This window comes from Pinus tabuliformis, chromosome 1_2 (assembly GCF_031772625.1).
Source record: "Pinus tabuliformis cultivar Carrire ecotype Pingquan chromosome 1_2, CPIR1, whole genome shotgun sequence".
NCBI classification, from domain to species: Eukaryota; Viridiplantae; Streptophyta; class Pinopsida; order Pinales; family Pinaceae; genus Pinus; species Pinus tabuliformis.
Genome location: NC_142298.1, coordinates 1,217,940,929 through 1,218,013,017, shown reverse-complemented (window position 1 = coordinate 1,218,013,017; position 72,089 = coordinate 1,217,940,929).

Below are 72,089 nucleotides of genomic sequence, written 5' to 3'. Positions count from 1 at the left end.
TGAAACTTTTTCTATCAGTTTTGAGATGATGGAGAAATAATAAAAAAATTAAAATAAGAAAATGTTGAAAATAATTTTACCTGAATCATCCCACTGCTCTCCTGGTGGAAGAACCATGTCTGGGTCACCACGAAAATCTATCATAGCATAAGGGAAGTCCTGAATAGAAAAGACCTAGTTTTCCAGCCATTGGAAATACTCAGGTTTGAATCGAGCAACCTCTGTCCTCTCGTCCGGGTGATGGGCCATAACTGCGACCCATCGCATCAGTTTGGGCTCTCGAGGAAGCCCAACTCCAACAGTAAGGTGTTGTGGGATCAACATAGGAACCCTCTCCAGGCCAAAACTCACAACCAAAGCCCCATAACCAAAGGTCTTTAGTCGTCCGTTCTTGGCCCTGGTCAGTTGGCGTTTCACATTGGCCAACACAACATCGCACCAGTTGAAGATGGTCTCTCGAAAGCAATCAACTGCCATACGCATCTGGGATCTGGTGGAAATATGTAATGCGACAACCCCGCAAAGTATGGTGACAGTAAAGGCAATCACCATGAGTTCAGGACAAGATATGGTCTTTATGTCTATCCCTTTGTCTCTAGACTGGCTATTGCAGTACTCTAGCCTGAGACTATCAACAGAATGACCACCTGCCCTAGCCCCAAACAGAGTCAAGTCTTCACCTCTCTTAGGCAAACTAGTCAAGAAATATATGTCCGCTAGCTCGATTTCGAGCTGGTGGCCGCCAATGAAGAAGCACTAGTCCTGTATGCTCCATCTGTCAACCAACCACTGTAAGAAATCCGCCTGAGCCCTCATGCCAGGAATGGCCCAGAATTTGTACAAGCCGCACACCCTCAAAGCATCAAGTGAAGGCTGATGATTCCATGCGGCAACATCCACGTCCTCATGCTCTCGTTCACGCAAATCTAGCATGATGTACTCTCTGCATCAAGCATAAGGATAAATTAAATTGATAGAAATTATTTTGATTGGTCCATTTTTGAGAATTTTTGGGTTAAAAACCCTTGCGATGGGGACCGCACCCTCCGGGTTAGACATAGTGCGTGGGACTGCACTTTGTCTACATGGAAGGTGTGGACCCCGTGCTTTTTCCCAATGGAGAAAAAGTCAGGGTCCGCAAGCCAATAGTGGTAAACCTGCGGGCCCCCGCGCGCGGGTTTTATGCCTAAAAACCCTCCCAAAAATGAAATAAATGAATAAAACAAAAATTGAAATGGTTAGAAATGAAGAGTATGATGATGTGGATTACCTGGATAAGACGACATTTGATTCCGACGGTTGGATTTTCCACAATTTTCACGGGAAGTTTTCTGAGCAAAAGCACTATTTTCTCACCCAAAACTCAAACGGTAAAAATGAATTGACAAAGGCCCTTTTTATAAGTTTTTTGAGTAAATAAATTGCAAATTTGTTTATGTTTCACTTTGAAAAGGTATTTTTGCGACATTTTTATCCATTTCAAACAGGTATGAGTAATGTTTGTGTTTTTGTGCAGGATAACGGATTATTCAGGCGAAGTCTATCATTTTCGACGAAAAAATATTTAGAGTCACCTTTAAGCTCTTTTCTGACTCCTGAAACATGAAAAGATTACCGAGTTCTTCTTTTAAACTCGTTAAAACGGAATTAAAAGACGGTCCATTTACAGCTCTTTTCCGACCGTAAAAACATGAAAAGATCACCAGATTTTTGTCGTTTCAAATTCGATATTGGTTATAAAACGACGTGTCATTGATCGCTTTTTTACTTTTTCGGATCAAGGGCACTAATGACGAAAAGTACTCCTTGATCGTAAAAGATCAAGCGGTTCTCTCAAGTATTATTTTATACTTTTTCGGGCTTGGGAGATGTTATAGACAAATTTGTGCCTTACAGCAACAAGCATGAATTGTCAATAATCCAAGGGATCCAAAGTTCCCTAAACATGATGTTCCTACCCCTAGAGGAACAAGGTCAGCAAACCAACAGCTCTCAGATCAGTTCTCCACCTGAAAACACTCAAAAACAAGCAATCCTGAAATCAAAGCAGGTGCTCCACTAGGTTTCTGCGCTGAAACTCAGTTGCTCCATGGTGTACCTGCGTTGCAAAGCAAGTGGAACAAAGGCCACCTGCGCTGAGCGAGATGGGACAAGTGGCACACTGAGTCATTGCTCTGGAATCTTCCAAAAATGACACTTGGATCAGGTATTTCGCCTTGTGATGAGTCAGAGGCTCTGTTTCTCCAAGTGGAAGGAAAGTTCTCCAAGTGGACTCAAGAACTGAAGATCAACTAAAGATTAACTGAAGAGAGAGAGGACACAAGGCAGCTACACATCAGTTGCAAGCTGACTCATCCTTTCTCAATTCATCTATATATTGAGCTCTCTCCTATGAGCTCAGGAGGCTGGAATTTTGTGCAAAGTAATGATATGCTGTTGGTTTCACTATAGAACTATTGGGTGATTGTTTGAGAGAGGTGAAGAGGAGAAATTCTTTCTGCTGGGAGGTGTTGCTGGGTTAGAGCCTTCAATGGTTGTAATACTCTCAGAACCTTTACTTCTTCATTAATAAAAGCTATTGAGGTTCTTCTATGTGCTCTTGTTTCAATAATATATTGTGATGATTGCATGTTTGGTTTACACTAATCCATGAACCAGTTATGATTGCATGCCTCTTGTAGTTTCCTTCTTTGTTATTTTGCAGGATCTCATTGTAGCTGGGCAAGCAAAAGAACAGGGAGCTAGGAGCAAGCGGTCAAAGAGAAGAGTTTGGATTCGACATTAAGCGCAAGGCAACGGTTAGTGCATTTCTCCATTCTCTTTTGCTTTCATAAAGAAGTAAACCTTAAGTAGTTTGTTTTACAGTTGTTGCTAAGGAACTATCACCCTTAGAGTGGGATAGGGTCATCCGAGTCGGATACTTTTCCCTACAACAAACTGGCGACTCCGCTGGGGATCGTATCCGTTTGATTGTGTTTGTAGTATTTTCTATTAATTTCTTGAACAAGAGAGTACCAAATCGAAAAGCTTTTGACTATATCAAAAGCGAAGTAGAGGGCAGCTACTCTGGCTCATTTCTGAGCAAGTTCATGATTTGAAGAGCTGATCTACAAGGATCCTTGTAAGCTCTTAGTGATAGCTTTTCACCTTCCTAATCATCCCTTTGAGTGTGCTTGACTGATTGCTTCTGATTTGAGCAAAAACTGTGCATTTTTGAGAAAATTGTGACCCGGAAACTGAGAAAATGCAACTTTCGTTTTCCAAAGCAGGTAGTACACAGGCTACCTGCTTTGAAACGCAGGTCCCGAAGGGGCTACCTGCGCTGAGAGCCAGACTGGCTGTGCAGCACCTGCATTGGCCCAAATTTGCCTAGTGCATTTGGGGTTTCCTCCCTTTTTTCTTGCCTGTTTTCACTATTGATTTGGCTGCCAGTTACCAGTCTTGCACCTGTTCTGAAACCAATATTACTTGCCATCATTCCGCCTCTGTTATATAACGAAATTGTACTTGTTCTTTTGTATTTCTTATTCATTTACAATTTCCCATAACGAAGAGTAAACTAGTCTTGCTTTTGGCCTCTTAGATCTGAACCTGTGTTAGGCATTTTGCTGGTCTAAAGAGTTAGCTTGTTTGCTGTCCATAGCTGATTAGTCATTTTACTTTCGTCATTATGGTTTGATTTCATGTATTTCCAGTGATTAAACAAGTAAATCTTAAGGTGTCTTTTGATTTTGGACAAGCTTGTTTGTTTTCACTTTAAATCGAAATCAAAGTTATATAACAACTTTCTTTTTGTAATACATCAACATTAAGAAAGGGAAAAGAAAATACATGCATTGTGCATTTTGCATTTGAAAAAGTTTGCATGATGATTTAGGAGAAAGTGCATTAGTTTGTGTTGTATGAACTGTGTGAAAAGATTTGCCTTTCTTCTCCCTCAGTAGTTAAGATTTTCATCAGTCAAAAAGATTTGAAAAAGCTTGCTTCTCATCTTAGGCTGCATTTAGGAATTGTTCATATACATCTCGTGGTGAACCTCGAAAGGCAAACTTTAAAAAAGATCAACTTAAAATATACTGAATGAACCTAACAACGCATTTGAAACATAACGCAAACACATAGAGGTCTAGGTAGAGACGTGTTCCGGCGTCGTTAAACATAGTGACTGTCGATCTCTACGAAGGTGGGTGATTCCTCCTGAGAGTCGGTGGCACTAATACGGACTTGTGCTCCCACGTACCGTCGCGTATATATTGGGAGACCCCTATAGGCATTTATCCTTTATCCTTAGGAAGCCGTGTCGGCCGCCCTACTGATCGCGATGCAGTGAACACAGCATTCACGAAGATCGACCACCCGTACCGTAAAACGTATTCTGTGGTTTCGCGAAAGGTTTGGCACACCCTCTGCCTAGATCTCCAGAGCAGTTTCTTTTGGCCCTTTTCAAACTCTATAACTGAAAAGGTCCAACCGAGCATTTGTCACTTCGGGCTCGTTAATACATCGAAGGAGACTAGAGTCATCTTTAGCTTTTTCTCGACTCTTAAAACATGAAAAAGCAAAGTTATGTTTAAAAGCGTCTAATAAAATTCATTCAAATCGGAAACACAAATTTCCCCCTTTATATTTTAGTTGATCAAGTAATCCGCAATCGTGGAAGAAAGTCAATTGAATATCCGTCGTTCTCGGAGGCTTGCGAGTCAACCATCTTTGTCTCCGGAATCGAAAACAATCCGGACAAAGCGAGCTCGTCAAACCAGTTCAAAATCTCCTTTAAAAGTTAGAACAAGTGTTCCGACAACATCTGAGATTCTGGTTACTCCAAACATTTCTGGAAATCCTGCCTCTATAGAAGAAGTTCAACCGCCACAGAAGGACAGTAATATTGATCCTAGTCTGGGGGCAAATACTTGTATAACTGAACCAGTTCCATCTGTAACTGGTCCAGAGAGTTTTGTTCCTCAAACATCTGTTGCTGTTGATACAACCCCTTCTTCGGCACCGGAAATCTTTTACGGACCTGACGGTCTTCCTCTTCCACCTGGTCTGATTGCGATAGAGGAAATTATAGAGGAACTGCAAGTATCCACTCCAATTCATTTTGGAGTAGAGGTCACTCTATTTCCTGCTACAACAGAAGTTTGTCCATCACCAGTGGAAGTTCCTGTAGAATCACTAGGCAATCAATTGGATAGACTCAAAATGTCTGAACAACCGTCGACATCTAGGACTGTGTCAAATGACATGGCAACAGCAGAATTACCTGCTGCAAATCCAACAATGTTCGCCGGCATACCATCTGTCCCAACTAGCTCTCAATCGCTAGAAGGAGTCCACCAAGGGACTATCTCGACAATATGGTCTGTTCCTGTCTGTTCCGGAGTAATGTCTGGTAACTCTTATGGTGAGACTCATCAAATTGACCCTTTTGGGAATCAATTTAGGCCATCCAGTCCTCCAGGACAATCAATTGCCTTGAGTTCTGGATTACCACTGTATGGGGGGCAGTATGCCTTTTCATTACCCCCTCCGAGAGGGTACCCATACGGGAGTTCTCAACCTTACTCAAGTTATGGTGGAATTGCAACAAGTAGTTGGGTACCTATGCTATCCCAGCCACCAAGAGTTGTATATTCTATGCAACAGTGTGTACCTGTGACGAACATCCCAACTACACCGGCTATTGTAACCGTGTCGCAAGTTCAAACGATGCCTGTTGTATGTCAACCTCAGATTTCTCAGGTTCTCATGCAACAGCCCCTTGACCCTGCAACCCAACCACAATCGCCTACTGGTGGGGCAACACAAGTACAATCGGGTACAAGTACCCCACATCTTGGTCCAATGGTTAGTGTAGCACAACAACCCATGGTATCGCAACCATGGATAGTGCAATACCAACAGCCACAATTCCGGCAAGTGTACCAAGGTTCTGAACAGCAAATCTTTGCGAATACTGGACAACCATATATCCAAAATGGTCAAAATCAACCACTTTATAGTGGTCAAGTCCATCAACCGTATCAGTCATACCAACATCAACTCCATTATGCTGGTATGCAAAGACCAACTGTTCAGGCGATTCCATCGTACCCTGGTTGCGCTTCACCTAACTTGAATCAACAGTTACCATTCGTGGCGACTTTAGAGTTGCCTGATTTACATCGGTTAACCAATGATCCAATTGCTAACGCCCCATGGTGGCCAGCGATCCCACACAAACTTCCATCCGACATTCCTAAATTCAATGGAAATCCAGGTGAAGACCCATCGAATCATGTGATGACATTTCATCTGTGGTGTTCGTCGAACACTCTAAATGATGATTCGATAAGGCTTCGCCTCTTTCAGAGAACATTGACAGGTCCAGCGGCAAAATGGTATATAGAATTGCCAAGAGCTTCGTTCGACAATTTTAGCTCCCTTGCCACGACATTCTTAACCCACTTTCAATTACCAATAAGGTATGAAACGGGAACAGAAATATTGACTAACTTCAAACAGACAACCGCAACTCATATATCAGATCATATACATGAGTGGCGACGTCGACGAAGAATGGTTAAAACATACGTTCCTGATCAGCTTTTAGCTGAGTGGTTTATAAAGTCGTTACTTCCGGCCATAACGGAAGATGTGGCGAAGGGGGGAGTCGTAACAGAAGAGCAGGTTATTGCTCGTGCACAATATTTGGACTTAGTATATACTCAGTCCGGCACGCTCTATGACAAAATACCAGACGCCCCTAGACCAGAGTTTTCAATCCCTCCTCCTCCTAAATCAAATAGTGACTCTCATGTCGGCGATGGCGTGATTGGCACGGCAAACACGAATCCGAAAAGGACCCATCAAAAGAAGGCCCGTAAGGATTCGAACCAAAATGCGCATGAAGAAGTTCTTGCTTCGGAAGTAAATGCCATATCGACAGATAAGGGCAAAGAAACCAATCAACCAGGAAGCAAGAAGAAACAAAACAAAGGGAAGAAGAATAAACAAGGTGAGTCATCCCCTAAGAAAAATTCTTCGAACCCTCCTGGCAATAGGAAACCGAGTCCATGTCAAATATGCGATGACAAAGATCACAACACTAAGAATTGCCCATTCAAAGCTGAGCTAAAAAGGTTCTTTAAGAGTCCTCATACCTCAACCGTGTCAAGTGATCCATTTCCTAACCCAGGTCAAAATCTGGTTGATAGTGGAAACGCTTCCCCATCTCAAGTGCTTATGTTGTCGGTTTCAAAACAACAAAATGATGCTTTGATTTCGACAAGAAACAAAGATTACGGGAATCCACAAGTGTCGAACGATAAAGGTAAAGATCAACCTAACAGTTCGACAACAACCTCGGCAGAAGTTGTACCCCCCATCACGCATGAATTAACGATAAAACCGCCAAAGGGAGTAGTGCACAAGTCGACCTTTAATCCTCGTGCCAGAGCAGCACAACATTATAACATAGTGGAAGATTTGGCGCAATCGCCATCTGCTATGTCAACTCTTGAGGTACTACAGCATTGTCCATCCCAAAGGCAGGCATTGTTATCAGCAATTGGTGGGGTGGATCCTAAAGATTCCAATCTGGTGTCCTTTGATCACAAAGGGTATGATCCTCAGTTACCAGCTCAACTAGCTTTCCTCGTCCAAGTGAAAGCCCTCAACAAAACAGTTCATAGAACGATTATTGATGAGGGGGCATCAACATGTATTATGTCGATGAGTTGCTGGAAAACTTTAGGATCTCCAACATTGTCACGATCATCGACAACATTAAAAGCATTCGACGGAAGGATATATACCCCTTACGGTATCCTTAGTAACCTGAAAGTTGAACTAGGGGGCAAAACAGTAGAAATAGATGTTGAAGTCATTGATGGCAATCTTGACTATAACATCCTACTGGGAAGACCATGGATTTATGCCATGCAAGCTGTTGTGTCGACTTATTTTAGGAAGATCGCATTCCCCTTTGAAGGAGGGATTACGGTCGTCGATCAACAAAACTTCCTCCCTAATGGTTCACAAGTTACAGGAAGCGTTCCCATGATCCATGGCAGCGACCGGTCGATTCAAGATATTGGAGTAGGTTTGTTGAAAGATCCCACTATGATGGGAACATTCGCGCTACCACCTCCTATTTGCATAGGAAATGTACCATTTGTAGCAACATGCAATATGGTATCCACCTTGAAGGAAACAGAAGGCAAGGTCGCTATGGATCATGCAATGGTTTTGCCACCAAGCCCCATTGAAATATTGTAGCAATCAATGTTTCAGGCCTGGGAGGCGAACCCCAATCAGCGCTCATCGAGCGTTTGGGTAGATAGATCTAGAGAATATGGTACCCCATTAGATCCTTGGTCAAAAGTACATGGGACTGACGAAGGAATCTTACAATCAATGATGATTGAGGGGGCACCATGGAATGACCACCACCATCGTTCCCTTCTTCCGGAATACGAAGAAGATACTCAAAAAGATCTTTACCACCCTTCAGTCTTTGAATTCCTAACAAATACTGTAAACACGGTGGATTCCGAGCGAAACTTATCCAATATTGAAGAAACTATAGCCATAAATATCTCGACCAAAACAGGTGTTGTAGAGAATATTCATGTTGGCAAAGGTTGTTCCCCTTCAGAACTGGAAATATATAAAGCTCTTTTTCGCAAATTTAGAGATGTCTTTGCTTGGTCTTATGATGAAATGCCAGGCATCGACTCGAGTATCGTTGAACATGAAATTAAAATGTATCCTAATGTCAAACCAGTAAGGCAACGGCTTCGACAGGTTCACCCTAAGAAAGCCGCTGCCATCAAGGCAGAAGTTGAGAAACTTCTCCATGCTGGATTCATCTACCCGGTTCCGCTAACTGATTGGGTATCGAATATTGTACCTGTTATGAAAAAACAAGGAACAATACGAGTGTGCGTCGATTATAGGGATGTAAATCAAGCTTGTCCAAAGGACAACTACCCTACACCCTTCATCGACTAGATAATTGATGAATGCGCCAGATGTGAAATCTTTTCCTTTATGGATGGATTCTCTGGGTACAATCAAATTAATATCCGCCCACAGGACCAGTCAAAGACTGCTTTTATATGTCCGTGGGGCACATTCGCTTATCGAAAGTTACCCTTTGGTTTAAAGAATGCAGGGGCGACATTTCAGAGGGCTATGAATTATGCCTTCCACGACATCAAGAACATTGTTCAACCATATCTCGACGATCTTCCGGCTCATTCGCGAAAGCGGACTGATCATCCGCAGCATCTAAGAGCGATATTTCTACGTTGCCTACACTACAAGATAAGACTCAATCCACACAAATGTGTATTTTGCGTCGGTTCTGGTCATTTACTTGGCTTTGTAGTCTCCAAAGATGGGATTCGTCTTGACCCCTGTAAGGTTTAGGCAATCATCAACTTGCCTCCACCTTCTAATTTGCTTCAGATTCAGAAACTCCAAGGGAAAGCAAACTTTCTGAGGAGGTTCATTCCTAATTACGCAGAACTTGCTAAAGGTTATACACGTCTTTTGAAAAAAGATGTACCCTTCGACTGGGACTAGGTTGCGCAAGCTTCCTTTGACGCTTTGAAAGAGTCTCTAGTAAAAGCATCATTAATGTACGCCCCGGATTATCTTAGGGATTTCAACCTGTATCTAGCTGCAGCGGATACAACCATTGCAATGGTTTTAGTTCAAGAAATCGATGGAGTTGAACATCCTGTATATTATTTAAGTAAAAACTTAAATGATACAGAAAGTAAATATTCTTACGTTGAAAAGCTAGCGCTTGCTGCTGTTCAAGCGGTACAGAGATTTCGACATTATATCCTCTTTAGGAAAACTACCATTCTGTCAGATTGCAACCCCATGACTTATATACTGTCGCGACAGTTACTGGGGGGCAAGTATTCCAAATGGATAGCGATCCTTCAAGAGTTTGATCTGGAATTTGTGAAATCCAAGTCAAAGAAAGCTCTGGTATTTGCAGAATTATTATGCGATCTCCCATCGTCGTCCAACGATGAAACTTCCAAGGAATCAATCGTGGACGAGACTTTATTTTTGATATCTGCGAGCGATGAATGGTATGGAGATATAATTATCTATCTCCAAACCCAAAAGTTTCGGCCAGACACCTCACACTCCGAACAGAAACGTATACGATACCAAGCAAAAGACTACGTGATCGTCGGTGATACCCTTTACCGTCGTGGTATCGATACAGTTCTGAGGAGGTGTCTCACCCATGAAGAAGCCGAAAAAGCCCTGAATGAGTGTCATTCAGGCACGTGTGGAGGGCATCAATCCGGTTTCACTACAGCCCAAAGGATATTAAGAGCAGGATATTTTTGGCCAACCATGTTTAAAGATTGCATAATCGCAGTCCGAAGTTGTCATTCCTGCCAAATCTTTGATAGCAAAACCAGAAGACCACCCGCACCACTGCAACCAATAGTTGCAGTTGGGCCTTTCACCAAATGGGACATCGATTTCATGCAATGTAACCCCACCTCGACCAGGGGGCATGGGTATATTATAGTCGCAGTTGACTATTTTACCAAATGGGCCGAGGCGATGCCTACATTGGACAATACTGGTGAAACAGCTGCCCTATTCTTTTTCAATCATGTAGTCGCCAGGTTCGGCGTACCCCAGGCTATAGTTACAGATCATGGATTGCATTTCTGCAATCACATGATGGTCGAATTAGCTGCCAAACTAGGGCTATCTCACGATAGCTCTACTCCGTATTATCCACAAGCCAACGGACAAGTTGAAGCAATCAACAAGGTCCTGAAGCGTATGTTGCAGAGGATGATCGGAGTTCATAAAAGAAGATGGCACCTAATCCTGTATGCAGCCTTGTGGGCCTACCGAACCTCAGTAAGAAATGCAACCGGATTCACACCTTTCCAATTGGTGTATGGGCTAGAAGCAGTCTTACCGATCCAGTGTGAAATTTCGTCGCTTAAACTCGCAATTGATCTCCTCCCCGGAACTTTAGAAGAAGACGCTCGTTTCTTGGAATTAATCCACTTGGAGGAAACCCGTCGTGATGCCGCTTTGGCTAACGAAGCCCATAAGAAATGAGTCAAGGCTCAGTTCGACAAAAATGTCAAACCCCGTGTCTTCTTAGAAGGTGATTTGGTCTTACTTTATGACCAAGAATCCGATAAATTAGGAGCAGGTAAATTCAATTCCTTATGGATGGGCCCCTATATTGTTAAAAGAGTGTTAGCAAAAGGAGCCTACGAGTTAATAGATTACGATGGAATTCCACTGGCGCAGCCCCGGAACAGGCTGTACCTCAAGCGTTACTATGCTTAAATAGTAACCTGCATGCTTTTGTTGTATTTTGTTTTCGCCAAAGTTCTTGTTCTGGTTGAGTGATTCCCTTTTTCCGTTGCAGATGTCAGACCTTATGGAGACATGTGTTGGATATGCCGACGGAGCGAGTCGTAGTTCACGGAACCTCTCCTCCGCAGCCTGGGCCATTTTTGATCCAAGCGGCGAGTTAGTAAGTTTCAGAGGTGTATGTATTGGGCAATCAACGAATAACATCACTGAGTATAGCGCGTTGATAGAACTACTCTCTGATGCCATCAAACATGGTATATGCCGACTAATTGTCAGGCTAGACTCACAGCTCGTAATACGGCAACTCAATGGTATATATTCTATTCGCAATCCAGCTATTTATCGCATGTTCCTAAGAGTAAAGATCTTGGAAAGACGATTTGATTCAATTCAATATCAACATATTTCAAGAAATCTAAACACATTAACCGACTCATTGGCAAACTATGTGTTAAATAGACATTTGCAACATTTATAAAAGGACGCATCATAAAAAGCGTACATATGAATCATCCAAATCAACCAAAATGAAAATCGAAAATCAAAATATATGTAAGCTGTTCATAAAGTTCATACATAATGTTCTGTAACCGAGACAAAATTGGTCATATGACCTAAAAACTCCAAAAGTGCTAGGGGGCACCCTAGCCTAGTGATGTTCCTGATAGTAAGCCACAGTCTGCGCTATCATGCGTAGAAGACGGGTCCATCGTCTAGGTACACCGATAGTATGCTGCTGCATCGGTAAAGGTAACTCGTCGATCTGTACATCTGGAAGACCACGGGTAAGGTTCTCAACCTGCCCCTGCACAGCTGTAAGGGTCTTAGTATCGCTAAGATCACGGATAATAACTCTCCGAGCAGGTTCCTCTGCCGGAGCAGCAACAGGTGGTCTCAGACGAACCGCAGGACGAACAGGACCAACATCTGCAAGCACACATGAGTTCAAATTAAAGTCTTGATAGAATAAAGCACAAGAACATTATAAATGAAAACAATGAACAGTAATATGGTTGAAGTTCTTACCAGTAGCATCCCACTGAGCACCGTCTGGCAGTACCATATCCGGATCACCCCGGAAATCCATACCAACATATGGATACTCGGAAAAAGCCATCTCCTGGCGATCAAACCACCTGAAGAAAGCAGCATTGAAAGAAATCTGGGATTGACCTGCATGTCTGGACATGTGATCGACCCATCGCTGCATACGTGGCTCGGTAGGAGAAGGCACTCCGAGATCAATATACTGAGGTTGCATCAAAGGGATCTTCTCCAAGGCAAAGGCAGTCAGAATCGAACCAAAACCAAAGTTCTTCAGCTTCCCGTCCTTCACCTTGTTCAGTTGATTTTTCATCTGAGTAAACACTGCATCACTCCAGTTGAAAATTTTCAGTTGGAGACACTCCAAGGCGTGCTGCATATGAGACCTGTTGGGAACATGTAAAGATGCGCTACCGGCCATCCTACCAAGAGTATACAGAATAGACCTGAGAGGCCTGCTGGTAACATCACGGATGATTACCTTGCCGTCTCTGCTCGGCTGGGACCCCTCCCTGCAATACTGGCGGACATAGTCTCTCACGGAATCATTACCCCGAACTGTACCAGATAAAGAAATGGGAGCACCCCGCCTTGACAAACCAGTCAAGAAGTAAATGTCTGTCACGGTCAATGGAATAGGTTTGTTCCTGATCTGGAATACTTGGTTAACAGGATCCCAAGCATCAAGCATATACTGCAGTAATGAAATCTGTGCTCTCATGCTTGAGATACGGAAAAACTTCAGCATACCACAGTCTCGTAGCGCGCCCACCGTAACAGGATCATGAAGGGCAATCATATCTTCTTCTTCATGTTCTCGTTCTCGCCATGTGAGGGCCATCTTGGTCAAGAATCCCTGCAAAACAAGCAAGAGAATGAGTCAGCTCCTGAAATTGATGAAAAACTGGCGAAAATTTCATCAAAATCTGTGAAAAAGTGTTGTTTTTATGCCCCAACGCAGGTGTCCAGTGTACTATCTGCGTTGGGGGACAAGCTGCCTTCAAACAGCTTGAATCCCAACGCAGTTTTCGAATGGGGAACCTGCGCTGATCAGAGGGCGCCCTGGCAAAACCCCAGAGGCTCAATAGAACAGCAAAACAGGCATAAAACAGGAAAATGAAACCATGAAAATGAAGAGCTAAGGTTTAGCTCCTACCTGGTCCAAACGGCGCCGAAAATCGTCCGCAGAATCTCCCGGAATCAGCTGGTGAAAATCAAGGGGAAAGAGGCTCCTCCAAAGCTCCAACAAGCAAAATGCAAATGAAATGGTAAAGTGAGAGGTAAAAACCCTTTTTATTTGCTTTTTACGTAGTTCAAGGTAAATATTAATGTGTTAATCTCATTTTCAAGTAAATATTACTCATTTCTAACTAGTTTGTTGCAGCAATTTGAAAATGCAGTGCTATCAGTGAAAAAGAGAAGCTAGTTATGGTAAAAATCAAAAGTAAACCATATATTCGAGCAGTTTTAGCACACAGTTCATGCTCGTTAAAAAATAAACGCAAGATCCGAGCAGTTTTAGCACATAGTTCATGCTCGTTAAAAAATAAACATAAGTTGTGAGCAATCTTCCCCTAGAGTTCAAGCTCACCCAGAAAAAATGAACCGATAAATAACCTTGGTAAATGTAACCTTTGACAGCCATATTAAAGCCCTTGGTCGTGTTCTTGCAGTCTCACCTCCATCCGTTCATTTGGCCAATCGTTCATCTCCATATGTTTGTTTACCCATTTTGAGGAACAGCTGCGAAGAGTGATTTCACTAAGCCATCCTTGTGACACTGCCGTGATTGGAATATTCCAACCTGTACCTGGAATCTGCTGCTGCCCTGTTAATCACTCGTTCCTCGAAAGACGAGTCGTCTTTAAGCTCTTTTCACTGACTCGTAAAATATGAAAAGATTGCCGAGTTTTGGCCTTCCAGCTCGTTAAAGCGATCGGAAAGCTATCCCTCCTCTAGATTTTAATCTTTTTGGACCTGAGGGATTATTGCACAAAAAGATCGAGCGCTTGTTTTGTTCGGCTCGTTAAAGCAATCGAAAATTCATCCCTTCTGTATTGTTTTATACTTTTTCGGACTTAAGGGATTAGAAGACGAAAAAGGATTTTTGGAGTTAACTTTCTGTACCTTTTCAGACTCTCTAAAAGTGAAAAGGACCGAGTTTTCCTTGTCGTTAGACTCGTTAAAATGATTAAATAGCGACAAACTTGTCTTTAGACGAGAACGAGTTTCTCTATCGCTAGGCTCGTTAAAACATAGCGATGGGCTTGCCCGAAGGGCAGGTTATAGAACAAGCATATGTTATCCTCCTCAAGCTTGACAAAAATAAAGAGGTACTGGTCAGCAATGACTGGGGAAAAATTGGGAGAACCTCACAGCATTAATGGTAGCAAGTCACTCTTGAACATGACACTTTGTCCTCCATATCACATCGGGTTGGGTTGTTTCATTCACCGGTCTCATAACCATGGTCCTCGCCACACCATCCACAATTGGGGTAATGCTACCGATCCATCACATCAGTGTCGTTATATGTTCAAGAGATGTGGTTCTGTAAAGAGTCAACCGTGTCCCATCCACTGCCATACATTATCCTTCATCCACTTCATGACCGCCACCCTGAATCATACATCACAATTTGTTTTCACCTCATCACAATCACTAGCTCCGTTCCGTGTCACTGATGTGGGATTCATTAAGGCCCTCCTTTGACGGATCGCTCCTTGTCGACATCAGCTCATTATCCAAGGAGTTGATCTAGGAACAACCCCTTCAGTACTTTGAAGCTTGCATGCCTCAATGGCAAGTTTCTCACTTCCGGCGACAGGTATACATCAATGACCTTCGACCAGAGGATTTTGCATGGTGGTCGACGCCAAGTCCTTTATTCCCACCATGTGAATTGTACTGCTGTACCTTGAGGGTCATCATCCTTATCGGTGATTCCTCTCGCGCTTGTTAACGGTTTACATCATTGACCGGTAATCAAGCGATGTCTTTCCATGTTCGACTTCAAGAAATTCTCACATGGATCGACTTGTACATCGAGTGAAGATCGGAAGAGTTTGAAGACCTCGGATCTAGTTTCATCCTTCCGGGCTGCAATATATATTCAGGATATAAAGACATTTGATATGTACATCATTGCAGCAGATGATCATCCTTCTCAAAGGATGATAATTTCAGTAGAGAATTATCAGTCTACAATCAGACGATCGTCTATTCTATGTACCAAAATGTATTTATAAAGCTGAGCATGGGAATGCCCGCCTCAGCTAGATCATGAAAATGTATGAAAAATAATGTATCGTATTGTATCTTATTACAGGACACTTCTCAGCAGATTGAATGAACTTCGGATCCTCTCAATAAAGCATTTCACCCGATAAACGACCTCATACTTTAGGGGGCATCTGTTATAGACAAATTTGTGCCTTACAGCAACAAGCATGAATTGTCAATAATCCAAGGGATCCAAAGTTCCCTAAACATGATGTTCCTACCCCTAGAGGAACAAGGTCAGCAAACCAACAGCTCTCAGATCAGTTCTCCACCTGAAAACACTCAAAAACAAGCAATCCTGAAATCAAAGCAGGTGCTCCACTAGGTTTCTGCGTTGAAACTCAGTTGCTCCATGGTGTACCTGCGTTGCAAAGCAAGTGGAACAAAGGCCACCTGCGCTGAGCGAGATGGGACAAGTGGCACACTGAGTCATTGCTCTGGAATCTTCCAAAAATGACACTTGGACCAGGTATTTCGCCTTGTGATGAGTCAGAGGCTCTGTTTCTCCAAGTGGAAGCAAAGTTCTCCAAGTGGACTCAAGAACTGAAGATCAACTAAAGATTAACTGAAGAGAGAGAGGACACAAGGCAGCTACACATCAGTTGCAAGCTGACTCATCCTTTCTCAATTCATCTATATATTGAGCTCTCTCCTATGAGCTCAGGAGGCTGGAATTTTGTGCAAAGTAATGATATGTTGTTGGTTTCACTATAGAACTATTGGGTGATTGTTTGAGAGAGGTGAAGAGGAGAAATTCTTTCTGCTGGGAGGTGTTGCTGGGTTGGAGCCTTCAATGGTTGTAATACTCTCAGAACCTTTACTTCTTCATTAATAAAAGCTATTGAGGTTCTTCTATGTGCTCTTGTTTCAATAATATATTGTGATGATTGCATGTTTGGTTTACACTAATCCATGAACCAGTTATGATTGCTTGCCTCTTGTAGTTTCCTTCTTTGTAATTTTGCAGGATCTCATTGTAGCTGGGCAAGCAAAAGAACAGGGAGCTAGGAGCAAGCGGTCAAAGAGAAGAGTTTGGATTCGACATTAAGCGCAAGGCAACGGTTAGTGCATTTCTCCATTCTCTTTTGCTTTCATAAAGAAGTAAACCTTAAGTAGTTTGTTTTACAGTTGTTGCTAAGGAACTATCACCCTTAGAGTGGGATAGGGTCATCCGAGTCGGATACTTTTCCCTACAACAGGAGACACAAATTTACGAAAAAGGTCAACCCTGGAGTCTTCTTAAGTTTTTTCAAACTCTCTAAAATTGAAAAACGTTGAGTTTCTCCTATACTGGACTCGTTAAAATTTGACAGTAAAGGACCTGTTCAATTACAAACAGGAACGAACCACTCCTTCTTAGGGTTCGAATTTAAACTAAGCTGGACTCGTCCGAAGGATGAGCTTATAACCAAGCAAATGTTATCCTCCTCAAGCTTGTCAAAAATAAAGAGGTACTTGCCAGAAATGGTGGGGGAGAAGAGAGAAAAATGAGCCTGTTTGTCATACTTTGTAACCACTCTTGAACACGACACTTTTATTCACTTGGGTTGGGAAATTCTTTGCCTAACAGTTGATCAAACCACATTGAAAGTCTTCAGCCGGTTTCTGGGTATTAACTTTGTGTCAATTGTCACCAAACCATCTGTAGTGTCGTTATGTGTTCAAGAGGTCACTGCCAATAAGCCATTCATCTGCAAAATATCTGTCATCCATCTTGACCATCCCTGAGTCAGTCCTTGCAACTAAATTTCTTCAACTTGATCTATGATTTCATGTTGTGGGCTTGCCTACGACGAATCACTTTCTATAGACATCAGTTCATTATCTAGAAAGATGATCTAGAAATCGTCAGTACCTTGAGATCTGCATGCCTCAATGGTAGGTTTCTCACCCTTGACGACAGGTTGCATCATTGACCTTCGATCAAAGGATTCCGTGACATGTTCGACATCAACACATTTATTCGCATCTCATTGATTGTACTGGGTACTTTGAGAGCCATTGACATCACTGGTGGTTTCTCTCACACTTGTTAACAGTTTACATCATTGATTGGTAATCAAGTGGTTTCTACCATGTTCGACATCAACACTTTCGTTCGCATGGATAGAATCGTACTGTTTCGAGAAGTAGAAATGAAGACCCTGGATCTAGTTTCCACAATCCAGGCTGCGAGGAATTTTGTATTCATTATATAATGGACTATTCATAAACAGATGGCTGCATCCATACTGTGTCCACCTGAGTCTATACTTGTGATGTTTTACAAGATCATTCCTATATCAAAGCAGTAGTTAGTTTTTCTAGTCAGTTTTGATCTGAGTATGGGAATGCCTACCTCAGCGATGATATGATCTCATATATATATATATATATATCTTGCATTGAATGTTTTTACAGGTTCCAACCGGGCTCTCCACAAGATGATCCTCGAAATGATAAAGTACTTCACTCTTCCTAAATGATAAATGGAATCCTCATCTACTACAGACTTCGCACTTTAGGGGGCAATCTGTTACACAAAAATACCATCACCATGATTATTTGCAGTCGGTATGGGTCTATCATCACTTGTACTGTCCTCCTAAGCAAGTCTCAAACCTCAGCTCTTCAAGTCAAGCTTTGAAAATGAGAGAAATACATTAAAAATCAATGAAACTCTGGTTCCGCACTTTCTCTCACTGTCACTTGCGGTCCCGCACCTTATGTTTACAAAAACTGCGGACCTGCCCACTCTGTCCCTAAAGGTGTGGGTGCGGACCCCTGTGAAAGTCAAAAGGCGCAAGTTTTATTTTAAAAAACTCACTTTGGGTTAATTCTAGAGGATTCTAGAAGGAATTTTGACGTGGATTTTTCGCTCTGAGGTGGTTCATGCATCCCAAAAGAGAAGGAGCTAATCCCTTGATGAGAGGAGCTATCCATTTGAAGCAGGGCTTTATCCCTTTGAAGGAGGACCTAGTAACCTCCCTCCATTGCACTATAAATACAGGCATTGGGCTGGTTGCTGGAGAGGTTAGAAGCTGAACATTTTTGAGGGTAAATGCTGGTGAAATCAAGACTTCCTAGTTGAGCTTAAGAGGAGAGATCACATACCTTTTTGGCTTCATTGGGGAGTGAGTGAAACTTGTCAAAGTAGAGGAGACTTCTTGCTGAACCCTAGGAGGAGCTTGTACAACGTCAAGGCAAAGGTGTTATAGCTCCAAATCTCACTCTTATGGTTTGTGATGCTGCACTTATGGCCTAGGGCAACCCCTCCTTCCAGACCTGGTCCAAAAATTTAAAAAACAGTGTTTTATTCCCTATACGCGACTTTGCCCTATGTTAAACGCGTGTACACGCGGGTCTGTCATACCCAACCCGCGTGTATCTATTAAAACACTTAAAAAAATAATAAATTCCTCTTTTTCGGGCGGAGATCGCGGGTTTACCTGCTGGATCACCTGTTAGTGCCCGTGGCCCAACTGTTCCCAACCAACTCCTAACTAAAAAACTACTTTGGAGAGGGTATAAAAAGACATCAAAGGGAAGGCCAAAGGGGAGAGAGAGGAGAGCAAGATTATTATGCTGAGATTTTTCCCTTAGACCAGGTCTGAAGTCCTTGGTGCATTCTGCACTTTCCCCCTTTTGCATAGGAAACCCTTGTTTCCATGTGTATTGGTGATCATTCATCCTTGATATCATCATTGAGTAAGACTTGGAAGGAGCTCTTGTTGGAGGCTTGAGGCTGGAACGAATCCGGGAGGAGGCTTGCTTGGAGCCTGCTGAAGGTGTTCAGGTGAAATCTTTCCGATATATGTACTTTATTTGCCTTTATATATAAAGAAACACGTCTTTGTTCCCGAATAATCTTTCTTTATGCTTATGAGATTCTTGTGTCGAATTCTTATGAAAGTGGTTACTTAAAGATTTTTTATAACTAACTTTATAGCATAAAGATGATTTATACATAAGTATCTGTACATGTACTGTTGTGTTCTTTGATTTGTTTGTCTTGCAGGTCAAAGAAAGAAGAAGGGAACTCCAAGAAGGGTTTGGACCCTTAAGGTCTTCTCGAACGTAGGACCTTAGGTACGTACCCTTAACGTTAGCATTTGCTTAAAAGTAAAATGATGGCTGTGTGTGTGTGTTTCTTTGAATAAGCAATTTTCAGTCTGGTAGAGTCTTAGCCCAAAGGACCCTAGGGGTATTTTCCCTTCAACCAAAAGGTTGTAAAGTTCTTCTTCTTTTGAATTAATACAATCAAACTCATTTTTCTCAACAAGTATCTCATGTTATTTGTTTCATGAACTCCTTGACTTTCATGTTAAATATGTTTTATGATATTGGTTTTTCAGGTGCTATTTAATTTGTTTGCCTTGTTTGTGTTTGCAGATTCGCGACAAAGGAGCTCATTTGGATCGAAGGAGCGAGGGCATCCACAAACTTGTGTTGGACCTAAGGTAGGCCCTAAAAACAATTGTTTTCCATTGTTTATAAAAGTATATTTAGAGAAAGATAGTGTCTGGTTGGTTTGCTTGTCATTAGGTCTTCTTTAGATTCTAGGAAGGTCTATCTTGTCCGCAAGATCGACTTATTCTGTGTGACAAGGCCATCAATTTTTGATGGGACCAACTTCATCTATTGGAAGATAAGAGTTACAGCCTATCTTCAATCTCTTGGTACAGAAGTCTGGGATATCATAGATACAGGGTATGCTTTTCCTTCAGCAACTCCTACAGATCCGGCTGGTAAGAAGCAATATGAAACAAATGTAAAGGCTGTCAATACTCTATTAGGATGTCTGAATTCGTCAAGGTTATGCAGTATAAATCCGCAAAAGACATATTGGACAAGATCGTTCTGAGCTATGAAGGAGATGAACAGGTAAAACGAGCAAAACTTCAAACCCTCAGAATTCAGTATGAAAATCTCAGAATGTACAATGATGAAAGTGTGGCTAACTATTTCCTACGTATAGATGAGATTGTTAATTGTATGAAAAACTTGGGTGAAGAAATAAAAGTGGTTGTTGTGGTTGAAAAGGTTCTAAGATCTTTGTCCCCTAAGTTTGAATCAAAAGTTTTTGCAATAGAAGAAAAGGAGAATCTACATAACCTTACCATGTCACAGCTGCACAGAATTCTAATTGCTTACGAAATGAGGAAAGGAGGACCATCAGACAGAAGAGAAGCTGCATTCAAGGCATCAGGCAAAGGAGATTACTATTAGTTAGGACGTCTATCAGAAGAAGAGGAGGAATCAAATTTTGTCAAGAACCTTCAACAGGGTGCTGGAAGATCCAGAGGTAAGTTACCCTTCAAATGCTTTGCTTGTGGAAGAGTCGGTCACTATGCTGCAAAGTGTTGTCATAAAGACAAGCTTGATAAAGGTAAGGAACCTTTTAGATGGAACAAGAAACAAAATGTAAATAAGAAAAGCTATTACACTCATGAAGACAGTGATTGAATTTCAAATAGTGATGAAGATGAACAAGGTAATAATTATAGACTTTTAATGGCCTTTGAAGATGATGATTTCATGGATGCTATAGATGAAGAAGGTTTGTATGAGGAAATTTCCAAACTCAAAATTTGTTTAGAAGAGAAAAATATGATTATTGATACTCTGCAATTCCAACTGGCTGAAAAGGAAAAACATCATGAAATGTTGGAATGTGAAATTGTGGGTCTTAGAAAAGAGATTGAGAAAAAAAATGTGCTTAATCTTAGATTTGTTAAAGGATCTGAAACTCTAGATGAGACTATCAATGTCAAGTGTTCTCCTCTAATCAAGATAGGTCTGGGATATAATGAAGAAGCATCTCAGGCGCAGAAACCATCCACCTCCAAAAGTTATCTTGATGCAGCAAGGAGGAGCGAGAAAAATCCTAATAGAAATCACCAGGTAAATCAGGGACAATTTACCTCAAGAATGAACAAAGAATATCAGGTAAATCGGGGGCAATCTACTTTAAGGACAAACAAAAGCTACAACCAGCCTCAGGTAAAACCTTCTCAATTTGCTTCAAGAATGGATGTCAATAGAAACTACAATAATTTGGCTGGTAGATTTGATAATCTTAGGAGTTTCGTCAATGGCCAATGCTTCTCTTGTCTTAACTTTGGCCACAAAGCAGCTCACTGTGTTTCCTATAAGACAATCATGACTAGAGAAGCTCAAAAACAGAGAAGTATGACTGGGATCGTGAAAAGAACCTACAATAACTTTTCGGCTCTTGAAAATGAAATAGAATGCTCTATTTGTAACAACTTCAGTCATGAAGATTCTGAAGGCAGAAGCACGTTTCGGCAGACAACTCAGAAGGAGCAAGCCTCAAGTGTCAAAACATGGAGAATGAAGGAACCACAACCAGAGAGATGTGGTATAGATTTATATAAGGAAGGGCAAGAAAATCAATGGTACATCGACAGTGGCTATTCGAAACATATGACGGGTGATAAAGAAAAACTGCAGTCATATAGTGCCTTAGAGAAGGAGAAGAAGGTCTCTTTTGGAAATGACACCTCTGCTCTCATAAAAGGTAAAGGTTCTGTTTATTTAAAAGAAAAGGTCAAAGCTGGAAATGTCATGTATGTTGATGGATTAAAGCATAATCTATTGAGTGTCAGTCAGATGTGCGATCAAGGAACTGAGGTAATATTTCGATCAAATGGATGTAGTGTTCGTGATCTTGATACAAGAAAAATAGTAATCAAAGGCATAAGAACTCCAAATAATTTATACATATTCAAAGAAGGACAACAACAATGCTATCTAAGTAAGAATGATGAACACTGGCTATGGCATAGAAGATTGGGGCATCTAAGCTTCTCACAAATAAGGAAAGCATGTGAATACCAGGCAGTTCGTGGTCTTCCGGACATCAAAATTCCAGACAATACAATATGCAAATCATGTCAGTTTGGTAAGCAAACCAAAAAAAATTTCCCTGAGAAGGAAGGATCATCTAGCAAGCCACTTGAACTTGTCCATACTGATGTATGTGGTCCATCTAGGAAAAGGTCACCTCGAGGAGAAGAATACTTTATATTATTCATTGACGACTTTTACAGGATGTGTTGGATAGGACTTATGAAGCACAAAGATGAAGCCTTTGAAAAGTTCAAATCATTCAAAGCCTTGGTGGAGAATGAATCAGATCACAAAATCAAATGCCTCAGGTCTGATAGAGGTGGGGAGTTTACCTTGAATGAATTTTTCGATTTTTGTGAAGAACATGGAATAAGAAGGGAATTCTCTATAGCTAGGACTCCTCAACAAAATGGAGTAGTGGAAAGGATGAACAGAACAGTTCAAAAAATGTCTCGTGCTATGCTTGATGAGTCTGGAACTCCCGCAACCTTTTGGGGTGAAGCCACATTTGCTGCAGTTGTTATTCTCAACAAAACAAATGTTCAGGTGAACAGCACTCAAAATCCTCATGAGCTTTGGCATGGTGAGACTCCTTCGGTAAAACATTTCAAAATTTTTGGAAGCAAATGCTATATTAAAAACAATGATGAAAATATTGGCAAGTTTGAACCTAGAGCAGATGAAGGCATTCTCCTTGGTTATTCTCCTCATAGCAAAGCATACAAATGTTACAATAAAAGGTTTGGAAGAATTGTTGACAGCATTGATGTAGTGGTGGATGAAGAAGAGAAAACTCCCAAGCAGGTAAGATCTGAAGACTTCGAAGATGATGAGGACTATCCATCAACATCAAATCAGATTCATGATGAAGAAGAAACCCATGAGGCACCAGAGGAACAGATAAGGATAGAAGAAAAGACTCCATCCAGATATGTTCAGAAGAATCATCCAGAATCTCAAATTTTGGGGCAGAAGGAGGCAGGTATACAAACTAGAAGAACAATTGTAGAAGCCTCAAGCTATTTGGCATTGCTCTCCTCCACTGAACCACAAAATGTAACAGAGGCATGCAAAGATGAATGCTGGGTCAAGGCAATGGATGAAGAACTTGAGCAAATCGAAAACAATAACACTTGGGAGTTGGTTCCTAGACCAAAAGATAAGAATATCATAGGGACAAAATGGATCTTCAAAAACAAGTTGAATGAAAATGGGGAAGTGATTAGAAACAAGGCTAGACTTGTTTGTAAAGGGTATGCTCAACAAGAAGGAATAGACGTTGCTAGACTTGAGGCCATCAGAATGTTCCTTGCTCTCTCTAGCTTTCAGAAGTTCAAAGTATTTCAAATGGACGTGAAATCAGCCTTTCTGAATGGAGACTTAGAAGAAGAAGTGTACATTGAGCAACCAGATGGTTTCATCCTTGGGAATGATGCAAATCTTGTATGCAGACTGAAAAAGGCTCTCTATGGACTTAAACAGGTTCCAAGGGCTTGGTACTATCGTTTGGATAAATACCTTCATCAACAAGGTTTTTCAAAAGGATCAGCAGATAGCAATCTTTATATAAAAATTGAAAATGACAAATTGCTAATACTTGTTATGTATGTAGATGATATTATCTTTGGCAGCAATGAAGAAGCTATGAGTCAAAACTTTTCCTTGGTAATGCAGAAAGAATTCGAAATGTCATTGCTTGGAGAGCTGACATATTTTCTTGGTCTACAAATCCAACAAAATGAAGGTGGTATCTTTTTATCTCAAACCAAGTACCTCAAGCAGATCTTGAAGAAATATGGCATGGAAGATTCGAAACCAGTATGTACCCCTATGCTTACAGGATGCAGCCTTAGTGAAAATGATGAATCAGCAGCAATGCATCAACCAACCTATAGATCCATGATTGGAAGTTTGATTTATTTGACAGGTACCTGACCAGACATCATGCATGCAGTGGGAATAGTTGGAAGATTTTAGGCAAATCCAAAGGAAACCCATCTTCAGGCAGTAAAGAGAATTTTCAAGTATCTTGAAGGAACTCAAAACTATGGCCTGTGGTATCCAAGAGATATAGATCTCACTCTTCATGCTTATACAGATGCAGATTGGGCTGGAAGTGTGGATGACAGAAAAAGCACAGGTGGTGGTGCATTCCTTATGGGTTCCAGATTAGTATCGTGGTTTAGCAAGAAACAAAGTTCGATTGCTCTATCTACAACTGAAGCAGAATATGTGGCTGCCGCATCTTGTTGCACACAACTCCTTTTGATGATGCAAATTTTGTAGGATTTTCAAATCACTTGTACTCCACCTATCTCCATCTTATGTGATAATACAAGTGCTATCAGTATCTCAAAGAATATTGTCATGCATTCAAAGACTAAGCACATACCGATCAAGTATCATTTTCTCCGGGAACAAGTGTTGGAACAAAAGGTCAAATTGGAGTATGTTCCCTCTAAGGAACAAGTTGCTGATATTCTCACCAAACCACTGCCCAGGGAAACTTTTCAATACCTTAGACAGAAGCTGGGAGTAGTTTATGCATCATATTGCTGTTGAAACTTGTCTATTTCAGAGAAAAATGAGTGTACGCGAGTTGCTTGAGGAGGATCCACGTATATACGCCGGTTTATGCAGAGAGAGTCACGTATATGGCAGTTTTGAAAGAAATTAGTGGGGACAAACTCTGGTTGGAGAAAGTTTGATATGGGTCTGATAGAGACCATCTGGCACATGTTCAGGGGGAACAGATAAACTTCTGATAATGCATTGTTGGCTTTACATTAGAAGCTCTTGGTTCAGGTTCACAACTGTTGATCTTAGGTGGAAAAAATGCAGAGGGAGAACAGAAGGAAAACATGGTTGATGATCTGAATAGTGATTGGTGACTTTCATAAGTCTTGCTCTAGATATTTCATCTCTATGTCATTGTTGGAGAGGTAAATCCCCTCTACGGATAGAGGCGATCCATACTAGCCCAGAACGGGTCTAGCAACAATTAGTCAATGCTACTGTGCAAGTTCCTAATTGCAATTAAAAGGTAGGCAATGGACACCTACTTGGATTCCAACGCTATTGTTTGATGAAGAGATGCCGCTCTCGCTCCTTCGCTCTCGCCGGTCACGATCCTCCACGATCTCCGCGGGTAGATACCTGCACACACGAAGAGAAAGACAAACACAAGCATGAAATCTAATAAAAGCAATCATACATCAGTCAGAAAGGATGTAATTCACATTAACCATTACAGAGACAAATGAGAATGGAACCATAATAGTAGTCATCTATTATTAATCAATAACAAAGAAGAGTACAACCAAATGTTCTGATGTCGATATCCTTCTCAAGAGGGTCCAGCCAGCAAGTCTCTTAAGCATTCACCCTTAGAGATAGATCTCCCAAGACAAGAACTCTCTCTCACACAAGCAACACTCCACAACCTTCCTTAAGCTATCTAGCAATTCCACACTTATCACACCAACTACCTATAGTAGCAGCAATCTGAGCACTATAAACTCCACACAATCCAAACTAGCTGCTCATGGCAATGGTAGAGATTTAAATAGGAGAATGAGTCTCCATGAATGGTGGAAGGATGAGCTTATCTTCAAAGAAGGTGGTTTCAAATGACAAACAGACATGCCATAGAAGGGAGGCGATACTCACAAGGCCAACAACCAAGTCTGGAGTTATCTGGAAGGCTGGCTGTTGGAACAAATTCGCCCAAACTGGATCAGCGTAGGTGCATAACTAGTCTGGAGCGCTAACATCGCAAGGTAATAATAGACAAGGCCATGTCAGCGCGACTTAATACAAATAGAGACTGCGCTGATCATGAAATTCGACCAGCGCGGAAAACTCGTGTGCTTCCGCGCTGGCAGCGCATGTGATCTGTTATGAAGCGCCAGTCAGCATGGTTATTTTAATAACAGTCGCGCTGATGATGAAAACTTTGGAAAAGTGGGTCATTTGGCTAGTTTAGAGAGCATGAGCTTGATTATTTTGAACTCCTGACACAGTAGGGTGACTGACAGGGAGACAGTGAGAAATTACTGTGTAACAGATGCCCCCTAAAGCATGAAGATCGAGAGAGTGGGAGGGGTGAAATGCTTTACAAAACTCGCTGAACTGGAACACCACCAGGAAGGACCGAATATCTTTGATAATCAAGTACATGCAGTCTAGGCATGGGCACAGCCATCCAAAAGACATGCGAAAAAGGTCTGTGGAATGGACGCAGCCACCCAGCTAAAGAGACCTTAGTAATGACAAGGTATGGTCGCAGCCATCCATGAAGACTCAGGAATGGGCGCAGCCATCCATCAATGAGTCATGTAATGATCATCCACAAAATTGCAGCCTGGATCATAACAGACAGAGATCCAGGGTCTTGCGCTCCGTCCCGACCCGAACAAAGTACAAGTCCAAGCATGCAAATACATGAGCTGAAGTCGAACATGCATGAACATCGTCTGATTACCAGTCAATGATGAAAACTGTTAACAGACGCGAGAGGTACCACCAATAATGACAATGGTCCTCAAGGTACTATAGGTACAATCCGCGGCGTGTGAATAAATGAGCTGGTGTCGAACACCCGCAGAATCATCCGATCGGAGGCCAATGATGAAAACCTCGTGTCGAACATGAAGAACCTGCCATTGAGGCATGCAGGCTCCAAGGCACCTAAAGGGAGTCTCTAAGTCACCTTCCTGGATAATGAGCTGAAGTCGACAGGAAGTGACCTTGATCGAAGGTGGGCCATAATGTTTCCCACATCATCGACACGAGACAGAGGTAAAATGTTTTGTGTGAGACATCAGAGGAGGTTGCACTGTTGCAGAGGTCAACTTCTCTTGAACATATCGGCGGAACGACAGTGGATTTGGCAGAATCTGACATCAAATGAGCAGAGGGCATGATGACAAGGCAATGAGCAAATGAGAGATCAAATAGGATAACCCGAACCCATGGAGGCTAGTGTGAAGCAAGATGAGAAATCCCCACTCGACACGAATGCAGACCAGTGCCATGTTCAAGAGCGACATACTGCCGACACGACAATTATTACAGTTCCATTTTCCCCACCATGTCTGGCAGGTACCCCGATTATTTTTGGATGACAAGCTTGACGGTGATAGCATATGCTTAGAGAGTGTCAGTTCGACAATGCCCAATGTCGTTAAGTTTTAACAAGTCTGACAAAGGAAAAACTCGACGTCTTTTCTAGTTTAGAGAGTCTGAAAAGACAACGGAAAAGAAAACTCTAGGGGGGTCCTTTTTCGTAAAGTTGTGTCTCTCGAGCCCAAAAAAGTATAAAACAATACTCGAAAGAACCGCCCGACCAATATGATCGAGGAGTACTTTTCGTAAATAGTGACTTCGACCCGAAAAAGTAAAAAAGCGGTCGGAAGTACATCGTTTTGGGGCCAGTAACGAGTGCGAAACGACAAACACCCGACAATCTTTTTAGGTTAAACGGTCGAAAAAAGAGCTCTAAAAGCGAGCGCCCCTCGTTTCGTTTAACGAGTCGAGAGGGAACCCGGCAATATTTTCTTGATTTATGTCAGAAAAGAGCGTGAAGACGACATTGCGAGACCAAGTGTGAACAAGGCTATTATAGCTCCACCGAGACAGAAATCTGCACAAGAACACTACCCACGTAAAACCTATTAGACATGTTAAAAACATAGTAAAACATGTAGAAAATCATAGTATAACGACATTAGCATGCAATATATGGCAAAAATTTAACAAAAACCCACATTTAGGAGTTACCATAGTCAAATATAGATTTTTTACCATAAATAGGGGGGTAAAAGAACTATTTTTACCATTGTTACCATTTGAGCTGTGGAGAACGTTGCGAAGCTGCGAAGTTGACGGAGCGAATTCCATCCCGTTCGGGCACCGTTCATCCTGCAACTTGTTCCAGGTAGGATCTCTTCTCCCTGCGCCCTGTTTTGAGTCCCTTTTTAAGCATTTTCATGGTGGGAATCGGCCATTTGGGTGAATTTTTGGAGCGTTGGTGCGCTCTCGATTAGTGCAGAAATCCTTATCGGGTCCACGCTGATCGATTAAAATTTACATATACCCCCTTCGGGTCAGCGCGGAAAACACGCGTGCTTCTACGCTGACACAGTGGAAAAAACAAAGGACTGCCATGGTCAGCGCGACTGTTTTAAAAACAGCCACGCTGACGCCGTAAAGATTTATTTTTTCAATTTTGAACGTACAAACTTTTATAGTCAGGCTTCTAATGTTTTTTAATGGCCATGCAGGGCACGATGGCATTTGTGTGGCAAGAGAGAGCCCATGATAACGAGGATATTGCTGCTTATGCCGATGCTGGGAGCCGCAATGCCATGCGAGCATGCGGATTTCTCAAATTCTTCCTCACTCCACGCCTACGAGCACAACCTAATCTTCTGGAGTTCCTGATCAGAGCCTAGAACCCAGTTGATGGCAAATTCACAATCTGAGGTCGTGACATCGAGTTCGATTCCACGGATATTTATTTCTTGACTGGATTATCCCGCCGGGGTGAGATGCCCATTTTGGAGGGGCAGCGACCTAGCGGTGAGACCTTGGACATATTGATGGCTCGGGTGTGCCCACGGGCACGCAAAACACGGAGTGGAAAGGTGTCCATTCCGTCAGTGGATGACATCATCCTTCGAAGCATACTGTTTATGGTGACCCGGGCAGCGGGCTCTTTGGCCAATCATGAGGCCTCAAAGACCCACCTACTTCTGGCTCTCGAGTGCCTCCATCCCACCATATTCAACTGGGCGACAGTGGTAACTACTAGCATGAAAAGACAATTGAGCAACTGCCGACGTGGGGAGTCGAAGCAGTTCGGTTATGGGTCTATTCTGGTCCCGCTCATGCTGGAGCGGGTGCCAGCGTTACAGCTGCAAGACATGGCCCTTGATCCACCCAGGGGTCCCCGAGAGACGAGGGCCAGTTGGTGGGGCCATATCATGCTGCGAGGAGGTGGCGGCCACCCAGTGGCATGGGGGCATTATTTCCGAGAGTGGCTGGATCGCCAGGTTATCTTTGTAGAGGACTGGCCATATGCCGGGATTGATTTCAGAGGTGACCCATACATGCCACTGCCTGCGGGAGAGCAGTGGGACGATGGTGGTAAGCCACTTGATCTCTTTTTAATTTTTTATGTTTTGTAATGTTTTTGATTTTTTATGTACATGCCTTGACAATAAATGCTATGATATGCAGATGTAGGACCAGCGAGACCCCTTGGCTTGGCTCCAGAGGTGAGGAGAGAAGCACAGGGCGACGGAGTATTGGCCCTAGCTCCTCCAGGAGTCAACACGCCCGAGATCGTAGTGCAGAACCTCGAGGGCTTACTGGAGGGAGTCCCAGATTACTAGGGGATCGAAGAGGTCCCCATAGCATCCCAAATTCACATAGTGGGAGTAGAGCCCAGGATGCACCGCCTTTTGAGGCGGGTGGCACGGGCGGTGGTATGCTATAGAGAGCATAACCCACCACAGTAGTCTCCTAGGTGTTATTTCCACTGCTGTTTTTGAGAGACACGTGTCTCAGATGTACTGAGGACATCGGCCTTATTTTTGACATATACACTTATTTTTGAGCACCTTAGTGCGCCACACGATATATATATACATACCGATTTTGGATGGATCTTGTTACATATGATGATGTTTTTATATGCTATGAAAATGTTCAATACAAATGTAATCTCATGTATCAGTTGCATAACACACGACCCACATATTTTATTTTTTTTAAATGCAAGCTTAAAAGCACACACAACACGCATGCAAACTATGCTTGGAAAAAGATTTTATTTACATATGCTTTACTCTATGGTCTTATTATGCTTTCTATGTCTTCTTGTATGATGTTTATCTATTTCGCAAATGCCTGTCTAACACACGATTTGCCAATTCATCAGTTAATGTGTTTAATCGTCTCGGAATATGTTGATATGTGATATAATCAAAATTTCTTTCTAACAATCTGACACGTAGATACAACCTTAGAATGCGTTGGTCCCTGATGGAATATCGCCCGTTGAGTTGATGGACGACGAGCTGAGAGTCCAGGTTTACCACCATTGCACGAATGCCGAGATCAGCTGCTTCGGCTAGTAACTCAATTACGGCACTGTATTCGGCGACATTGTTAGTGGTACGACCCAAGCAGACTCCTTGAAGGTCTAGCAACTCTCCGTGAGGATCATAGATTGCCCATGCCGCAGAAGACAAATTGCAAGTACTACGGCAGGCGCCATCAGCGAAACCAACATAAGGTGCACTAGACATCTGCACAAGAAGCAAGAAACACAATAAGAGGCAAACACGCCTTAACACCAAAGCAAAACGTGAAATCATGCACACATAACACACTAAAACACGCGTATGCACAAGCTGGGTGCACGAAATCATGCATAATATTTCTTCAAATAAAGCCCGTTGTGGGGCTTGTCGAGAGGGTTTCCTTTGTAATCAATCAACTCATATGCGCCCTTCTGCAAAACTCTCTTCACGATATAGGGACCTAGCCACATGGATTCAAGTTTTCCTGCCCCTAGCTTATCCTTAGCTTGATCATAGAGTAGTACTATATCTCCCTCAATGAAGGAACGAGGTTGAATATTATGGTCGAAGTGAGCCTTAACTCTCTTCTTTTGCGCTTCGATAGCCAGAGAAGCTAAACGACGGGTCTCGTCTAGCCGTTCTAGGTAAAGAAGCCGTTCCTCCATGGGAGTGGTGTTGGGAAGCAACTCGGTAGCTAATTTCAACAAAGGAATCTCACACTCAACAGGAAGGGTGGCCTCCAGTCCATAAACAAGCTGAAAAGGAGTGAAACCGATGGCGTCCTTCACAGAGGTCCGGTAGGCCCACAAGGTAAGGAACAACATCAGATGCCAATTAGACTTGTGTGTATTTATGGTACGTTGAAGCATGGTGATGAAAACTTTGTTCACAACCTCGACTTGACCGTTGGATTGGGGATAGTACGGTGTCGAACTATCTTGACGCAAGCCTAGTTGGGTCGTTAGTTCCGTCATCATGTGATTATGGAAATGTTTTCCGTGATCTGTGACGATAGCCTGAGGGACTCCGAAACAAGTAATGACATGATTAAACAAAAACTGTGCCGCTGTGTAACCGTCTTCATTCAGTGTAGGCATCGCTTCGGCCCACTTGGTGAAATAATCCACGGCAACGATGATATACCCATGCCCCCCGGCCGAACGAGGGTTACAGGACGTATAATCGATGCCCCATTTGGCAAATGGACCTACGGTAACAACAGGGTGCAGTGGTGCAGGAGGTGCACGCATTTTCCGGTGGTAAACCTGGCATTCATGGCATGCACGGACGGCAAGAATGCAATCTTTGAAGATAGAAGGCCAGAAGTAACCAGCACGGAGAATTTTCTGGGTGGTAGCATATCCGGACATGTGGCCGCCACAAGCACCGGAGTGGCAGTCATTCAACACCCGCTCAGCCTCCTCGAGAGTCAAACATCGGCGGAGAACAGAATCAACGCCAAGGCGGTACAAGGTATCGCCAAGAATGCGATAGGGTTGAGATTGGTGACGAATCCGCTGTCGAGCATCTTTCGATACACTGGGACGGAAGGAAGACGTCTGCAAATATACTATAATGTCCCCATACCACAGGTCGAGGGTGCTGATGAGGAACAATGTTTCATCCGGGATATGCTCCTCCGAACGAGATGGTGCAGAATGAGAGGGCAAGGAACAAAGCAGTTCAGCAAAGACCAGAGACTTCTTAGACTTGGCCGCAGTAAATTCCAAGTCGAACTCTTGGAGGATTACGATCCATTTAGAGTATTTGTCCCCCAGCAGTTGACGCGACAAAATTTAGGTCATTGTGTTGCAGTCAAAAATCACGGTCGTGGTGCACAATAGGATATAATGCCGGAAACGTTGGACGGCGCAGACAGCTGCCAAGGCCAACTTCTCGACATATGCGTAGCGAGTTTCCGTATCGAGAAGGTTACGCCTAAGGTAATAGATAACGTGCTCGGTGCCGTCATCATCATCCTGCACTAGAACCATGCCGCTGGTGGTGTCAGCGGCAACTAGATAGAGAGTGTAATCACGGTGGTAGTTCGGCGGTCTTAAGAGCGGAGCCGAAACAAGGAGGTCTTTGAGTCACTTGAAAGACTCCTGGGCGATGGCATCCCAATGAAAGGGTGTGTCTCGCTTTAATAACTGTGTGAAACCCTTAGCCACCTTGGCATAATTCAGAATGAATCGTCTAAGGAAATTATCTTTGCCCTGCAGGCTCTGCAATTGCTGCAAAGAGGCAGGGGGAGGAAGATTCAAGATGGCCTCGACTTTGAGGGGATCCAGACGGATGCCTTCTCGGGAGACGATGAACCCGAGCAGTTGGCCAGATTCTATGCAGAAGACACACTTGTGAGGATTGAGTCGAATAAGGTAGTGTCGACAGCGGAGAAAAATTTTGCGAAGATGAGAGGGATGGTCCTGACGCTTAGCTGAATGAGCTGGGAGGTCATCCAGGTAAGGCTGTACGATGTATCGAATATCATGAAAAACATATGACATCGCATGCTGGAAGGTGGCACCGGCATTTTTGAGACCGAAAGGGAGCTTCTTATAGGCAAAGGTGCCCCAAGGACAAATGAAAGCGGTCTTATGCTAGTCTGCAGGAGCTATGTTGATCTGGTTATAGCCAGAGAAGCCGTCCATAAACGAATAAATTTCACTTCCTGCGCATTCATCAATAAGCTGATCGATGAAGGGCGTAGGGAAGTTATCTTTCGGACAGGCGCGATTGATATAGCGGTAGTCAACACAGACATGAATAGTGCCCTGCTTTTTATTCACAGGGACTATATTAGACACCCAATCCGTAAGGGGAATGGCGTAAATGAAACCAGCTCTAAGAAGCTTTTTGACTTCGGCCTTGATGGCTGCAGCCTTTTGAGGGTGCACTGGGCGTAGGTGCTGACGAACAGGCTTAGCCCCTGGGTACGTCGGTATTTCGTGCACCACGATACTAGGGTCGATGCCAGGAATTTCCTCGTAGGACCATGCGAAGACATCACGAAATTCACGAAATAAGGCAGCATAGAGTTGAACCTCCTCAGGAGTACACGTGACTCCAATGTAAATGTTCTCGACAACCCCTGGTTTGACAGAGATGTCGATGGGTTGGGTTTGCGTGATGTTGCCCATATTTCCCTCAGAAGACACTTGATACAGCTGAACAGGTGTTTGGAAGGGAGGGGATGGGACACATGAAGCAAACCGCTCGAGACATGCGACCATTTCCGAATGTGGAGGGAGAAACGAAGAGCGATGGTGGTGATCTGACCAAGGGAGCTCTTCGAGAGACATGGTCTCTATGATGGCTTCATCGGAGGGAAATGTTTCCTTCAGTGGATCCGAAGTAGCCTCATCACCTAGCCAAGGGAAATGATCATATGAATCAGGAACACTGCTTGGAAAAGCAGGTTCAGCAGGGGGAGCCGATGCAGCGACAATCTCGACGTAGTTGAGCTCGGCAGGGCTCAACGGCATCATATCACCCCAAGAGTCTTCCTGATTCGGAGGAGGAAGAACCCATGGATCAGAACGTACTGAGATCATGTTGATCGGGGCGAGATTCGGAGGTGGGAGGGGAAAGACTCCCATTAAAGCGGGATCTTTGAAAAGTCCGGCACCCACACTCACTAATGACTTGGAGGTATGCTCCATGAATGACACATTACCTTCATAAGAAGAAGCGAAAAAGGAGAGCTGGTCCACCGTAACAATCATTCCCTGGTGAGGGAAACGAACGACACGGAACAGGGAGGAAGCCACGGCTTGCATGGCATATGTCCAGCTACGTCCAAGGAGGAGGTTGTAGGTGAGATTGGCGTCAACAACTTTGACCTCCACCTCTACGGTCTTCCCTTCTAAAGAGATAGGTAAGTGTTGGAGGATACCATAGGGACGAGATTCTCTCCCATCGAAGGCTTCTAGGGTCATGGGAGACTGACTCAAAGTAGGAGAACCAATAGCCTTCCAGCAAGCAACATACATGATGCAGGTTGAGGCACCTTCATCAATAACTGTACGGTGAATCGTTTTGCTATTGATGATGACCTATATAAGGAAAGCCACTTGGTGAGGCAGTCTCTGTGTAAAACCCTCGAGATCAAAAGAAATCAAATCTGAATCTGCCGGGTCGATGCCACCAATAGCTGATAGCAAGGACTTCCTCTGGGAGGGGCAGCTCTGGAGGACTTATAACGCGGACATAGCAGACGGAGCCTGAGCTAAGTCCTCAACAATGCTATAATGCTGGGCATCACAAGCATTAGGGTTATAAGATGACTTCCTGAGTACACCTTTGGGAGGGGGTCGGGGGATCGTCTCAGTGCTGGGTCGTTCGATGTGAAGGGGACCAGAACTGGATGGAGGAGCACTGGAGGGAACCTTTGGCTCTTTCCCAGCATGAGATGGATAATCTTTTGCTCGAGTTGAAACATGGATGGGAATCGTTCCAGCCATGAACACTTGAGAACCGAACGAGGAAGAGGATTGAGACGGGTCTGCCACCATTTGAGTCTGCTGGGAAGGGAAAGGCTCTTTAAGCACAGCAGGAGGCCCAGGAGCACCTTTCAAAAGTCGACTAACTTCAGACCACCTTGGGTAGTCCTTAGTGTAGTGATCCTCATCGCAGATGAGAGAAGGATACTTAGGTTTTCGTTTAGCTCCTTCCTCGGAGGGAGGCTTAGGGGGATCCTGCTTGGGCTGTCCAGATTTATCTTTAGCTTTCCCTTTCTTTTTCCCTTTTGAGGATTTATCCGCCGCGGTGGACTGAATGGCGTTTACCTCAGAGGTACTCCCAGAATTAGATTGGCCCTGAGAAGTATTTCCATTAGAAGCATTCTGTTTTTGCTTCCCAGGGTTTGCGGCCGATTTCTTCGATCGAGTTTACAGAGCCAATGACTCCATCAACAGATGGCTTTGGCGGAGCCTTGGACTGTCCAGGCCTCGGGGCATCTGGCAAATAATCATATAAAGTACCCGACTGAGAGTACACTAAGTCGAGGTACTGAGCACGCGCGATCGCTTGCTCTTCAGTTACACAAGCTCCCGTGGCGATGTCCTGTGCAATTGCGGGAACAAAGGAAGTCGTGAACCAATCGGTCAGGAGTTGATCAGGAATCCAGAATTTGATCAAGCGACGACGCCTTCTCCATTCATGTATATGGTCAAATATGTGCGTAGTCGTGTCCTGTTTGAGAGACGTGAGGAGATGTGTCCCCGTCTTGTACCGAATGGGTAACTGAAAATGAGTTAAGAACGCCATAGCCAGCGAGTTGAAATCTTGAAACGTGCCGTGATTCAGCTCAATATACCACTTAGCGGCTGAACCAGTGAGAGTTCTCTGAAAGAGGCGGAGCTGGATAGAGTCATCAAGCCATGAGTTCGATGAACACCAAAGGTGATAGGTCATGACATGGGCCTGAGGATCTTCACCAGCTTTGCCATCAAATTTTGGACAATCACCTGGTATTTTAGTTGGAACCGGTGGCCAATACGGATTATGCAAAATAGGATCATTTGTCAACTTGGACACATCCGGAAGTTCCAACGTCGCTAAGAAAGGAAACTGAGGGTTAAAGGACATTTGTGGCTGCAGATTTGAGGCATTATTAGGGTTCCAACCAGATGGTGGTTGCCCCCACGGACTCTGTCCAGATGGACCCGGCCCAAAAGGACCTGGTGCATAGGGACCTTGCCCATAGGAGTTCTGTCCATACGGATTTTGGCCATATGCGGACAGTTGTCCCTGGGTCTTCCCCCCAGCTCCCCATGTATTAGCAACTTGTCCTGTAGGTGCCGCATACTGATAATTTTGGTAAGGAGTGACTTGCATCTGTTGATAATTTTGATAAAGAGTAAACTGAGTTTGCCCCTGGGGTTGCTGGTAGCCATACATTTGCTGGGCTCCATACTGAGCCTGATAAGAAGGCTGCGTTTGGTAAGAAGGTTGGGGCCGTGGCCCACCTTGCATTTGATAACCCATTGAGTTTGGGACCCAGAATAATGTCCTTGAACCAGTTGGGCTTGGATCACCTGGCTAGAAGGTTGACTTGGTTGGGTTTGGGATGGACCTGCTTGCCCAGAAGGACGAATTTGTTGGGTGCCAAGTTGTCCATGAACCACCAAGTGTTGTCCTTGCGGAACAGATGGTTGAGCCGGCTGGACCGCTGGTTGACCCTGAGGTTGGCCAGCCTGTCCAGATGGATGATTAGGGCGGACAGCGGGTTGGCCTTGCTGCATAGAAGGCTGGCCCATCTGCCTGGAGGGATGCACAGGCTGAGCAGTGGGTTGGCCTTGCTGTATAGAAGGCTGCCCCCCTTGCCCAGAAGGATGCATGGATTGAGCAGTGGGTTGGCCCTGCTGTACGTAGGGTTGCCCCCCCTGCCCAAGAAGATACCCCTGCTGGACTGCTGGTTGACTTTGAGGAGTATAAGCTTGCCCAGCTTGTCCAGATGGGTAACCCTGCTGGAGACCAGGTTGGCCTTGTTGGATGTAAGGCTGCCCTGGTTGTCCAGTCGGGTAACCTTGCTGGGTACCAGGTTGCCCTGGGTAACCAGAAGGTTGATTCTGATAGGAAAACGACGGACCACCAACGGCCGAAGGTTGTCCCGGGTAGGGTTGTCCTTGCGGGCCCCCAGATTGTCCTAGGTAAGGCGGGCCATAAAGTGGCTGCCCTTGAGGGGTTTGCACATAAGGTGGCTGGCCTTGATTTGGCGGTCCTTGAGGCTGCCCAGGGATTGCCTGGCGCCCATAAAAAGTATGAGTACTGGCGTCCCAAGTGATGGATAACGGTACCGAGACTTCAACGAAAGGTTGAAGAGGCGCGGATTGAGCGAACTGGAGGTACTGACCAGTAGAGTCATAATAAAAGAGGGTACCTTGGTAATTTCGGTCCATAATGGGTTGCCCCTGGGCATCATACGGCCCCCCTCCTGGAGCAAGACCAGAAGAGGGTTGAGCACTCTGTGCAGGATCAACGACTCCAGATGAAAGTTCCGGCTGGCCATTACTCACCTGACTGTGAGAAGGACCAGCAACATTTTTTGTAGATGAAGATGCTGTCACGGCACTAACGGTCGGAGTCGAGTACGCTACACAAACGGTTGGATTGGTGGGAACCGAGGTAACAGGCGTATTAAGGGGTTGTGAAACAAAGGGTCCCGTGGTGGCAATGAGACTAGGATCCCATATAGTCGTAGAAGGACTCCTGGCAGCTATCCTATCCCTCATCGATTGATATCGTGGAGTGAGTGGAGAAGTAGCTGGAATGGGAGTTTCAATATTCGACACCACGGGTGTCTCACCTGAGCTGGGAGATGTCTCATCCATGTGGGAAGTGGACATCGGTGACGACATACCGGGAGGGGTAACAGGAATATCGTCTTCGTCAGGCTCCCAGATAGGATTCCAATCTTCTTCGTAATCCTCGTCACCCAGGGCACGTACATTGATAGGCTGGATACTCGGGATAACAGGAAGAGTATCGCTTACAACAGGTACCTCAGGAGCAACAGAAGATGGAGAACCTTGATCACTTGGACCGGGAGTTGACGGGTCAGCCAGGATGACAAGACCCCACAGAAAACCTAAAGGAAACTAACGATAAAGACCCTACTCAAGCTAATGCACACAAGATCTAACCAGGTAGTGTTATCGTGGCCGAATAAATTTTTAAGACACAGGAACTAAACTTGATCTTCTCATATTCCAAGAGTCGAGAAAAGGACGAAAAGATGACTCCAGTCTCCTTCGAATGTTTAATGAGCACGAAGTGACAAGACGCTCACTGGCACCTTTTCTTTTAGGGAGTCCGAAAAGGATCAAAAGTGACTGCTCTGGAGACTCTAGGTAAAGGGTTTACGAAGCAATCCGTAAAACTGCTTATACACCCTGGCAATCGTATGAGAACCAAGGACTTTCCGTACTGCAGTCAATCTTCCTGAATGCTGTGTTCGGTGCGTTACGGTCCACAAGGCGGCAGACTCAGCTTCCTATGGATCAAGGATAAAATCCTAGTGGGGTCTCCCTATATACGCGACGGTACGTGGGAGCACAGTCCGTGTTAGACCACTATCGAGTCACAGAAGGAGGAATCACCCAACCGTAATGTGAAACAATAGTGACTATGTTTAAAGACGCCGGAACACGTCTCTAACCTAGACCTCTAGATGTTTGCGTTAATTTCCAATGCGTTTTTAGGTTTATTCAGTTTATTTTATGGTTGATCTTGAATTTAAGTTTTGGTTTCAGGCCTTATCATGTGATCTCTCACAATTACCTAGATGCAAGCTATATGCCAAAGAACACCATTTCGTTCGATGAATTCTAACTATGAGAGGGTTAAGAGTTTTCAATCAAACAAAACGAACTGAAACAACCAAACAATCTAATGCAGCTAATGGCAAAGAAATGAGACTTTTCTTTTGAGAATACAAATCAACGAAATGCTCTTCGTTTCATTAACTATTGAATGCAAAAGATATTAGTTCGATTTCTTTTTCAATGGCACAATGCACTTACAATGAATTTTGAGAGACAGCAACACCGAGTAAAGAGAAACAACATCACTCAATGAAAAAACACAACAAGCGCGAAAAGAGCCGGCTGAACCCAAGCAATTGTAATCTATGTCTGGGTGGCGAGAAGTAATCGAAACAATCGAAGGACTGGTTCGAGGACAATCAACTAAACAACCAAGCAAAGAAAGCAACAGATGAAGGTTTTCGCAAAAGCAAAGGCAAGTAGCAACGAATCTTTGTGAACGAGTGATAAAACAAAATCAATCCAGCGAAAACGGGACGAAAAGACTAGGTCACCGGACACAAAACAAAATCCGCCCGACAAGACTTCGCAAGCAAGTGTCTCACTGTTCAAACAATGAAAAACAAGTCATAAACCAAGTGGAAAGAGTAAGGGGCAGTCAAACCAACAGGCTCAGGAGGAAAATTTGAAACAAATTGAATTCTACAGGATCAGCGCGGGTAGAACTCAGCAACAATGCGCTGACCAGAGGTCACGCGTAGCAACAATGCGCTGTCAGCGCGGAAGGACACGGGTTATCCGCGCTAGTTCGATTTCAGAACCGTCATGACTGTTTAATGAGAAAGCGCGATGACTGCGAGACTCAAGAAACAGGCAAGCGATGTCAGCGCGACTGTTTCAATTAAAAACGTGCTGAGGCTAAAAAACAAGCAGAATCAAGCAAAAAGCTCCCAAAACAAGGCAAGGGTTCTTCAAACAATTCAAGCACTTCCCAGATTGAACCAGGAAACCCAAAAGCAAAAGAATAACCCCTAATCTTCAAAGAGAGAGCAATCAAGCAAACTCAAAGCAAGAGTGAATGAAAAGGGACAAAGGCCAGCCTCCCCAGCGGAGTCGCCAAATTATTGGAGAGGTAAATCCCCTCTACGGATAGAGGCGATCCCTACTAGCCCAGAACGGGTCTAGCAACAATCAGTCAATGCTACTATGCAAGTTCCTAATTGCAATTAAAAGGTAGGCAATGGACACCTACTTGGATTCCAACGCTATTGTTTGATGAAGAGATGCCGCTCTCGCTCCTTCGCTCTCGCCGGTCACGATCCTCCACGATCTTCGCGGGTAGATACCTGCACACATGAAGAGAAAGACAAACACAAGCGTGAAATCTAATAAAAGCAATCATACATCAATCAGAAAGGATGTAATTCACATTAACCATTACAGAGACAAATGAGAATGGAACCATAATAGTAGTCATCTATTATTAATCAATAACAGAGAAGAGTACAACCAAATGTTCTGACGTCGATATCCTTCTCAAGAGGGTCCAGCCAGCAAGTCTCTTAAGCATTCACCCTTAGAGATAGATCTCCCAAGACAAGAACTCTCTCTCACACAAGCAACACTCCACAACCTTCCTTAAGCTATCTAGCAATTCCACACTTATCACACCAACTACCTATAGTAGCAGCAATCTGAGCACTATAAACTCCACACAATCCAAACTAGCTGCTCATGGCAATGGTAGAGATTTAAATAGGAGAATGAGTCTCCATGAATGGTGGAAAGATGAGCTTATCTTCAAAGAAGGTGGTTTCAAATGACGAACAGACATGCCATAGAAGGGAGGCGATACTCACAAGGCCAACAACCAAGTCTGGAGTTATCTGGAAGGCTGGCTGTTGGAACAAATTCGCCCAAACTGGATCAGCGCGGGTGCATAACTGGTCTGGAGCGCTGACATTGCAAGGTAATAATAGATAGGGCCATGTCAGCGCGACTTAATACAAACAGAGACTGCGCTGATCATGAAATTCGACCAGCGTGGAAAACTCGTGTGCTTCCGCGCTGGCAGTGCATGTGATCTGTTATGAAGCGCCATTCAGCGCGGTTATTTTAATAACAGTCGCGCTAATGATGAAAACTTTGGAAAAGTGGGTCATTTGGCCAGTTTAGAGAGCATGAGCTTGATTATTTTGAACTCCTGACACAGTAGGGTGACTGACAGGGAGACAGTGAGAAATTACTGTGTAACAATCATGTATCTCTTTTATGGTGTCAAGGTCACGTAACGGCCTATTTTGGTTTCCCCACTATGCCTGGGATGAATGATGTAATGTACTTGGTTGTCATATGTAAATTTATGATGAATCCCCACTTGGTTGGGTGGATGATCCCCACTTGGTTGGGTGATAGATGTATGTATAGAGTCTTTTGGTGATAGGAAGGTCTTTTATGATGTATAAGTCATGGTTCTTCTTGAAGAACATCTTTTTGCAGATTTTTCCTACAGTCAGGGGAGCATGGTCAGCACAACAGAGTAGAGATTTCAGTATGTACTCAAGGGGAGCACAACCCTTTGCCCTTGATGATAAAGGGGGAGAATGACTTTGAGGATCTTGGGGTTGCCATCAAGTCCAAAGGGGGAGATTGTTGGCATTATGGCATAGGTTTGGAACTATGGCACAGGTGTTGTCCTTCATGGCAACTCTCTCTGGTGACAGATCTCAGTGCAGGCTCTCAGAATGAAGGAAAAGATATATACGCAGGTTCATCTAGATGAAGACGTGTATATACGTGGGTTAGACGTTTCAAAGGCGCGTATGCATATACACACACTTTCACACAAGGAAAAGCGCGTACATGTTGGAGAACTTACTTTTGGTCTGTGGTATTTAGTCCTTGGTAATTGAACCTATGGTTTTGGGCCATGGTATCTCGTCAGAAGTGTTGATCCCAAGTATTGGGTCCATGGTATTGTTTTTGTTATGGTTTTGGACCATGGTATTGTGAAAGGCCTAAGACTATAAAAGAGGAAGGAGATCATTTGGCAAGGTATGATCTGAATTATTGAATATCTGATAAAGTGCTAGATCTGAAATATTGGTGATTGGGTTATGGTGTAGATCTGGATCTGAATGAAGGAGGAACCTAAGTGCAAAGAGAAGGATAAGTTCTATTGATGGGTCATAATCTTAAGGCTTGAATAGTAGTATCTTTGTATGATTTCGATCCGTTATATGTGGCACATGCTTGATCTATAAATCTGGTAATCTGGGTTAATTAATGTCTGAATATTTGAAAGAGTGAATTATCTTTTATAGATCTGTACGTAGGTTCAGTGAAGTGAAGACGCGTATACACGCTGGTTCTGTGAGTAAAAACATCATATACACAGGTTGGTCCAAACACAGAAGCGTATGCATGCAGGTTTCTGGGTATTGAAGTAGCGTACATCTGTTGAGTTGTGTTCTAGTTACTTCTGTTTGTTGCAGCAGTGTTCTGGGTTTAGAATTTGGTGTGTGGTTACTATTACTGTGTTTTGGGTACAACTGTTAGAGAAGTGTCTACTTGATTCAGTTCTAATTGGTGAAAATGAGACTGTTTGATGCAGAAATTCTTGATGATTGATTGATGTTCATGGATCCAGTCTAAAAATTTATGAAATGTGGTCCCTGGAAGAAAGAGAAGGTTGCAGCCTTCTATAGGCCAGCACCTACGTACTAGTATCTTGGCTAGTGCAAGAGCTAAGGGGGTTGTAGCTCCCTTCCAGGAGAAGCTGGAGAACGAGAGAGGGTTGTAGCTCTCTGCAGGTTGCAACCTGCGTACTGGTAAAGGACTGCACCAATACAAAATCATTGTAAAAAGAAGTTTCTAATTAAAGAAGATAGAGACGAATTGCAGCAAGTGGTTTTCACCCACATTGGGTTTCCACCTTATATCTTGTGTTCTTGTGTGTGATTGTCTTCTGATCTATTTCACTGTTTCTGGTTACTATTTATTTGATTTTGATACAAAGATTAATGATCAACATTTGTAAGATAAATTAATTATAAGTTTGCATGGTATATGCGGGTTTCCTTATCTGTAGTTGCGTATATACGGGGCTTTCACTAACTGAAGTAGCGTATATGATCTGGGTTTGAAAAAGAAAATAATTTGAGAATACTGATTCACCCCCCCCCCTCAGTATTATTTCCAAGAGTAAATGCAATCCAGCTCATCGTCGCGCATGGGTTCTGTGTAGTGCGCTCCGCCGGATTGGTCTAACAGGACTACTACACGTAGTGATTTTTTCTCGAATATCATCTTCCTCTTCTTCAAATTGATGACTACATTCATATCAGTTGCCCAGTCTATTCCTAACAATGCGAGATAAGGATTGCTGTCATCGACAATCTCTATCACCACAAAGTCTTTCTGTGTGCTCACGCCTTCAATATTGACTATTACTCCTTGCAACCTTCCCTTCCCATAGGCACGATCTTCTATTGTTTCATCATTCATAATTGAATAGGGGACCACTGCAATGTGGGCCTGCGCATACATTCCCAAGTTTGCTTAGGTAGCACATTCACATCTGACCCCAAGTCCAGGATAACCTGATCCATTTCTTATTCACCAATATGCACTTTTAATCTCATCTCCCTTCTAGTGCACAAGGCATGCTTTCCCAACTTTCAGACTATGCGCGGCTCTCCCAATCCCATGCACCGAGTGATCAATTCTTGTAATCCTTTAACTACCTTATTGTCACGCAATAACTTCATGCAGGTCTCTAGAAAGGCAGTAAACATGGAAGGATCCAATTCCAGCTCTGGTTGGTCCTTACTACCTAAAGTGGAGGCTTCTGTGAAGCTCTTCTTAGCTTCCATAAATGTCTCCTTTGCACGTTCCAAGTCAAACTCAGGTTCCTTTGTAGGAGCCTTGCGAACCCATGTATCCTCCTCAGGTTGCTTCCCTTTGTCCTCCCCTGTGGTCGCACCACTCGTGAGAATCATATTTACATTGGGGTCTTCTTTGCGGGGTTTAGACGTCATCATTTGGATATTCTGAGTTGGAGAAGGCTGGAGTACCCCTTTCTCGCACATTTGTGTGATCAACGTAGGACAATCGATCATTTCATGATCAAACTGTTTGCAATATGAACAAGACATCCTCATCGGGTTAGTACAATCACAAGCGTAGTGCCCTGGTCCTCCGCAATTGTAACAAATCAACTGTCTGCGAACCCTTCCTGGTCCCATTCCTCCTCGTCCTTGACCTCGCCCTTGAAATCCAGCGCGTGCCATCCTCGCAGCTGGGTCAAAGCTTCGCATTTCTATCTGCATCCTATAGGCTGGGGTCCGTTCCATCATGAGTTCATAGCTGTGACAGGTGCGCTCATCATGACCAAACAACCTACAAAATTTACAAAACAACTGTTGGGGAGTCTGCGTATACTTCTGCAGCAAGTGATAATTTTCTATCATGTGTTTCCCTCCTATCTGACATATCACACACCATAACGTTGGTGTCATACTTGGCCTTGCCTGTGCTTCTGGTCTCAATGGCATTAGCCCCCCTCTTTCCAAGTAGTTCGCGAATACTGGACATTGATCCTTGTTGTGACCCTGGCATTTACATTTTATACACCATACTTCTTCTCACGCCCTTGGCCTCGGTGCCCTATCCTGCTTCAAACTATGCATGTCCAAGCATAGATTATGTAGTTTCCCGTGGATTTGTTGAACTCCCAACCCAGGATATTGTATTGGGGTCTCATGCAACCTCATCGCCATTTCCAATGCTTCAGCCTGGGTTGAAAGCTTCTCCTATGAGAGCACCGTCCTCAGGTGCAGTGTCAGAGAGGCCACAAACCATGCGCGGTACTACACGTCCATGAGCGTCATATTAGCCTCACGGATCATACTCTTCAACCACTGATCCAAATCCCAGGGGGTCTCGCCCAGGAGCATCGTGATCTCTTTCAATCCAATGATTGACAACGTCTCAGATTTCAGACAACAAAATTATCTGTTCAATGCGTTCTGGATCTCTGCTATTCCTGCATTTCGGTGATCATTAGAGTGCTTGATATACCAAGTTAGCACGTGATATTGTAGCACGCTTACCAATGTAGCCTTCGTAATGTTATCATCCGTGACCCCTTGCGCTTCCCACACTGCTCTTACCACAAACCAAAACTGGTCTAGGTCTTCATTTCCTACACCTCTGAATACGGGTAGCTTGATCATGTTCACCATGCTGAACGGTGGGATTGATGAAGGTGGAGTGGGAGGGGATGGCAGTGAGGGAGGTGAAGTGGGTGGTGTCATGGGTGGACATGGTAACTGTGGAATGTGTTGCTTTATCAACCTGACCGCACTTCTTGGAGAGAATTGAGTGAGATATTCCTCACTTTCTCACGACAGTGAAATCAGAGGACTGTTTTCCAATGCCTCACTACCCTGGTATATCTTTCCACTCTGCATCATCCCAAACACTATTAATGTATTCACATAACCCTCTTTTCACATAACAACATCTTAATCCAGGTATTTAAAGATTTGACGTACCTGCCTCACGGTCCCTTGAGAAAACGTCGTTCAGCTTTGTTGTAGCTCATAGTTGTATCTATCACAAACTCAATGATGAATCCCCCTATTATCCAGTCGAGCCAGTGGTCCACAACTCGCGCGATCTTGTCTTCTAATGCTTCTAGCCTGCGCACCAACTCCGGGGTCCACACTATTGGTTGATCGAGCTTATACCTTCCCTAACTGTCGGCTAATCTCGTGATCCAATCATACAGTTCAGACAGAAAGGATGCAAAGAAAATCTCGTGGATTTCCGTATACACGTAGCGATCTAGCCACCTTTTCTCATATAGTTGCAGAGTTTTGTTTTCCTGTGTCACGAACTCGTGAATCTTTTGATCAAACCACTCTTCAATTTCCTCTTGTGTTGGGTTCCAGTGTTCTGACATCAGACATCCCTTAGGAAGATCCCTGTCCCGGCAACAAAACCATTTTTTGGCTACTAGGGGCCTGACCTAGGTTCAACAATGAATTTAGCCATGAAAATCTGGTACTACTGGCCCTTTCGGCAACAGTCCATGGAGCACAAAGTGAGACCTCACCCAAGGTAGTTGGGAGCTTTCTGGAACCAGGTTTCCACACCCTAGGGATGTCTTGATGTGGGAGATCGGTACTCGATCTAGCCATCGCACTCAGTAGATTAAGCGTACCCAATAACTTCTTGTGTTCTATGGAATTGCGTAGCCTTAACTGCCATGCGATCTAGGTTAATTACCCAGTTCTTCCTTAGTTAGGGTTTGTTCATTAATTACTAAGATGATATTTAATCATAGCCATACATATAAGTGCACCAGATAAAGAAACAAGTATCATCAACACATAAAATTCAATTGTAGATCTATGAATTAGAGGCATAATATAACAATCAATTGATCTTTATTATTAATCTCTTCAAATATTGATCCAATACAGACTCGATTCCTTCCTACGCACACAACTGCAAGGGTCCACGCACTCAGTTGCGGACTCTACTAGGCCTTTGCTCACTTAGCTGCAGAGCCTCTACCCTTTATTATAACCCAAGACCTTCAGATCTACTTCTATTCTCTTTGCATCTCCCTATTACATCTCTAGATCCATCAAGATTGACCTTTACAATTAGAGCCTTACTCTATTTATACAATCCCATGGTCCGTGGACCATGGGTAGGCCGATACACTTTACATTAATTTACATTATTTTAGGGCGGACAACCCTAGACTCTCGTGCTCTACGCCCTCATTTTGTGGGGTCTTTTCATTACATTGACCAAAACTCAAGCTTCAAGCCCCAAAACTTGCTATGGGGGGCTCCACTGCCCAACACTCACTTTTCTTACTTTAGGTTTTTTTCTTAATTTTGTTTTATGCACATATTTATCTTTAAGAAAAGTGCAAAGTAGAGAAGGGTTCTATATTTTGAGTAGGGGACATACTTCTAGGTAGGAGGTACTCTATTCTAGGAAGCTTTTGCCATGTAGGTTAGGTGCTTTATCTACGAATCCCAATAGTGGCGTTACTGTAGCAATAAGAAATTCATTTATTTTGAATTCTTCATTATTGCATTGATAGTATATTGTTTATTCCATGAAATACCTCAATAATGTATGATCAAATTACAATTAAGTTTGTCATAATATTTTGACTTACCCTCTTTTAGAGGGAAACTAGAGCATGTGTCAAGCTTTCACATCACAATTTTATCATGCAGAGTTTACCTGGCACGAGTTTTGTGGATCTAAGCAGCCAGATACCTGTTGGAATTCAAGGCAAAAATACTACAAAGTGGGAAATAGGTTTCACAATTAACTTGCCTTTCACATTACGGTTGGAGTTAGTTTGTTGGAAAGATGCCGGATACACCAACTTTCTTTTTATGACTGAGTGCAAGTTTGAATCCTTTGACATATTCCTCGCTCAGTTTTCATTAAGCGATGGGTTTTCCCAGAAGTGCTTCACATCTATAAACTTTACTAGAGTTGTTATTGAGTCTTTGGATGTGGTTATCTTTTCAAAGCACACATGTATAAGAAGACAAGAAATAATATGCCCGACTAATTTCAATTTATCTTCCTGTGAATATGGTGTTCCCTTCCATAAACATGATGACTCGCTCTACTTCTTTCTAGTGAACAAATTTGGGACTTTTCATGAATTGTGAGACAATTCAAACCCCATAACTATCAATTTCTTATTTAAAGTTATACCCACTAGATTAGGACCCGCACAAGGAGAATTCCATTCCCATTTCAAAATAACCTGAAATCGACTTATACATATTTTATTTATTTCTTCGCATCCTTGGCCTGTGACATAAAGACGCAACATGCTACCTTGAATTTTCTATACTAACACTCCTAAACAATAATAAAGTATGCCCAAATATATCATTTCAAATGATCTATGCAGCTCACCTTTTGGTTTTTCAATTATCGAAGTTGTTACCTATATTGATGAGATCATCTACAACTGAGGCCACAGTGACAATATCTGTTAGAGTTTTATCCGTGTTGCACTAAATGTTCTTTTTCTTCAGCAACGCTACAATACATTGCAGTTTCCATTCAGTGGAGAAGTGTACCTAGTAGTAGCCTTGGTCTATGTGTAAATGGGTTGAATTCACAGTAGACTTTATCTTTTGTTTTGAAGGTGTTTCTCCTTTAATATTACTTCATCTTAGCAGATCCTTTCCATCTACACCTTCATCAGATGCATACAACCTTGGGGTACATGCTATAGATTCCAATTTTGTTGTGAGGGTACAACAACGATGAAGGAAGCACATCGATTTTAGGCATCTTATGGTTTTTGTATGCAAGCATGCTTTTCTAGTGTTTCCCAAACTTATATAGAGCCATATTTAGTATACTTTTATAGTTTGAATTAGATTCTTACTTTTCTTAATTTAGGTGTTTTTCATAGTACTATTTTATGCACAGATTTATCTTTAAGAAAAGTGCACAGTAGAGAAGGGTTCTATATTTTGAGTAGGGGACACTCTTCTAGGTAGGAGGTACTCTATTCTAGGGAGCTTCTATCATGCATGTTATGCGCTTTATCCTAGATAGAGTTTCAATTCCATACCTCCTTGACAAAGTCCCTGCCAAACAAGACACCAGTGGATAGAGTTCCAAGTCCCTAAATTTTCCAAAAACCCATCTGAGCCTAGATATCTAGGTCTAAAATCATTTACATTCTAGTCATCTCTTGGTTGTGATTTCATAGGAAGATCCCTCTCCAGTTTAGTAGGGCTAGATACCAAACTAAAAGCTTGGTTTATGGTTACCTCCGTCGATCTCCTCATCAGCTTGGGACATTATGGAGGATAACAGAGAGCGTGACAACTAGGGAGTGCCAAGGTGTTCTAGTGAATGTAAGGTTACCAAGTCATGGAAAAATGTAATGCTAGTTGTGAGGTCATGATTGAAAAGGTGTGTTAGGGAATGCTAGGGCATGCTAACATGTTCCAGATAGTACGGAGACATGTCAAACAAGCTAAGATGTGTCAAGTTCTAAGGCATGCCAAGATGTACAAGGGTTCCAAGTCCTTGCCTCCTCTTCTTCCATATGCTATACACTTATGACATTTCCTTTGCAATATTTGGTGCATTTTCTAGTTATACGTCATTTGTAGGTTGTAAATATATTCAGAGTTTCACTTCTAATTGAGTATTCAACTGAACATATTGATTCTCTTATACATAACTATTTTTCCCTCCACCCACTTTTCACAACTTCAATAACCATTATGTAGGGACCTGCAACTTCGATGTTGCTTTGCGTGTTTAGTAAAATACTGCTGAGACTTAATATATTGGAAGTTGTAGAATTTACAATTTATGAACTTTCAATGTCTAATTTTTAAAAGTATAATTCTTTAAAGGGTGCTAGTTCAATGGAAGAGCACCTGCTTTACAAGTAGGAGGTTGGTGGTTTGTTTCCATCGTGCTCAGACATCCATAGGGAATGGTGACGATTAATTTTTGGTGACGGAGGCTCTTTTGACCATCACCAATGATCTGAATTGTATCCATGAAGAAAAATCAAAGAACCATGACTGTATCAGGTCAGATAGGCTTTAAAGAATTAAGAGAAATGATCAAAAACACCTCTAAACTGTGGCAGTTAGTAGTCAGTGCGGAACAATGAGGACCTCAGTCAAAGCACGTTGACCGAGGCCCATGGAGACTGTGCAGAAGGCAAAACTAGCCCTTGGGAGGCCCGGATCGGGAAAAGGAGGCAGTTTTTGATGCTAATCATGCATCGCTGGGCAAAACCCCTCGAAAAGGAGAGGCCCTGAGCACTCCGTCGAATGGGAGCTAGGAAAATCATGGGGAAAAGGCTAAGGCAGGACTTGTGCTCCAAAAACCAACGGTATTTATCGGGGGCACCCTTGGGTGGTAAGTAGTTTTAGCGAAAATGGAGCGATTCCACTCAGCGGCTGACACATGGCAAGCAGAGGAGAGAGAAAACCATCGCTCATCATGTGCTAACAGTCGAGCAAGTCAACTGTACGAATGTGCGAATGCCATCAGATCTGGAGGCCCCAGATCTAATGGCTGAGATCGTGCCTGATGGGAAAGCCAAAATCGACAGAGGATTAAACCACAATCTATAAGAATTCGACGCCTGATTTGATCGCCAAGGTGGCAGATAACTCATTCCATGACGTAACAGAAAAACCAAACTGAAAAAGAAAGATGGCGCAGTTGCAGGAGGACAAGTGGCCACTCCCTGTGAGTCGATGATGACGCCAAGACACGGAACTCCAAATGTAGCTGTAGTAGGCGATCCGAAGGGAAGTGGAATGGGAATCAAATAGCCATGAGAATGAATGGTTTTAAAGCCATGAGTAGATGAAGTAGAGAAAACTGAACACCGAGAGGGAGATGGAGAGAAAAAGGAAGAAGACAGAGAAAAAACAAAGAAAGACTGTAAAGCAAGAGAAGTAGAAGGAAGACAGAGGGCCGAGCTAACCAAAGGCCGTGTCGAGCACCAAAGAGCTTGAGGGATTCAAGACATCCCTAAGAGAATCTGTCAGGACTGAGCACCACACTGGGCTCTTTCCATCAAAGACCAGAGAGGTCAAAGAAGCTAGTAAAGCAAAAGGGTCTGTGCACTCTAGTGGCCTCGGGAATCCAAGAGCCATCCTACCAAGAAAATTCTATTTTAGGAGACTCATATTGAGCTCCTTCATTGTAATTCTCTGATTTAAGACACAATAAAAGAAGGCCACCACTGAGAGCTAGACCAAAGATGTAGCCTTGGAGGATAGGGTGAACTCCTTATTAAATTCTTGTGTTATTATATTTGCTTACTGTATTTCTCTGTTGTTTTCAATTTCAAGTGTCTGTGTGTTTTCAATTTGATCGATCCATTGCCTAAATAACATAGACACACACCAACACATGAGTCTGTAATAGCTTCATGTAATGAATCTTTACTGAGATCACTCATAGGGTGATTATCAGATCAAGTGGTATCAGAGCTCTAGGCTGTAAAGGTTAGACAATCTTGTGTTGGTTTAGCTGTTGAATGTTCACTAGATCAAAACTCAAATTAGGAGAAGGAGAGTTGGTGGAAACTAACCCTGAAATTGGGAGAGTCTATCCTCGGAAGACAATGTCAGAGGAAGGTTCTATGGGCCCAGACCCTCAATTCAAAGAAAGTTTCTTAGCTATAAAGTCCATGGTAGAGGAAATGTATAGGGACTTTAGAAAACATAAGGATGAAGACTCATCAGGCTCCAAAAAAGACAAAGAAGAAGATGAGTCTCACTTCCATGACCACAACAAAGGAAATGGGAAAGAGGAAGGCTTTCTCACACCTTAGCCCTGTGCATAAAAAGAAAGCATCCTTAATCAAACTAGATGTTAAATTTTATTTGCCTATATATGATGGAGAGTTAAATGCAGAAAAGTTGGACAATTGGATTAGATAGATTGATGTTTCTTGCAGAGTATAGAACATCGACTCAGACAAGAGCAAGATTTAGCTGGCAAGCCTACGCCTAGGAGGCACTGCCTTGGTCTGGTGGGAAGGCATAACCCAAGTTGATATGAAAAGACATGGTAATACGATCTCTATTTGCAATGAATTTGTTTCTGTAATCAAAAAGTAGTTCTATCCATTGTCCAACATGCAACAATCCATGATGAGTTGGCAAAATCTTCGGCAGTTGAAAGGGAAAAGTGTGCAAGGGTACACTCAAGAATTTAGAAAGATAGCATTGATTCTAGGAATTTCATTAGACCCACCAGAGACTCTTTTGAAGTACATTGGTGGTCTACACAGCTATATGAGGCATACCATCCTCATGTTTAATCCCACTAGTATAGATGAGGTATCTGGACAAGCTACCCATCTAGAAGCTAGAGGAAAGAATGGAAATATAGAAGTTGGGGGATCGTCCCAACCCACTGCAAGCAAGAGCAAGGAGAAAAGAAAGCAGAAGTGGAAAGCAAGGAAGGTTAACACTACACAGAAAATCAAAGCTTCATGCACTCATTGTAAAAAGGATGGGCGTGATGATGAGCATTGTTGGATTCTACATCTAGAGCTAAGGCTTAAGAAGTTCGAGGGGAAGAAGAAGAAGACCGCTGCAGCTATTCAAAAGGATTTGGGGTTAGAATCAGGAGACGAGACAACTATTGTAGCCACAGGTATCAAAGGTAAGAATTTTGAAGCATCTACTAGTAATTCTGCTCAATCTGTTATTGATGAAGAGAATGAGAGAAAAAGACATGAGCTATTCCATATTCGAGTTATTTCCAAATATCAAAAGATCGATACCTTTTTTGATAGTGGCTCACAAGTAAATTTAATTTCTGAAGCGATTGTAAAGAAATTGGGATTAGCAACTACACCTCACAAGAAATCAAACCCATTAGGATGGTCAAATGATAAAGCACAACTACAAGTGACTAGACAGTGCAAACTCAAGTTTTCTTTTGGGTCAACATTTGTAAATGAGGTGGAGTTAGACATAATTCCTTTGGATATATGTGGAATTGTTTTAGGCAGTCCTTACTTGTATGATAGAAAGGCCATTTTATATAGAGCTGAGAACAAGTATCTACTTGTTAAAGATGGAATTGAATACTTTGTAAGAGCTCATAAGTTCAAGAATAGTTATACTCTCATAAACTCAGGACAGATGAAAAGAATGATAAATTCATGCAAACAATTCTTACTGATGATTGTAAAGGAAAAGAAACCTGATATAACTAATGTATTTGAGGGTTGTAATGCTAAACAACAAGTTGATATAGAAAAGGTTGTTTCAGAGTATGATATCTTGTTTCAAGAACCTAAAGTTCTGCCATCGAAAAAGGAAATAGTACATGATATTATTTTGCAGCAAGATGCTCCATTACCTAACATTGAAATGTATACGTTGTATGCTTTAGAGAATGCTGAAATCAAGAAGTAGGTGCAGGAGTTGCTCGAGAAGGGGTTCATTAGGCCTAGCACGTCACCATGTGGGTCACCAATCTTTTTGGTGAGAAAGAAAGATGGCTCGTGGAGAATGTGCATTGATTACCGAGCACTAAATACGATAATGATAAAAAATCATTATCCCCTTCCTCACATAGATGATCTTTTAGATCAATTGAAGGAAGCTTTTTATTTCACCAAGCTAGACTTACACAGTGGATACCATCAGGTCATAGTTGCAAAACAAGATGCATGGAAGACTGCTTTCAAAACAAAGCAGGGATTGTATGAGTGGCTGGTTATGCCTTTTGGCTTAACTAATGCTCCTGCTACTTTCATGAGATTAATGAATGATGTACTTAGACCTTTTCTTGATGATTTTGTTATTGTGTATTTGGATGACATTCTGATTTTTAGTAAAACGTGGGAATAACACTTAAAGAATGTTAAGCAGATACTAGATGTTTTGAAAAGAGAAAAACTTTATGTTAAACTCTCAAAATGTGAATTTGGCAAGACATCTCTAAATTATTTGGGTCATATGGTAGGGGGTGGTGAACTGAAGATAGATCCCTCTAAAGTGGCAGCCATTGTAAACTGGCCTAAACCCAAGTCTGCTACAGAAGTGAGAAGCTTCTTAGGAGCAACACAATATTGGAGGAAGTTCATTTCTAACTTTTCCTCAATTGCAACTTCCTTACATGCTTTAACAGGACTGAATAATGTGTTTCAGTGGGGAGGCAAACATCAGAAATCCTTCGACACCTTGAAAGAAAAGATTAGTAAAGCACCTGTACTCACACTGCCTGATCTGCAAAGACCATTTGAGATCCAAACTGATGCTAGTGACTATGCCATGGGAGCAGTGTTGACACAACACGGTAAACCCATATGTTATCATTCTGAGACTTTTAATCCTGCAGTAGTTAACTATCCTACATATGATAAAGAATTGTATTTATTAGTTTAGAGTGTGAAAAAGTGGAAACATTACTTAATGGGAAAAGAAACAGTAATACATACTGATCATCAACCACTTCAACATCTGCACTCCCAAACTAAGTTGCAACAATCAAGACACTACAGATGGATGGGTTTTCTACAACAGTTTCATTTAGTCATCAGATATAAAAAGAGCATACATAACAAAGTTGAAGACATGTTATCTATGTATGAATTTACAAGGTAAGTTCCTCAGACAGAACACCAAAGGACACCACTCATAAATAGATCACAGATCAATACACCAGTACTTTTGACGTGGTTAAAACCCTCAAAGAGGGAAACAGTCCACAACCTGAGCCAATGCGGCCACTTCAGGAAATTTATTAATAAAAGAATGAAAATTTACATAAGCTTCTCTCATGAACGATTAACCTACAAATGACCCTCCATGCTCTTTAAATAGAGATCATGGACCGATCGGGTGTTAAGCCACGGATCAAGTGTCAGTAATACCGAGGAGAGAATGGACCGTCGGATCACTACATATCGTGACCATCAGATTGTAAGTTACAAAATGTACATAGTAAAGAAACAAACTTTACCTAACTCTATACCTAACTTTATACTAGACCAAGTTGTACTTAACTATTTCCTATGTGTCGGAATATCCTAACAATCTAGACCCATTATAGATGCATCTACTATACTTAAGCATAATTTTGTGCTACATGAAAGCTACATTGAACAATATGCTCAAGATATAGACTTTAAATATGTATATGCAACTTTGAGTCAAGGAAAAATAGTAGAAGAATTGGATTATCATATAAAGGAACGATTCTTATACCATTGTGGGAAACTCTGCGTTCCACAAACTAAGAGAGTAAAGATAATTAGGGAAGCACACACTTCTCTGATATCAGTCACTTTTGGGTAAGTAAAACAATTGCACAGCTGCAAAGATTTTGTTATTGGCCAAAAATGAATGAGACAGTTTCTAGATATGTAAAAGGGTGTACTATGTGTGCTAAAAGCAAGCCCAACAATAGAAAACTAGGCTTGTACACTTCATTACCAGTACCTTCTCACCCTTGGGAAAGTGTTTCCATGGATTTCGTTGGGGGACTGCCTAAATCTAGAAAAGGTCATGATTATCTATATGTTTTTGTCGATAGGTTCAATAAAATGTGTATTTTGACACCTTGTAATAAACATATTACAGCTGAACAAAATGCAAAATTGTTCTTTGAACATGTATGGGTTCATTTTGGATTACCCACTTCCATTGTATCTGATTGAGACACCCGATTTATGGGGAAGTTTTGGTCAAGTCCGTGGGAACTGATGGACACCAAACTAAAGAAAAGCATAGCTTTTCATCCACAAACTGATGGCTAGAAAAAAGTAGTTAACAGGACAGTGATCCAGTTACTCAGAGGATATTGCAGCAAACATCCTAAGCTTTGGGATGAACATTTGTGTTATGTGCAACATGCTTACAACAGAGCAAAACATTCTTCTACACAGAGATCTCCTTTTGAGACTTGTTTTGGTTTCACACCAAGGTATCCTTTAGATTTTGTCTTTGGTAAAGAGACCACAGTTGATGGACACAACAATCTGGACAAGGCAACTAGGTTCATTGAACAAATCCAGGAGATCCACCAGGCAATACAAGAAAAGATGGAGAAAATCCAAGCCAAATACAAGGACAGGCATGACAAGCATCAGATGGAGCATATTTTTCAAGTTGGTGGCCATGTTTGGCTGTATATCAGCAAGGACAGGATGCAAGGTGAAAGTAAAAAGCTAAATCCTATCAAGTATGGACCTTTCCAAATACTTGAGAAGATTGGTGAGAATGCTTTTTGCCTTGATCTACCAGCTTACATGCACATCTACTCAGTCATAAATGCAGATTTCTTGAGATTGTTTGAGCCTTCAATGATTGAGGATCCTAAAGAGCAGAGTCAATTGCCTTCTATTGATGACTTGCTACTTGAATATCTTAATGAATTGCAGGAAGACACAGTACCCTCACTTAGTCAATGCTTGAAAACCAACTTTTGGTGGTCCAAAAGATTTTCGGTGGGAAGGCCGTGATCTGAATTGGATCCATGAAGAAACATTAGAGAACCATGACTGTATCAGGTTGGATAGGCTTTAAAGAATTAAGAGAAGTGATCAAAAACACCTCTAAACATTGGCAGTTGGCAGCCAGCGTGGAACGATGAGGACCTCGGTTAAAGTGTGCTGACGAGGCCCATGGAGACTACACAGAAGGAGAAACTAGCCCCTGGGAGGCCCAGATCAGGAAAAGGAGGTAGTTTTTGATGCTAATCGTGCATCGCTGGGAGAAACCCCATGAGAAGGAGAGGCCCTGAGCACTTGGTCACATGGAAGCTAGGAAAACCATGGGGAAAATGCTAAAGGCTAAGGCGGGACCCGCGCTCCAAAAACCAGTGGTATTTATCGGGGGCACCCTTGGGCGGTAAGCAATTTTAGTGAAATGGAGCAATTCCACTCAGCGGTCGATGCGTGGCAAGCGAAGGAGAGAGAAAACTTCTGCTCATCGCGCACTAATGGTCGAGCAAGTTAACCATGCGAAATGTGTGAATGACATCGGATCTGGAGGCCCCAGATCTAATAGCTAAGATCGCACCCAATGGGAAAGCCGGAATCGATAGAGGATTAAACCACAATCTATAAGAATTCGACGTCCGATTTGACTGTCAAGGTGGCAGATGACTCATTCCACAACATAATGGAAAAACGAACAGACAAAGAAAGATGGCACAATTGCAGGAGGACAAGTGGCAACTCCCTGTGAGCCGATGATGATGTTGAGATAGGGAACTCCAAACGTAGCTGTAGTAGGCGATCCGATGGGAAGCGGAAGGGGAATCAAACAACCATGAGATCAAATGGTTTTAAAGCCATGAGCAGAAAAAGAAGAGAACATCGAACACCAAGAGGGAGATAGAGAGAAAAAGGAAGAAGACAGAGAAAGAACAAAGAAAGACAGGAAAGCAAGAGAAGTAGAAGGAAGACAGAGGGCTGAGCTAACTAAAGGCAGTGTCAAGCACCATAGAGCGTGAGGGATTCAAGCCATCCTTGAGAGGATATGTCAAGACTGAGCATCACACTGGGCTCTTTCCATCAAAGAACAGAGAGGTTAAAGAAGCTGGTAAAGGAAAAGGGTTTATGCACTCTAGTGGCCTGGGGAATCCAAGAGCCACCCTGCCAAGCAAATTCTGTTTCATGAGACTCATATTGAGCTCCTTCATTGTAATTCTCTGCTTTAAGACACAATAAAAGAAGGCCACCACTGAGAGCTGGACCGGAGATGTAGCCCTGGAGGATAGGGTGAACTCCTTATTAAATTCTTGTGTTCTTATATTTGCTTACTATATTTCTCTACTGTTTTCCATTTCAACTATCTGTGTGTTTGCAATTTGATCGATCCGTTGCCTAAATAACATAGACACACACCAACACATGAGTCTGTAATACCTTCATGTAATTAAGCTTAACTGAGATCACTCATAGGGTGATTATCAGATCAACCAATGAGATTTGGTGACATTTTTTGACCCTCACCAAAAATGTGAAATGGTGATGGTCAACGAAAGCCACCAGATATATGCATCAATAGTGATGACCCTCAAAGGTCTATAACCATAAATCATTGTTGTTGATATGAAATGGTGATGGTCGCTCTGTCATTATAGTCATTATTCGTGATGGACCTTGAATGCCACCACAACACCTATACTTCTGGCAATGTGGCTTTTGGTGACGAACAATGAACGTCACCACATATATGCACCAATAGTGATGACCATTAAAAATCCATCACAATAAATAATTGTTGTTCATATGAAATGGTGATGGTCGCTATCCATAATTATAATCAATATTCATGACAGGCCTTGAATGTCACCATAACACCTATACTTTTGGAGATGACACCTTTGGTGACGTTCAGTTTTTGGTGACTGAAGCTATGGACCATCACCATTTCTCATATGCAATAGTGACGGTCGCTATCCATCATTATAAATCATTATTGGTGACGGTTGCTATCCGTCATTATAAATCATTATTGGTGATGAACTTTGAACTTCACTACAACACTTATACTTTTTGCAATGCTACATTTGGTGACGTTCAATTTTTGGTTACGGAGGCTATGGTTCGTCACAATTGCTCTTATGAAATGGTGACAGTCACTATCTGTGATTATAAACCATTATTGGTGATGGACTTTGTATGTCACTACAACACCTACACTTTTGGTGATGACACCTTTGGTGATGTTCAGTTTTTGGTGATGAATTCTCTTTTGACCATCACCAATGTGCTTATTGTGACATTTTTCGCCCCTCACCAATGTCCTTTTTTCTTGTAGTGATCTCTCTTATGATACTTAAAACCGTGATAATTGCATGTTGCACTATACTCGAGCCATGATGGCATCTCTATGTTTACTTGTATGCCTACGATGATCCCAAAAAGGAAATTTTCCCGAAGAGGATGCAAAGCTTTGTGATCTAGAAGCTTCCAGAGTGGTGAGATAGAGGTTGTTTGACGTAGATGAGGTCGAATTCTCCCAACTTGGCCTCTTGGTCTTATCCCTATGAGATACCTCCTTGAGATGAGGGCATACTCCTATTTTTGGAGATATGTTAACTCCCTTTCAAGCCTATATATTCAGTCTCTCCCATTCCCTAATGGTTGGTCAAGTTAGAGGTTGGTTATGCTAAGATTGTGCCTAGAGGCTATTCATTAGACTTGGAGAAGGAGTGCTTGGAGAGTTCTTGGCTTGGACATGCATTACCACTCAAGGAGAGCCTTTCAACATCAAGGCTTTGGTTGTAAGCTTCCCTTTATTTCCTAATAATATATAACTATTGGTTCATATTCCCAAAATATATATGTTCATGTATTATTTAGCTTGACATTGCTTGTGCTGGGATGGGGTCCCCTGGGTCAATTTTGGGGTTAAAATAACCCAATTTTTGATGTATTTTTGTGTAAGTAATATAAATTCCTCACGATTTGTGAATGCAGAGCGCGTAGATCATTATGAGTCAAAGGGGTTTTAGTCCTTTATTTATGTAAAGTTTGACTCAACTTTGAGATCCCCCCATGGTTCGCAGACCATGGGATTGTATAAATATGTATGTCTTAGAGAGTCTAAGGCAGAGGTCTATGTGGATAACAGATGGAGTCTTAGAAGTGACAACACAGGGAAGTGGGTCCGATAGGAGAGAAAGGCTCTACAACTGAGTGCATAGAGGCATAGGTAGAGTCCGCAGCTAAGTGCGCAGACCCATGCAGCTGAGTGTGCACGGTAGTTTTGATTCTGTAAAGCTAAACTGAAGATTAATAAAGAAAGTTACTGAAGAATTCCTGTGTATATCTGTTTATCTTTGCTTACTTTTGTTTATGATATACGATATTGATGAATAATGTGTTTATGAAATATTGACGTAATGATGTGCAATTCTCCTTAATAAGTCTTAATAAATGTACGAATGCATGTTAAGTACTTTTGTGAAGACTGTGATGAATTCTGGTATGCTTACTAAAAAAATTAATTATACCTACACAAACACTAATTTAGGGTTGTTCTATGATTAACGTAAGTGGATAAATCAACTGTTAAGGGTCTGCAAAGACTGATCGTAGACCTTCGCGAAGGTCTAAAGACTATTTTCATAGAGTTGCAATATAGAGCCCTAAGGACTTGTCGATTTGCACAAAGGCAGATCTGAGGTGCTAAAAGACATCACACTCATCTATGGATGCAAAAGCTTGGTTCTAGCACCCCCCCATACTACTTCGGGTGAGATTGTAGTCTGCGCTATGTGGGTTGTTTCTGAAAGGGCCAGTAGTGTAGGGATTTGTTGGTTTGCGCAACTAACTCTGAACCTGGGTCGGTACCCCATAAGCCAACAAATTGTTTCGTTACTGGGACCGTTATCTTCTTGAAAGAGATGTGCGATGCCACATCATTGGAATCAGACCAAGAAAGAAATTGAAAACTGGTTGGTCGGAAGATTCATGAATTCGCAGCACAAGAAAACAAGAATTCATTCCTGCCAAAAGAATAGTGGTTGAACCGGTATCTATATAAAGAAATACATGAAATCTTCTTCTGAACGTTTCCTATTTAACTGTACGAATGGTTAGCCAAATTGATAGCTAGCCAATGAAGGTGGAAGCTTGATAATCCTATAGTGTGGACTCCTGAATTAGTGCTAAGATTGGAAGCCTTGAAAACCCGATTGCGCATGTTGATAATTTTCTCAATCGAATTATAAGAGGATTTGTTACAGAATTCCAGTCGATACCTTAGTCAGCTACAACGAAGAGGTGTGGCGATTTTTCAAGGGACTGCGAGGTAATTAGTTAAGATCTTTGAATACCTAGACTAAATGTTGTTATGTGAAAAATAGGTTATGCCATTGCCTTAATGTTCAGAGCTACACGAAGTGGAAAACTCTTTAGAGATAGAGAGAGATCAGGTCCTGAATATAGCCCATTGATTTGACCTCCTTCGAGCGATGACAAGGGAGTGGTACAAGCCTTACTGTAGAGTGTTTTCTAGCAGATAACACAGGGTTTTTTGCGAACACATCATCTGACCACTCCACCTCCACCTCCACCTCCACAACATACACCTTTGCCCACACCTCCACCACCACCACCACCACCACCACCACCATTCAACATGTTGAACACAATGAAGCTACCGATTTTCAAGGGCATAGGGAGTGAAGATATAGAGCAGTTTTGGTTTGTTGCGAATGTTGTGTGGAAAACACAACAGATTACTGATGAAAATATAAAGAAGGCATAGTTGGTCACCACTCTACAGGATTGTGCACTGACTTGGTATATTAAGTATTGTTCTGATAATCCTCTGGCATCACTAGCAGAAACTAAGGCTGCTTTAAACAAGGAATTTAGTAAGCCTAAGTTTGACTCGCAGTCAGTAGTTGGATTTAAGGAAATCACGATGAGGGTTGATGAGATGCCTTGGGAATTAGATCAAAGGTTGAAATGTGTGATTTGAGAAGCTAACATGAAGCTCACAGATGGTTAGCATCACAAGTGGTTTATAGCTTTGCTTCTGCCTCACCTGAGGATTGCTTTGTCGCAACAGAAGATAGGAACACAGGCAAAAGCCCTCGAAATCATGATGAGGTTGTATGCGACGCCCATTCAGGATGTAACCTTGGGGGTACAACATATTCACTCTCAGTTACAGAGCCTCTGCTTAGAATTGTAGAGCTTGAATAAATACAAGGAGACTAAACTAGAGATGCACACAGAAGTTTGGTGACTGAAGTGTAAGAGCCAGGGACACGATAAAGACCACTGTCTCGTATTTGCAAATTATATTACAGGAGGGGGACCAATTCCCCTGAGGTGAGAATCTCCAATAGGACCAAGCGTGGGGGCTGAGCTATGGTGTGCTATTTGTCAGGTTGCTGGACAACATGCTATGGATAACTGTCATTTCTTCAAAAGTTCATCTAGACACCTTAGCAGTTGTTCTTTAACTTTTGCAAATCGTTGGGCCATGATGAGTGCCACTGTCGCAGCTATGAGCTGATGATGGAAAGAACACCTACATACCAGATGCAAACAAAAACTCAACCTCCAGAGTAGGGCACTAGAGGAGCATGCAGAGGATATCAGGGACGAGGAGGAGGTTGAGGAAGAGGAGGACCTCGTAGAGGCTGGGATCAGGTTATCTGTTACAACTATGGAACACCAGGGCACTATGTGTAGGAGTGTCAGAATCAGAAATTCTCATCATGTCAATACTGCAACCAATTTGACCACACTATAGAAGAATTCATGGTGCTGATAATTAAGATGCAGGAAAAGAAGGCGCAACCTCATCGACCTACACAAAACTTACAAATGATGAGAGTTGAGCTCCGTGAGGAAGATCGGAGCATGAATATAGTGCTGAGGAGTGGAATAACAACTGGAAATGATAAAGTTAAATAGTCTGAAGAGGATGGATGGGTCTGCAAGACCCCAAAAAAGGAAGTTGGTTTTGATCTACAACACACTAAGGAGTCTTTTATTGAAGCCAAGAAAATATGCACTAAGGTCTCCACCTTTGGAATCCAAAACAAAGTGCAAGAAACCAGCGTGCCTATAGAGGTTGATCCCTCTGTCCTTACCACATTCTTGGAGACCTGCATGAAACTGTTGCATGATAGAAAATTTGTGAAAGGCCTGTAGGAGTTAATAAACAAATGCGCCAGCAAAGGGAATTTCCTTGAAGGACACTGCGTCGTTAGAAAAAATTGCAAACATAAGGATAGAATGGGGCGTGAGATGAGGCTCACCACGTAGATAGGAGATTATGAGATGGACCAGGTCATCTTGGATCTAGGGTTCGATGCGAACGTTTTTCCAAAAAAAAAATGGGAAAGAATGGGGAGACCTGCGTTGCAGTGGTCTCCGATCTAGCTCAAAATGGAGAACCAGCAGAAGATCATCCCTATGTGATGATTATATGGAGTAACATTTGAAATAGAAGGTGCGAGTGTAATGGTTGACTTTGAAGTGATAAAGATCATGTATGACAATAACCCATACCCTGCACTCCTAGCAATTTAATAGGCCATTGATATGAATGGAGTCATCAATTTGAAGAATAGGACAATGTCGTTTGAGAGAAAATCACTTCGGGTTGTAGTAAAATTGGTGTAGGTTTTAACCCCATATAGAAATTACCTGCATACGAATTCTAAAACACAAAAAATAAACAATGTGAGAGCACAACACTTAAAACACATATACACAGAGATTTTCCCCTGGATCCAAGAATCGAGACTACCAACTTGATTTTTCATTATGTTCCTTTCAATTTTACAATACATATTTATACATGTCGATGCATCCAATACCATGGACCAAAAACCATTGTGTCTAAAACCATGGACCAAAAACAATCGCGTCCAAAACCATGTGCGAAAAACATGCACAAAACCATAGGTAGGTCCGCCCAACCTAATATAGGGTCCAAAAAAAAATATTCCGGGGCGCTACCCCAGACCCCATAGAGTGGGTTACTTGCACCACTCAAACCCCCTGTGACTCCCCCCGCTACGCAATCGGTGCAACAAAGGGGGGGCTCCACCCCCCCTTCTAACCCCCCGGTTAACTACGTGGTCTAGTCGTGGAAAGAATATAACACAACGCAAAATTCTCCCACTTGTTGTTTTCTTTCCGCAGGGGGCCACAAGAGAGCTTAGTCATTTATCCAGCCTTGCAATGCCCATTCTTTCTCTACACCAAGAGAAATTCTCAGAGCTCACATATTTTGTCAAGGCATCTGCAATATTCTTCAAAGTGTCTACCTTTACCAACAACACCTTTTTGTCTTCTATCATATCCCTCACAAAGTGATACTGAACATCAATGTGCTTTGTATTTGATTGATATGCAGGGTTATTTGCCAAGAAAATTTCACTTTGGCTGTCACAGTCTATCCTTATAGCTCCCTGTACTAACCCCATACTTGAACACAATCTCTGCAACCAAACTACCTCCTTCCTTGCATGAGTGGCTGCCATGTATTATGCCTTTGTAGTTGAGTGCCACTACAAATTGTTTCTTACTCATAGAACTGTCTGCACCTCCAAATAGGATAAACACATACCCACTTGTAGAACTTCTCTGATCCAGATCTCCAGCCCAGTCTACATCAACAAAACCACAAATATCCAACACTCTGTGCAATTCTGGTCTTCCTTGGTAACACAAACCATAATCACTAGTGCCACGCAAATACCTGAAAACCCACTTCACTGCTATCCAGTGCTCCTTCCCTGGTTTTGACATAAACCTTCTCAATACTCCCACTGCCTGTGCAATGTCTGGTCTAGTACAGACCATCACATACAATAGTCTACCGACTGCACTTGCATATGGAACATGGGACATGTCCTCTTCCTCTTCTTGTGTCTTGGGACACTGTTCAACAGATAAATTTACACCTACAGGAATTGGAACCTTCACTAGTTTACTATCCTGCATATTAAACCTCTGCAATATTGTCTCGACATACTTCCTTTGGTCTAACCAGAGCTTCCTCTTTGTCCGATCTCTTTTAATTTCCATGCCCAAAATATAGTTTGTAGAACCAAGATCCTTCATGTCGAATTTGGAGGACAAATGGGTCTTTAAATCCTAGGTAATTTCTTTGTCATTTCCAACTAGAAACATATCATCCACATATAAGACCAGATAAATAACATGGTCACCAATTAATTTAAAATACACATAGTGATCTTCTTTTCTTCTGGTGAAGCCAAGTCCCCATATAAAGTATCAAATTTTTGATACCACATCCTTGGTGACTGTTTTAACCCATACATAGACTTCTTTAATTTGCATACCAGTTCTTTCTTACCCTTCACCACAAAGCCTTCAGGTTGCTTCATGTAGGTCTCCTCTTCTAGATCCCTATGAAGAAATGTTGTCTTCACATCCATCTGTTCTACCTCAAAATCAAAAACAGTAGCAATAGATAAAAGTAATCTAATAGAAGTTACCTCGGCAACAGGAGAAAAAATATCACCAAAATCAATTCCCGGCACCTGTGAATAACCTTTTTCTACCAACCAAGCTTTGTATTTCTCCACCTTTCCCTCTGCATTTATCTTCTTCTTGAACACCCATTTGATGCCAATGGGTTTCCTTCCAACCGGAAAATCCACCAAATCCCAAGCCTCATTTTTGTGCAAAGATGTCATTTCATCAACCATGGCCTCTTTCCAGAGTTTTCAATCCTCTGAATCTACTGATTCCTTCATAGATTTGGGATCATCATCAGTAATAGATAAAGGAAAATTTGAACAGAAAGCAGATGGACTATACCTTTCCGACTGCCTTCTTTCTCAAACTGATCTTCTCAAACCCAGAGTTTGTGGCTCTTCATATTCTGATTCCTCCTCTGCTGTAGAGTCTGATTCTGCCCCATTTAGCTAAAACTCTATCTTCTCAGGTTCCTTGGGTTTGAATTCATGTTTAATAACATCTTTCACCTCTCTGAACACCACATCTTGGTTGTACATTACCTTCCTTGTTACTGGGTTCCAAAGCTTATAACCCTTTAAACCATCCTTATACCCAATAAAGATGCACTTTTCAGATTTACTATCCAACTTGGTTCGTTTCCCCTTTGGAACATGTACATATGCATCACATCCAAATACCCTCAAATGTGAAAGTGAGGGTTTCTTACCAGTCCATACCTCTTGTGGAGTCTTATCCTCCAATGGTGATGGAGGTGATCTATTAACCACGTAACATGCTATCTCCACCGCCTTTGCCCAGAATTCCTATCCTAACTTGGAACCACTGAGCATGCTTCTTGCCCTTTCCATCAAAGTCTTGTTCATTCTTTCTACAACTCCATTTTGTTGAGGTGTATATGGAGTAGCCTTCTGCCATGCTATACCCCAATTCTTATAGAATTTTTCAAATTCCTTACTGCAAAACTCTCCACTGTTATCTGTTCTCAGCACATTTATCTTCTTCTCTATCTGGTTTTCCACCAAAGCCTTAAATTCTGAAGGTTTTAACCCTGTATAGAAATTACCTGCATACGAATTCTAAAACACATAAAATAAATAATGCGATAGCATAACACATAAAACACATATACACAGAGATTTTCCCCTGGATCACAAAACTGGGACTACCAGGTTGATTTTTCATTATGTTCCTTTCAATGTTATAATACATATTTATACATGCCAAAGTATCCAATACCATGGACTGAAAACCATCACGTCCAATAGCATGGACCGAAAACCATAGCGTCCAGAAAACATGTGCGAAAATCATGCACAAAACCATAGGTGGGTCTGCCCATCCTAACATAGGGTCCAAAACCAAAATTTTCCGGGGCACTGCTCTAAACCCCATAAAGTGGGGTTACGGGTACCCCTCAGACCCCCTATGACCCCCCCTCTAACCCCCCTATTAACTACGTGGGCTAGTCGTCGAAAGAATATAACACAACTCAACAAATTCTTTAAACCTGTCATCAACTTCAGATTTATTCATAAGGAAATATATCCATGTATTCCTTGAGAAGTAATCTATAAAGGATACATAGTACACAGACTTACCCAGTGATGGAGCCTTCACAGGTCCAGACACATCACTATGCACAATCTCTAATATCTGTTTCGCCTTCTTACCACCAGAGGGGAAACTCATCTGATTCTGCTTCCCATATACACAATTTTCACAGAAACCAAAATATAGAGAGCTATTACTCATACCTTCTACCATAACTTTACCATGAAGTATTCGAAGGCCCTTCTCTCCAATATGTCCAAGCCTTTGATGCTAGAACATTGTCTTCTCTCCAAAGACCACTAGATTTCTACTCCACTTTCAGGAACCATAGAACTGTTGTACCCATCAACAACAGTGCTACCTTGCAGCTTGTATAGAGTTCCAATTCAAACTACCTACATCAATACCAGTGCCCCCTGAACCATCTTACAGGTATCCTTCTTGAACACTATTTTTACACCTGCATCATCTTGTAGGTTTTAACCCCTTACCAAAACTACCTGCATATGAATTTTGAAACATAGAAAATAAACAGTGTGAGAGCATAACACATAAAACACATATACACAAAGATTTTCCCTTGCATCCAAAAGTTGGGACTACCAACTTTATTTTTCATTATATTCCTCTCAATGTTACAATACATATTTATACATGTCAAAGCATCCAATACCATGGATCGAAAAGCATCGCGTCCAAAACGATGGATAGAAAACCATAGGTAGGTTTGCCCAACCTAATACAGGGTCCATTTTTTTTTTCCCGGGGCCCTGCCCTGGACCTCGTAGAGGGGGCTACCCACCCCCCTCAAACACCCCAGACAGGGGGGGCTATCACCCCCCTTGTGACCCCCCCACTACGCAATTGGCGCAAGGAAGGGGGGGCTCTGCCCCCCTTGTAACACCCCGGTTCACTACATCAGTTACCCATGGAAAGAATATAACACAACCCAACACATCTAGATTGCTTACATAAATCAAATTTCTTGCTAATGCAGGAATATGCAGAACACTTGGAAGTGTTCTAACCCTTCCACCTTCCAACTTCAACTTTACTTTTCTGCGACCAATGATTCTATCCTTCTTGTAATCCCCCAAGAAGACATCACCATCATCATATTTCTCATACTCGCAAAACCAATCTCTATGAGGAGTGAAGTGAAAGGATGCACCTGAGTCAATCAACCATGCCTCATGATCTACATGTGTACTTGAAGAAGCCAAGTCCACATCCCCAAGTTCATATGAGGTGTTTTTCGCCTCTGTAGAAGGAGCATCATCAGATCACTTTCCTTTATCAGGAGATTTAGATTTACTGTCCCTTTTTTAGTGCCCATCATTTCAACATTTCTAGCACACCACCTTTACAGGTTTTCTTGGAAATTTAGATCTCCCTCCAGATTTAGACCTCCCACTCGATGACTTATTTTTGTTTCTGTTCCGGGACTGTCCTCATAAAAACAAGGCATCACCATTATGGCCCTCCATATTGTTCCGTCTCATTTCCTCCGTCAGCAAGGTTGAGACTATTTCATCAAACTGCAAGGCAGTTGCATTGCTACCTATTGCAATACCCAGACTATCCCACGAATCTAGTAGAGAACACAATAAACAGATGCACTTATCTTCATCTGAAATTTAATATCAAAAGATGATAACTGACTTACCACAATATTAAATGCGTTCAGATGCTCCGTCACTGAGTCTCCATCTTTCATCATTAGGTTATACAACTTTTTCCATAGGAATAGTTTATTCACCAGAGACTTAGTGTCATGCGGAAAGAGTCATTTTTGCGAACAAAACCGACCTCCCTAGAAGCTTAAGGCTTTCTAGTGACAAACAAGACAATTAAGAACAATCCTTCTCTAAATATGCATTTACCATATAAGAAATCAAGTGTCTAGATCCTACCTGTAGTCCAACGCTGTTGTAGTAGTCCAGCCTCGTCGATCCGGATGAGCTCCTCCTTCTCTTCGAAACCTGCATTCACTAACAATCAAACGATTAAATAGCACCTGAATATCTCATAAAATAAAACACATTTAACATACAGACCAAGGAGTATATGAAACAACTCATAAATAACAGATTGTTGAGAAGAATGGACTTATTTGTATTAATAGGAAACAAAAGAAACCATTACAACCTGAGCCTTGGTGTTGTGCAGGTCCCTCTCAGGGTCCAACAAGAGTTATCCTTTACTTTGATCAGCTCACCCACTTCCAAATGAAACAAGAAAGGATGGGAATCTCTCCTCACAAGCTTCTACAAGGAAGTCCTAATTCCAGCAGCATCTACCCTTAGGAATGTTCAGCTTTCAACCTCTCCTCCCTCTGGCCCAATGCCTATATTTATAGTGCTTTAGAGGAAGTTAATTAGGTCCACCATGAATGGGATAAGCCCCTCTTTCAATGGGATAGCTCCCCTCTTCATGGGATAAGTTCCTCTTTCTTTGGGGTGCATGAACCATCTGGAGGCACTCAATACACGTCAAACCATCTTCTAGAATTATCTAGATTTGACCACAAGTAACTTTTTTAAGATGAAACTCGCACCTTTTGACCTTTACAGGGGTATGCACCCACCCCTTTACATACAGAGCGTACAAGTACGAAGGTATTGTGAACTTGGGTTGCGTACATGCAGGTAAGGCTCAGAGAAACTGCGTACCCAGAGATAATTGACTTTAAATGACTTTTCTCTCTTTCTTGGAGTTTGACATGAAAAGCAGAGGCATGAGACTTGCCAAGGAGGATAGTATGACAGTTGATGGAGCCATACTAACTGCAAATAGTCATGGTGACATTTTTTAGTGTAACAGATTGCCCCCTAAAGTGCGAAGCCTGTAGTAGATTAGGGTTTTATATCATCTAGGAAGGGTGAAGTACTTTATCATTTCAAGGATTATCTTGTGGAGAGCCCGGTCAGAACCTGCAAATATTCAACACAAAATACATATATAAGATGATATCATCGCTGAGGTAGGCATTCCCATACTCAGATTGAAAACTTTAACTAACAATCTAACTACTGCTCTGATACAGGAATGATTTTGCAGTACATCACAATCATAGACACATGTAGACCCAGTATGGACGCAGCCATCTGTTTATGATTAGTCTACTATATAATGAATACAAAACTCCTCGCAGCCTGGATGGTGAAAACTAGATCTAGGGTCTTCATTTCTACTTCCCGAATTGGTACGATTCTATCCATGCGAATTAATGAGTTGATGTCAAACATGGTAGAAACCACTTGATTACCAGTCAATGATGTAAACTGTTAACAAGTGTGAGAGAGACCACCAGTGATGTCAATGGTTCTCAAAGTACCCAGTACAATCCATGAGATGCGAATGAATGGGTTGATGTTGAACATGTAACGGAATCCTTCGATCGAAAGTCAATGATGTAAACCGTCGTCGAAGGCGAGAAATCTGCCATTGATGCATGCGGATCTCAAGGTACTGACGATTCCTAGATCATCTTTCTAGATAATGTGCTGATGTCGATAGAAAGCGATCCGTCACAGGCAAGCCCATGACACGAAATCATAAATCAAGTTGAAGAAATGTAGCTGTAAGGACTGACTCAGGGATGGTCAAGATGGATGACAGGTATTTTGCAGATGAATGGCTTATTTGCAGCGACCTCTTGAACACATAACGACACAACAGATGGCTTGGTAACATTTGACCCAAAGTTAATACCCGGCTGAAGACTTTCAATGTGGTTCAATCAACTGTGAGGCAAAGGATTTCCCAACCCAGGTGAATGAAAAGTGTCGTGTTCAAGAGTGGTGATAAGGTTTCTTCTGAGACAAAGGATAACAAATAGGCTCATTTTTCTCTCTTTTCCCCCACCATTTCTGGCAAGTACCTCTTTATTTTTTACAAGCTTGAGGAGGATAACATATGCTTGATTATAAGCTCATCCTTCGGATGAGTCCAACTTAGTTTAGATTCGAACCCTAAGAAGGAGTGGTCCATTCCTGTTTGTAATCGAACAGGTCCTTTACTGTGAAATTTTAACGAGTCCAGTATAGGAGAAACTCAGCGTTTTTAAATTTTAGAGAGTCTGAAAAAACTTAAGAAGACTCCAGGGTTGAACTTTTTCGTAAATTTGTGTCTCCCAAGCCCGAAAAAGTATAAAATAATGCTTGAGAGAACCGCTTGGTTTTTACGACCAAGGAGTACTTTCATAGTTAGTGTCTTTGACCTGAAAAGTAAAAAGCGATCAAGGACACGTCGTTTTATTTCCAGTATCAAGTTCGAAACGAAAAAAACCCGACAATCTTTTCCTATTTTTACGGTCAGAAAAGGGCTATAAGGGGACCGTCTTTTAATTCTGTTTTAACGAGTGTAAAAGAAATGCTCAGCGATATTTTCATGTTTTAGGAGTCAGAAAAGGGCTTAAAAGATGACACTGATGTTTTTGTTTGTGAAAAATGACAATTTTCCCTGAAAATCCTTTTATCGTGCACAAAAACCAACACATTACTCATACCTGATTAATATAGATAAAAATACTTTGCAAAATACCTTTTCATGGTGGAAAAAAAAAATATTTATCATTCATTTACTCAGAAAACCTATAAAAAGGGGTTTTACCATTTCACTGTTGAGGAGAGAAAAAGGGCTTTTGGCAAGAAACTTCCCGTGGTCATTGCGGAGAATCCGACCGTCGAAACCGAACGCCGTCTCATCAGGTATTCTACAACATCCTCCCTTGCATTTCCATCCGTTTAGAATTTGATTTTAGGCTTTAGTTTCATTTTTTGGAGGGTTTGGGGTTTCAAAGGCCGCTTTTCGGGGTACGCAGGTGCCCCAAAGGTGACCTGCATACCCCGACATTTTCTCAGTTGGGAAAATGCCGGGTGTACGCAGCTTGCCTTAAGACAGCCCGCGTACACACGCTCTGTTTCTAAAGGCGGGCTGCATACACCGCGGAGTGGGTTTTTGAATCCCAATTTCTCCAAAATGAACCAAAATATTTCAATTTTGTTGACTCTAACAGATGTTTTATGGTGTGTAGATTACCCACCATGCTTGATTGGCACGAAAGAGAGCACGAAGATGTCGATTTGGCCACAATTAATCATCAACCTTCCATTGATGCTTTAAAGGCATGCGGTCTTTACAAATACTGGGACATACCTGGCATGAGGGCCCAGGTAAGATTTCTAGAGTGGTTGGTCGAAAGGTGGAACGTCCAGGATTAGTGCTTTTACATTGGAGGGCACCAGCTCGAAATAGAGCCCTCTCACATTTATTTTCTCACTGGTTTGCCCAAGAGGGGCGAACAATTGACTCTGTCCGGGACTAGGCCGGGTGGCCAGTCCATTGCTAGTCTCCGTCTAGAGTGGTGCAATAATCAGAACCAGGAGAGAGGGATAGAAATCAAAAAGATTTCCCGACCTAAACTTATGGTAATTGCTTTTATAGTTACCAAACTCTGCGGCGCAGCCGCTTTGCACATTGCCACCGGGTCCCAAATGCGGATGGCTATTGATTGCTTCCGAGGCACCATTTTCAACTGGTGCGACGCTGTGTTGGCCAAGATGAAGGGCCAACTGACTAGGGCAAAGAACGGGCAATTAAAGACCTTTGGGTATGGGCCTTTAGTTGTGAGCTTTGCCCTAGAGAGAGTTCCAATGCTGATCTCGCAGCATCTCACTGTTGAGGTTGGGCCTCCTCGGGAGCCAAAGTTGATGCGATGGGTTGCGGTGATGGCCCGACATCCTGATGAGGGAGCGGGAGTTGTTCAATTTAGACCGGAGTATTTTCACTGGTTAGAGGACCAGGTCTTCTCATATAGGATTTTCCTTATGCCGGAGTCGATTTTCATGGCGACCCGGACATGATTCTTCCATCGGGAGAATAGTGGGATGACACAGGTACTTTATTTTTCACAAGTGTTTCTAAAATTATCTATTTTTTTTGTTTTTATATCGTCTCAAAACTGACAGTGACAATTTTTAAAATGGAGATGCAGGCCCACGGCGTCCAGCCAATCTCCGGCCTTTCGAGAGGAGAGAACCAGTTGCACTGGCACCGGTCCCACAGGACGCGGCTGCAGAGACCTTAGCTGAGTTGGAACAAGACCTAGAGCGTCTT